This window comes from Aegilops tauschii, chromosome 3 (genome assembly GCF_002575655.3).
Source record: "Aegilops tauschii subsp. strangulata cultivar AL8/78 chromosome 3, Aet v6.0, whole genome shotgun sequence".
Taxonomy (NCBI): Eukaryota; Viridiplantae; Streptophyta; class Magnoliopsida; order Poales; family Poaceae; genus Aegilops; species Aegilops tauschii.
The window spans coordinates 384,941,122-385,013,210 of NC_053037.3; the positions used below are offsets into that span (position 1 = coordinate 384,941,122).

The following is a 72,089-nucleotide window of genomic DNA, read 5'->3' on the forward strand; positions in this document are numbered from 1 at the left end:
ATGAATCACTTGATGCTTGCGAACCATGCCTCATGGGCAAGATGACTAAGACTCCGTTCTCCGGAACAATGGAGCGAGCAACTGACTTATTGGAAATAATACATACTGATGTATGCGGTCAAGGCTCGTGGCAAGTATCGTTATTTTCTGATCTTCACAGATGATTTGAGCAGATATGGATATATCTACTTAATGAAACATAAGTCTGAAACATTTGAAAATTTCAAAGAATTTCAGAGTGAAGTGGAGAATCATCATAACAAGAAAATAGAAGTTTCTACGATATGATCGTAGAGGTAAAATATTTGAGTTAGGAGTTTGGCCTTCAGTCAAAACAATGTGAAATAGTTTCACTACTCACGCCACCTGGAACACCACAGTGTAATGGTGTGTCCGAACGTCATAACCGTACTTTATTAGATATGATGCGATCTATGATGTCTCTTACCGATTTACCACTATCATTTTGGGATTATGCATTAGAGACAGCTGCATTCACGTTAAATTAGGCACCATCTAAATCCGTTGAGATGACACTATATGAACTGTGGTTTGGCAAGAAACCAAAGTTGTCGTTTCTTAAAGTTTGGAGTTGCAATGCTTATGTGAAAAGGTTTCAACCTGATAAGCTCGAACCCAAATCGGAGAAATGCGTCTTCATAGGATACCCAAAGGAGACTGTTGGGTACACCTTCTAATCACAGATCCAAAGGCAAAATATTCGTTGCTAAGAATAGGATCCTCTCTAGAGAAGGAGTTTTTCTCGAAAGAAGTGAGTGGGAGGAAAGTAGAACTTGATGAGGTAATTGTACCTTCTCCCGAATTGGAAAATAGTTCATCACAGAAATCAGTTCCAGTGATGCCTACACCAATTAGTGAGGAAGATTAATGATGATGATCATGAAACTTCAGATCAAGTTACTACCAAACCTCGTAGGTCAACCAGAGTACGGTCCGCACCAAAGTGGTACGGTAATCCTGTTCTGGAGGTCATGATACTTGACCATGACGAACCTATGAACTATGAGGAAGCGATGATGAGCCCAGATTCCGCAAAATGGTTTAAGGCCATGAAATCTGAGATGGGATCCATGTATGAGAACAAAGTATGGACTTTGGTTGACTTGCCCGATGATCGGCAAGCCATTGAGAATAAATGGATCTACAAGAGGAAGACGGATGCTGATAGTAGTGTTACTATCTACAAAGCTCGAATTGTCGCAAAATGTTTTCGACAATTTCAAGGTGTTGACTACGATGAGATTTTCTCACTCGTATCGATGCTTAAAAGTCTGTTCGAATCATGTTAGCAGTTGCCGCATTTTATGAAATCTGGCAAATGGATGTCAAAACTGCATTCCTTAATGGTTTTCTTGAAGAAGAGTTGTATATGATACAACCAGAAGGTTTTGTCGATCCTAAAGGTGCTAACAAAATGTGCAGGCTCCAGCGATCCATCTATGGACTGGTGCAAGCATCTTGGAGTTGGAATATACGCTTTGATAAATTGATCAAAGCATATAGTTTTATAAAGACTTGCGGTGAAGCCTGTATTTACAAGAAAGTCTGTGGGAGCACTACAACATTTCTGATAAGTATATGTGAATGACATATTATTGATCGGAAATAATGTAGAATTATTCTGCAAATCATAAAGGAGTGTTTGAAAGGAGTTTTTCAATGAAAGACCTCGGTGAAGCTGCTTACATATTAGGCATCAAGATCTATAAAGATAGATCAAGACGCTTGATAGGACTTTCACAAAGCACATACCTTGCCAAAGTTTTGAAGAAGTTCAAAATGGATCAAGCAAAGAAAGGGTTCTTGCCTGTGTTACAAGGTGTGAAGTTGAGTCAGACTCAATGCCCGACCACTGCAGAAAATAGAGAGAGAATGAAAGTCATTCCCTATGCCTCAGCCATAGGTTCTATAAAGTATGCCATGCTGTGTACCAGACCTATTGTATACCCTACACTGAGTTTGACAAAGGGAGTACAATAGTGATCTAGGAGTAGATCACTGGACAGCGGTCAAAATTATCCTTAGTGGAATAAGGATATGTTTCTCAATTATGGAGGTGACAAAAGGTTCGTCATAAAGGGTTACGTCGATGCAAATTTTGACACTGATCCAGATGACTCTAAGTCTCAATCTGGATGCATATTGAAAGTGGGAGCAATTAGCTAGAGTAGCTCCGTGCAGAGCATTGTTGACATAGGAATTTGCAAAATACATACGGATCTGAATGTGGCAGACCCGTTGACTAAACTTCTCTCACAAGCAAAACATGATCACACCTTAGTACTCTTTGGATGTTAATCACGTAGCGATGTGAACTAGATTATTGACTCTAGTAAACCCTTTGGGTGTATGTCACATGACGATGTGAACTGTGGGTGTTAATCACATGGTGATGTGAACTATTGGTGTTAAATCACATGGCGATGTGAACTAGATTATTGACTCTAGAGCAAGTGGGAGACTAAAGGAAATATGCCCTAGAGGCAATAATAAAGTTACTATTTATTTCCTTATTACATGATAAATGTTTATTATTAATGCTAGAATTGTATTAACCGGAAACATGATACATGTGTGAATACATAGACAAACAGAGTGTCACTAGTATGCCTCTACTTGACTAGCTCGTTGATCAAAGATGGTTATGTTTCCTAGCCATAGACATGAGTTGTCATTTGATTAACGTGATCACATCATTAGGAGAATGATGTGATTAACTTGACCCATTCCGTTAGCTTAGCACTTGATCGTTTAGTATGTTGCTATTGCTTTCTTCATGACTTATACATGTTCCTATGAATATGAGATTATGCAACTCTCGTTTACCGGAGGAACACTTTGTGTGCTACCAAACGTCACAACGTAACTGGGTGATTATAAAGGTGCTCTACAGGTGTCTCCGAAGGTACTTGTTGGGTTGGCGTATTTCGAGATTAGGATTTGTCACTCCGATTGTCGGAGAGGTATCTCTGGGCCCACTCAGTAGTGCACATCACTATAAGCCTTGCAAGCATTGTAACTAATGAGTTAGTTGCGGGATGATGTATTACGGAACGAGTAAACAGACTTGCCGGTAACGAGATTGAACTAGGTATTGAGATACCGACGATCGAATCTCGGGCATGTAACATACCGATGACAAAGGGAACAACGTATGTTGTTATGCGGTTTGACCGATAAAGATCTTCGTAGAATATGTGGGAGCCAATATGAGCATCCAGGTTCCGCTATTGGTTATTGACCGGAGACGTGTCTCGGTCATGTCTACATAGTTCTCGAACCCGTAGGGTCCGCACGCTTAAAGTTCGATGATGGTTATATTATGAGTTTTTGTGTTTTGATGTACCGAAGGTAGTTCAGAGTCCCGGATGAGATCGGGGACATGACGAGGAGTCTCGAAATGGTCGAGACGTAAAGATCGATATATTGGACGACTATATTCGGACATCGGAAAAGTTCCGAGTGATTCGGGTATTTTTCGGAGTACCGGAGAGTTACGGGAATTCGCCGGGGAGTAGATGGGCCTTTTTGGGCTTTAGGGGAAAGAGAGAGGAGAGGCTGCCCCCCCCCCCCCAAGGCCTAGTCCGAATTGGACTAGGGGGAGGGGCGGCGCCCCATCCTTCCTTCTCTTCTCTTTTCCCTTTCCTTCTCTCCTACTCTTACTACTTGGATGGGCTCCTAGTTCTACTAGGAAAGGGGGAATCCTACTCCCGGTGGGAGTAGGACTCCCCTAGGGCGCGCCATAGAGAGGGCCGGCCCTCTCCCTCCTCCACTTCTTTATATACGGGGAGAGGGGCACCCCTTGGAGACACAACAATTGATCTCTTGATCTCTTAGTCGTGTGCGGTACCCCCCTCCACCATATTCCACCTCGATCATATCGTAGCGGTGCTTAGGCGAAGCCCTGCGTCGGTAGCATCATCATCACCGTCACCACGCCGTCGTGCTGACGGAACTCTCCCGTGAAGCTCTGCTGGATCGGAGTTCGCGGGACGTCATCAAGCTGAGCGTGTGCTGAACTTGGAGGTGCCGCACGTTCGGTACTTGGATCGGCCGGATCGGGAAGACGTACGACTACATCAACCGTGTTGTGCTAACGCTTCCGCTTTCGGTCTACGAGAGTACGTGGACACACTCTCCCCTCTCGTTGCTATGCATCACCATGATCCCGTGTGTGCGTAGGAATTTTTTTGAAATTACTACGTTCCCTAACAGGTCGTTGCCGTCGCGGTCGGCCATGGCCGGCCTGGGATTTCTCCTAGCCAGAGCTCCCCGCCACCAACAACACCGCTGCCTGAGAACCGGCAACCCATGGAAGCGCGGCCAGGCCAGGAGGGGACGCGCGCCAAGCAGGGGAGGGAAGGGAGTCGCCAGATCTGGCGCCGCCGGCAGCCAAGCAACCACGGTGCGCCGCCCACGTCCACCAAGCTCCAGCCGCCCGCGCGACCAGGGGCAACGGGACCAATGCCCGCACCGCGACTCGCCGCAGAGCCGGCAATGTCTCCCCAGGGGAGCCGCCGCTTTAGATCTAGAGCTCCCCGCGGGAGAGCAGGGCAGCAAGGAGGCCCCGCCGCCACCATCCTTGACGGTGCCCGGGCTTGCCTGGTGGCCACCTCCGGCGGCGGCGAGGGAGGCCGGAGGGGAGGGGAGGGTCGACAGCGCGGCTAGTTTTTTTGCCCCCCGAGTCGCCCGAGCGGGGGGCGGCGCGGGGGGGGGGGGGGGGGGAGGACCACATCTCTTCTTACCAAGTTGACTCACTCACCCCTTTGGTCTCTCTCTGCCCCCCCATCACTGTTGCCCAAAGCTTTATCTTGCCCAATCTCACTCCCTAGCCACTCAAACTTCTTGAGCTTCTAGGATTTGAGGGAGACGACCTAGATCTACAATTCCACCGGAGGAAATTTGATTTTCCCTTACTTTCTTTTGTGGATCTTGTTACTCTTTGGTATTCGGGCAACCTATATGAATGAGGTCACCTTGGATCTCAAATCATTTTGGTGGAGCTTCGTGTGTTGTTGGGAGCCTCCAATTAAGTTGTGGAGATCGCCCCAACCTTGTTTGTGAAGGTTTCGGTTGCCGCCTCTAAGGGCATCGCATAGTGGAATTGTGGCACCTTGCATTATGCGAGGGCGTGAGGAGAATAAGGTGAGCCATTGTGGTGCTTGGTGAGCATCGTGCCGCCACACCTCTCCAACTAAGACGTACCTCCCCCAAAGGAGGAAACTCCGGAAACTACATCCACGTCTTCACTTGCGGTTACTTCTTTCCTTGAATTACTTGTTGCAAGCTTGTTTTGGTGTTAATCTTTCTAGCTTGTTGTTGTTCTTGAGCATGGCATATAGGTTGTACATCTAGTTGCATACTAGATAACATATATTTTTGTTGTTTCCCTAAAATTGCAAAGGAAGTTAAAAGAGGATAAAAATTATTAGTTGCATATTCATCCCCCCTAGTTGACCGTACTTATCCTTTCACTAACTCTAATTACCCCCAACCAAACACATTGTGAAAGTACATCTTGTGTTCCCTGTGTTTTGCAAAGGGAGTGCTAACAGCGAAGCTAATGCCCATAAATCAAGGAATATTCATGAAAATAAAGTTAATATTCTCTAGCATCATACACCATCCATTTTAAATTACTAGACATATTTGACTCATTAACATAGGGGTTTTATAACTAAATAAATATAATTCTACATGGCTCAAAGTAGGGATGAAAACGGAGCGGAAACGTACGGAACTAAGTGCTACCATATTTGTTTTCATATTTTTTGCAGAAGCGGAAACGAATACAGAAACCCTGAAAATGAATACGGAAACAAATACTACCGGAAACGGACACGGAGCGAATACAAAGCGGACACGGAAACAGAAGTGTGTGTTGACCGGAACTTAAAAACCCTTGAATCATAGAGAAATAAACACAAAACACAACAATTTTAATAAATTGTTAACATGGCTACAAAATAATATCATTATGTTAGCAACTTAGCATAGTATTGTAGTAGTACTGGACAATTGAGTATAGGGTCAAGCCGAGTACATTTCTGGTAGTACAAGTTGGGTTCAAATGATCCATTCTACCCATTGTATAATTGTGTATTGTTTGGTGGTTGGACCACAAAACAGCCATAGGTCTATAGTAAAACGGGAAATTCCATATTCACGAAAACGGAAAGTTCCGTTTCCACGTCTGTTCCACCGAAAAAACACCGTTCCGTTTTTGTTTCCGTTTCCGCATAAAAAAAATCCACTTCCACTTCCATTTTGCAAATTTCCATTTTTGTTTTCGTATTTCCTCTCTGTTTCCATTTTTCCTCCAGAAAAACGGAAAGTTTCCACTCCATTTTCATCCCTAGCTCAAAGTTTCTTTTTTTTACAAAAACCATGGATTCCATTAAACTGATAAACCAGGCAAAATGTCGTTTATGAAATGAAATACAAGACTTGGAAGTGTCATGTCTGAAGGATAGTGAAGTGATCTTCACACAAAGGCTCCCATCAAACACACAAACTAAGATCAAACAAATCATTGAAAGCCTTCATCTTCAACAAAACCAAACTCTTGAATTATCGCTCTAGCCAGAATAGGGCATTGTCTATGTGTATAGGTATATAGTCGGAGTGGTATACCCTATGGGCGCGCACAAACCAAGTCCACCTACGAGTATGCACTCAAAGGGGATAACATTTCGTGTGAGTATGCACCCGGAAGAGATAACATTGCGCGCGTTCAGTCTGGAATATGCTCGTTACGGGAGATATGTTCCATGTAACTGCGGGATCACCAGATCGTGTCGTATCTCTCTGAGGAAAACTACCTAATTACTAGCACATGCCAAACCATATAAAAGTCAGGCCTTGCTCTCCATAGGCCTAGCCTTGACATAGGTCAAGCCTTGCCGGATATGAAGGAAATATGCCCTAGAGGTAATAATAAAGTTATTATTTATTTCCTTATATCATGATAAATGCTTATTATTCATGCTAGAATTGTATTAACCGGAAACATGATACATGTGTGAATACATAGACAAACAGAGTGTCACTAATATGCCTCTACTTGACTAGCTCGTTGATCAAAGATGGTTATGTTTCCTAGCCATAGACAAAGAGTTGTCATTTGATTAACGGGATCACATCATTAGGAGAATGATGTGATTGACTTGACCCATTCCGTTAGCTTAGCACTTGATTGTTTAGTATGTTGCTATTGCTTTCTTCATGACTTATACATGTTCCTATGACTATGAGATTACGCAACTCCCGTTTACCGGAGGAACACTTTGTGTGCTACCAAACGTCACAACGTAACTGGGTGATTATAAAGGTGCTCTACAGGTGTCTCCGAAGGTACTTGTTGGGTTGGCGTATTTCGAGATTAGGATTTGTCACTCCGATTGTCGGAGAGGTATCTCTGGGCCCACTCGGTAATGCACATCACTATAAGCCTTGCAAGCATTGTAACTAATGAGTTAGTTGCGGGATGATGTATTACGGAACGAGTAAACAGACTTGCCGGTAACGAGATTGAACTAGGTATTGAGATACCGACGATCGAATCTTGGGCAAGTAACATACCGATGACAAAGGGAACAACGTATGTTGTTATGTGGTTTGACCAATAAAGATCTTCGTAGAATATGTGGGAGCTAATATGAGCATCCAGGTTCCGCTATTGGTTATTGACCGGAGACGTGTCTCGGTCATGTCTACATAGTTCTCGAACCCGTAGGGTCCGCACGCTTAAAGTTCGATGACGGTTATATTATGAGATTTTGTGTTTTGATGTACCGAAGGTAGTTCGGAGTCCCGGATGTGATCACGGACATAACGAGGAGTCTCGAAATGGTCGAGACATGAAGATTGATATATTGGACGACTATATTCGGACACCGAAATGGTTCTGGGGGTTATTGGATATATACCGGAGTACCGGGGGGTTACGGGAACCCCCCCGAAGGTTATTGGGCCTCATGGGCCCAAGTGGTGGAAGAGGAGAGGCGGCCAAGGGGCAGCCGCGCGCCCCTCCCCCCCTCCCAAGTCCGAATTGGACAAGGAGGGGGGCGGCGCCCCCCTTTCCTTTCCCCCCTCTCTCTCCTTCCCTCTCCACTCCTACTCCAACATGGAAGGGGGGAGTCCTACTCCCGGTGGGAGTAGGACTCCTCATGGGGCGCGCCAAGGGTGGCCGGCCCCCTCCCCCTCCTCCACTCCTTTATATATGGGGAGGAAGGCACCCCCTAGAGACACAACAATTGATCCCTTGGATCTCTTAGCCGTGTGCGGTGCCCCCCTCCACCATAATCCACCTCGGTCATATCGTAGCGGTGCTTAGGCGAAGCCCTGCATCGGTAGAACATCATCATCGTCACCACGCCGTCGTGCTGACGGAACTCTCCCTCAAAGCTCGGCTGGATTGGAGTTCGAGGGACGTCATCGAGTTGAACGTGTGCTGAACTCGGAGATGTCGAGCGTTCGGTACTTGATCGGTCGGATCGTGAAGACGTACGACTACATCAACCGCGTTGTGCTAACGCTTCCGCTTTCAGTCTACGAGGGTACGTGGACACACTCTCCCCTCTCGTTGCTATGCATCACCATGATCTTGCGTGTGGGTAGGAATTTTTTTGAAATTACTATGTTCCCCAACAGTGGCATCCGAGCCAGGTTTTATGCGTTGATGTTATATGCACGAGTAGAACATAAGTGAGTTGTGGGCGATACTAGTCATACTGCTTACTAGCATGTCACACTTTGGTTCGGCGATATTGTTGGATGAAGCGACCTGGACCGACATTACGCGTACGCTTACGCGAGACTGGTTCTACCGACGTGCTTTGCACACAGGTGGCTGGCGGGTGTCAGTTTCTCCAACTTTAGTTGAACCGAGTGTGGCTACGCCCGGTCCTTGAGAAGGTTAAAACAGCACTAACTTGACGAACTATCGTTGTGGTTTTGATGTGTAGGTAAGAACGGTTCTTGCTCAGCCCGTAGCAGCCACGTAAAATTTGCAACAACAAAGTAGAGGACGTCTAACTTGTTTTTGCAGGGCATGTTGTGATGTGATATGGTCAAGACATGATGCTATATTTTATTGTATGAGATGATCATGTTTTGTAACCGAGTTATCGGCAACTGGCAGGAGCCATATGGTTGTCGCTTTATTGTATGCAATGCAATCGCCCTGTAATTGCTTTATCACTAAGCGGTGGCGATAGTCGTAGAAGCAATAGGTGGCGATACGACAACGATGCTGCGATGGAGATCAAGGTGTCGCGCCGGTGACGATGGTGATCATGACGGTGCTTCGGAGATGGAGATCACAAGCACAAGATGATGATGGCCATATCATATCACTTATATTGATTGCATGTGATGTTTATCTTTTATGCATCTTATCTTGCTTTGATTGACGATAGCATTATAAGATGATCTCTCACTAAATTTCGAGATAGAAGTGTTCTCCCTGAGTATGCACCGTTGCCAAAGTTCGTCGTGCCCAGACACCACGTGATGATCGGGTGTGATAAGCTCTACGTCCATCTACAACGGGTGCAAGCCAGTTTTTGCACACGCAGAATATTCAGGTTAAACTTGACGAGCCTAGCATATGCATATATGGCCTCGGAACATTGAGACCGAAAGGTCGAGCGTGAATCATATAGTAGATATGATCAACATAGTGATGTTCTCCATTGAAAACTACTCCATTTCACGTGATGATCGGTTATGGTTTAGTTGATTTGGATCACGTGATCACTTAGATGATTAGAGGGATGTCTATCTAAGTGGGAGTTCTTAAGTAATATGATTAATTGAACTTTAATTTATCATGAACTTAGTACCTGATAGTATTTTGCATGTCTATGTTTGTTGTAGATAGATGGCTCGTGCTGTTGTTCCGTTGAATTTTAATGCGTTCCTTGAGAAAGCAAAGTTGAAAGATGATGGTAGCAATTACACGGACTGGGTCCGTAACTTGAGGATTATCCTCATTGCTGCACAGAAGAATTACGTCGTGGAAGCACCGCTAGGTGCCAAACCTGCTGCAGGAGCAACACCAGATGTTATGAACGTCTGGCAGAGCAAAGCTGATGACTACTCGATAGTTCAGTGTGCCATGCTTTACGGCTTAGAACCGGGACTTCAACGACGTTTTGAACGTCATGGAGCATATGAGATGTTCCAGGAGTTGAAGTTAATATTTCAAGCAAATGCCCGGATTGAGAGATATGAAGTCTCCAGTAAGTTCTACAGCTGCAAGATGGAGGAGAATAGTTCTGTCACTGAGCATATTCTCAGAATGTCTGGGTATAACAATCACTTGATTCAACTGGGAGTTAATCTTCCGGATGATAGCGTCATTGACAGAATTCTTCAATCACTGCCACCAAGCTACAAGAGCTTCGTGATGAACTATACCATGCAAGGGATGGATAAGGCGATTCCCGAGCTGTTCGCAATGCTAAAGGCTGCGGAGGTAGAAATCAAGAAAGAGCATCAAGTGTTGATGGTTAATAAGACCACCAGTTTCAAGAAAAAGGGCAAAGGGAAGAAGAAGAAGGGGAACTTCAAGAACAACAGCAAACAAGTTGTTGCTCAAGAGAAGAAACCCAAGTCTGGACCTAAGCGTGAGACTGAGTGCTTCTACTGCAAGCAGACTGGTCACTGGAAGCGGAACTGCCCCAAGTATTTGGCAGATAAGAAGGATGGCAAGGTGAACAAAGGTATATGTGATATACATGTTATTGATGTGTACTGATAACCCACAAGTATAGGGGATCTATCATAGTCCTTTCGATAAGTAAGAGTGTCGAACCCAACGAGGAGCAGAAGGAAATGATAAGCGGTTTTCAGCAAGGTATTCTCTGCAAGCACTGAAATTATAGGTAACAGATAGTTTTGTGATAGGATAATTTGTAACGAGCAACAAGTAACAAAAGTAAATAAAGTGCAGCAAGGTGGCCCAATCCTTTTTGTAGCAAAGGACAAGCCTGGACAAACTCTTATATAGAGAAAAGCGCTCCCGAGGACACATGGGAATTATCGTCAAGCTAGTTTTCATCACGTTCATATGATTCGCGTTCGGTACTTTGATAATTTGATATGTGGGTGGACCGGTGCTTGGGTGTTGTCCTTACTTGGACAAGCATCCCACTTATGATTAACTCCTATTGCAAGCATCCGCAACTACAAAAGAAGTATTAAGGTAAACCTAACCATAGCATGAAACATATGGATCCAAATCAGCCCCTTACGAAGCAACGCATAAACTAGGGTTTAAGCTTCTGTCACTCTAGCAACCCATCATCTACTTATTACTTCCCAATGCCTTCCTCTAGGCCCAAACGATGGTGAAGTGTTATGTAGTCGACGTTCACATAACACCACTAGAGGAGAGACAACATACATCTCATCAAAATATCGAACGAATACCAAATTCACATGACTACTAATAGCAAGGCTTCTCCCATGTCCTCAGGAACAAACGTAACTACTCACAAAGCATATTCATGTTCATAATCAGAGGGGTATTAATATGCATATAGGATCTGAACATATGATCTTCCACCAAATAAACCAACTAGCATCAACTACAAGGAGTAATCAACACTACTAGCAACCTACAGGTACCAATCCCAGACTTAGAGACAAGAATTGGATACAAGAGATGAACTAGGGTTTTAGATGAGATGGTGCTAGTGAAGATGTTGATGGAGATTGGCCCTCTCCCGATGAGAGGAGCGTTGGTGATGATGATGGCGATGATTTCCCCCTCCCGGAGGGAAGTGTCCCCGGCGGAACAGCTCCGCCGGAGCCCTAGATTGGTTCCGCCAAGGTTCCGCCTCGTGGCGGCGGAGTCTCGTCCCGAAAGCTTGCTTATGATTTTTCTTCGGACGAATGACTTCATATAGCAGAAGATGGGCACCGGAGGGCCAACAGGGGGCCCATGAGGCAGGGGGGCGCGCCCAGGGGGTAGGGCGCGCCCCCACCCTCGTGGCCAGGGTGTGGGCCCCCTCTGGTATTTCTTCCTCTCAGTATTTTTTATTATTTCCAAAAATAACTTTCGTGGAGTTTCAGGACTTTTGGAGTTGTGCAGAATAGGTCTCTAATATTTGCTCCTTTTCCAGCCCAGAATTCCAGCTGCCGTCATTCTCCCTCCTTATGTAAAACTTGTAAAATAAGAGAGAATAGGCATAAGTATTGTGACATAATGTGTAATAACAGCCCAAAATGCAATAAATATCGATACAAAAGCATGATGCAAAATGGACGTATCATGTACCTTACTAGAGCTCGCAGTAGCACCTGGGTATTTGATACTGGTTCTGTTGCTAATATTTGCAACTCGAAACAGGGACTAGGGATTAAGCGGACACTGGCTAAGGACGAGGTGAAGATGCGCGTGGGAAACGGTTCCAAAGTCGATGTGATCGCCGTCGGCACGCTACCTCTACATCTACCTTCGGGATTAGTATTAGACCTAAATAATTGTTATTTGGTGCCAGCGTTGAGCATGAACATTATATCTGGATCTTGTTTGATGCGAGACGGTTATTCATTTAAATCAGAGAATAATGGTTGTTCTATTTATATGAGTAATATCTTTTATGGTCATGCACCCTTGAAGAGTGGTCTATTCTTGATGAATCTCGATAGTAGTGATACACATATTCATAATGTTGAAGCCAAAAGATGCAGAGTTGATAATGATAGTGCAACTTATTTGTGGCACTGCCATTTGGGTCATATTGGTGTAAAGCGCATGAAGAAACTCCATACTGATGGACTTTTGGAATCACTTGATTATGAATACCTTGGTACTTGCGAACCATGCCTCATGGGCAAGATGACTAAAACGCCGTTCTTCGAAACTATGGAGCGAGCAACTGATTTATTGGAGATCATACATACTCATGTGTGTGGTCCAATGAATGTTGAGGCTCGTGGCGGGTATCGTTATTTTCTCACCTTCACAGATGATTTAAGCAGATATGGGTATATCTACTTAATGAAACATAAGTCTGAAACATTTGAAAAGTTCAAAGAATTTCAGAGTGAAGTTGAAAATCATCATAACAAGAAAATAAAGTTTCTACGATCTGATCGTGGAGGAGAATATTTGAGTTACGAGTTTGGTCTACATTTGAAACAATGCGGAATAGTTTCGCAACTCACGCCACCTGGAACACCACAACGTAACGGTGTGTCCGAACGTCGTAATCGTACTTTACTAGATATGGTGCGATCTATGATGTCTCTTACTGATTTACCGCTATCGTTTTGGGGTTATGCTTTAGAGACGGACGCATTCATGTTAAATAGGGCACCATCAAAATCCGTTGAGACGACGCCTTATGAACTGTGGTTTAGCAAGAAACCAAAGTTATCGTTTCTTAAAGTTTGGGGCTGCGATGCTTATGTGAAAAAGCTTCAACCTGATAAGCTCGAACCCAAGTCGGAGAAATGTGTCTTCATAGGATACCCAAAGGAAATTGTTGGGTACACCTTCTATCACAGATCTGAAGGCAAGACATTTGTTGCCAAGAATGGATCCTTTCTAGAGAAGGAGTTTCTCTCGAAAGAAGTGAGTGGGAGGAAAGTAGAACTTGATGAGGTAACAGTACCTGCTCCCTTATTGGAAAGTAGTTCATCACAGAAACCGGTTCCTGTGACATCTACACCAATTAGTGAGGAAATTAATGATGATGATCATGAAACTTCAGATCAAGTTGTTACTGAACCTCGTAGGTCAACCAGAGTAAGATCCGCACCAGAGTGGTACGGTAATCCTGTTCTGGAGGTTATGTTACTAGACCATGACGAACCTACGAACTAGGAAGAAGCGATGGTGAGCCCAGATTCCGCAAAATGGCTTGAGGCCATGAAATCTGAGATGGGATCCATGTATGAGAACAAAGTGTGGACTTTGGTTGACTTGCCCGATGATCGGCAAGCCACCGAGAATAAATGGATCTTCATGAAGAAGACTGACGCTGACGGTAATGTTACTGTCTATAAAGCTCGACTTGTTGCAAAAGGTTTTCCACAAGTTCAAGGGATTGACTACGATGAGACCTTCTCAGCTGCAGCGATGCTTAAGTCTGTCCGAATCATGTTAGCAATTGCCGCATTTTATGATTATGAAATTTGGCAATGGATGTCAAAACTGCATTCCTGAATGGATTTCTGGAAGAAGAGTTGTATATGATGCAACCAAAAGGTTTTGTCGATCCAAAGGGAGCTAACAAAGTGTGCAAGCTCCAGCGATCCATTTATGGACTGGTGCAAGCCTCTCGGAGTTGGAATAAATGTTTTGATAGTGTGATCAAAGCATATGGTTTTATACAGACTTTTGGAGAAGCCTGTATTTACAAGAAAGTGAGTGGGAGCTCTGTAGCATTTCTGATATTATATGTGGATGACATATTATTGATCGGAAATGATATAGAATTTCTGGATAGCATAAAGGGATATTTGAATAAGAGTTTTTCAATGAAGGACCTCGGTGAAGCTGCTTATATATTGGGCATCAAGATCTATAGATATAGACCAAGACGCTTAATAGGACTTTCACAAAGCACATACCTTGACAAAGTCTTGAAGAAGTTCAAAATGGATCAAGCAAAAGAAAGGGTTCTTGCCTGTGTTACAAGGTGTGAAGTTGAGTAAGACTCAATGCCCGACCACTTCAGAAGATAGAGAGAAAATGAAAGATGTTCCCTATGCTTCAGCCATAGGCTCTATCATGTATGCAATGCTGTGTACCAGACCTGATGTGTGCCTTGCTATTAGTTTAGCAGGGAGGTACCAAAGTAATCCAGGAGTGGATCACTAGACAGCGGTCAAGAACATCCTGAAATACCTGAAAAGGACTAAGGATATGTTTCTCGTTTATGGAGGTGACAAAGAGCTCGTCGTAAATGGTTACGTCGATGCAAGCTTTGACACTGATCCGGACGATTCTAAATCGCAAACCGAATACGTCTTTTTATTGAACGATGGAGCTATCAGTTGGTGCAGTTCTAAACAAAGCGTCGTAGCGGGATCTACATGTGAAGCAGAGTACATAGCTGCTTCGGAAGCAGAAATGAAGGAGTCTGGATGAAGGAGTTCATATCCGATCTAGGTGTCATACCTAGTGCATCGGGTCCAATGAAAATCTTTTATGACAATACTGGTGCAATTACATATGAATCTGAATGTTGCAGACCCGTTGACTAAGCCTCTTTCACGAGCAAAACATGATCAACACCAAGGCTCCATGGGTGTTAGAATCATTACTGTGTAATCTAGATTATTGTGACTAGTGCAAGTGGGAGACTGAAGGAAATATGCCCTAGAGGCAATAATAAAGTTATTGATTATTTCCTTATATCATGATAAATGTTTATTATTCATGCTAGAATTGTATTAACCGGAAACATGATACATGTGTGTGAATACATAGACAAACAGAGTGTCACTAGTATGCCTCTACTTGACTAGCTCGTTGATCAAAGATGGTTATGTTTCCTAGCCATAGACAAAGAGTTGTCATTTGATTAACGGGATCACATCATTAGGAGAATGATCATCATTAGGAGAATGATGTGATTGACTTGACCCATTCCGTTAGCTTAGCACTTGATCGTTTAGTATGTCGCTATTGCTTTCTTCATGACTTATACATGTTCCTATGGCTATGAGATTATGCAACTCCCGTTTACCGGAGGAACACTTTGTGTGCTACCAAACGTCACAACGTAACTGGGTGATTATAAAGGTGCTCTACAGGTGTCTCCGAAGGTACTTGTTGGGTTGGCGTATTTCGGGATTAGGATTTGTCACTCCGATTGTCGGAGAGGTATCTCTGGGCCCACTCGGTAATGCACATCACTTAAGCCTTGCAAGCATTGCAACTAATGAGTTAGTTGCGGGATGATGTATTACGGAACGAGTAAAGAGACTTGCCGGTAACGAGACTGAACTAGGTATTACCGAAAAAGGCTTTCGCCCCGCTTTATAAATAAAGCAAAGATCCACAACAAACCCGGTACAACCGCACGCCAACACAACCCACACACCCAAGGCATGATACAAAGATGTTGAGCGCAGCAACACCACCCCTAGCACTACAAGAGTAACCGGAGATCTAAGCCGTGAACACGCCACCGCGAAGAAGTGAAGCCGCATATGGCGAACCGAGGGCTCCAAGGCGGCGCCTTCAGGAAGGGAACGACACCGGAGCGCCGCCACCGCCCGACACGATGGTCAGGGTTTCCCCTGGAGCAACCCGACGGGCAATGAAGGCCGCGACGGCGCCTTCAAGAAGGGAACGATTCGCCGCCGCCGGTCCGTCCGAAGATAGAGCAGGTTTTCACCCCGGCCACCAATCACCACCACCGAACGCCACACCCCGGCATCCATGCCGCCTACACGGCCATGGTCACCAGACAGCACCAAGCCACGAGCTCTGCCCATGAGCACCGCGCTACCACCTCCAGGGTCGCCGCCCTGGCATCCAGGACCTTGACACCACCTCACCCGAGACCGGCACACTACTCCACCCAAAGAGACGAATGGAAAGGTCCCGTCTTTCGCATCCCTGTGCGACCCCCAGCGCCGAGACCTAAGAGGCCGGCCGGAACGGGCCTCCATCTCCTTGTCCTGCGGCACCGGGCGCGAGACGGGCTCAGTCCTGCAGCCGGGCACGAGACGAGGTCGGTCCTGCTGCCGGGCGCGAGACGAGCTCGGTCCTGCTGCCGGGCGCGAGACGAGCTCGGTCCTGCCGCCGGGCGCGAGACGAGATCCGTCCCGCAACATCGGGCGCGAGATGGGAGATGGACCGCAGCTGGGAGAGGGCCAGCCCTTCGACGAGGGTAGCGTCCGAACGACGAGGAGAGGAATCGAAGGCCAAAACAGGCCGCTTCCCGACGAGCCGACGCCGAAGATGTCCGGCCGCTGTCGTGAAACGACCCAAATCATCGCCATGAGCCAAAACCACGCTGTGGCGGCCCACATCCGTGCAGCGACCCAACCGGCCGCTGCCAGCACCTCAGGCCGCCCGCCGGCGAGCAGGGCCAGATCCGGCCGAATCTGACCATGTCGCAACAAGCACCCACCAGCCACGCCCTCAAGCTCCACCTAGCCAACGAGCGGAGGAGGAAGAAGGAGGGCGCCCACCTCTGTCGCGCCGCGACCCCGTGCCGCCCACGGCCCGCGCCGCCCACAGCTCCCGGCGCCAGATCGGGGCGCAGGAGCAGCAAGCGCGCCCCTCCAGCCGGCAGCCCGACACGCCGCGGAAGCCACCAGCTGTCGTCGTCGGGAGGGGACCCGCCGCGCCGCCGCGACCCACCAACCGTGGCGCCCTGGCCCGTGGAAGCGGCCCGCACCGGCGCCACACGCGAGGGGACAAGAAGACCCGCCGCCGTCGGCGCCAGCCAGGCTTTGCCTGGGCGCGCCCTGTGGCGGCGGCAGGGGAGGAAGGGGTCGGGAGGAGGGGAGGAGACCGACGGCGGCTAGGGTTCCCTCCCCATCGCCTGCAGGGGCGACGCGGGAGGGGTGGGTCGGGACTGAACTAGGTATTGAGATACCGACGATCGAATCTCGGGCAAGTAACATACCGATGACAAAGGGAACAACGTATGTTGTTATGCGGTTTGACCGATAAAGATCTTCGTAGAATATGTGGGAGCCAATATGAGCATCCAGGTTCCGCTATTGGTTATTGACCGGAGACGTGTCTCAGTCATGTCTACATAGTTCTCGAACCCATAGGGTCCGCACGCTTAAAGTTCGATGACGGTTATATTATGAGTTTATGTGTTTTGATGTACTGAAGGTAGTTCGGAGTCCCGGATGTGATCACGGACATAACGAGGAGTCTCGAAATGGTCGAGACATGAAGATTGATATATTGGACAACTATATTCGGACACCGGAATGGTTCCGGGGGTTATCGAATATATACCGGAGTACCGGGGGGTTACCGGAACCCCCCCGGAGGTTATTGGGCCTCATGGGCCCAAGTGGTGGAAGAGGAGAGCGGCCAAGGGGCAGCCCCCCCCCCCCCAAGTCCGAATTGGACAAGGAGGGGGGCGGCGCCCCCCTTTCCTTTCCCCCTCTCTCTCCTTCCCTCTCCTCTCCTACTCCAACATGGAAGGGGGGGATGTCCTACTCCCGGTGGGAGTAGGACTCCTCATGGGGCGCGCCAAGGGTGGCCGGCCCCCTCCCCCTCCTCCACTCCTTTATATACGGGGAGGGAGGCACCCCCTAGAGACACAACAATTGACCCCTTGGATCTCTTAGCCGTGTGCGGTGCCCCCCTTCACCATAATCCACCTCGGTCATATCGTAGCGGTGCTTAGGCGAAGCCCTGCATCGGTAGAACATCATCATCGTCACCACGCCGTCGTGCTGACGGAACTCTCCCTCAAAACTCGGCTGGATCGGAGTTCGAGGGACGTCATCGAGTTGAACGTGTGCTGAACTCGAAGGTGCCGTGCGTTCGGTACTTGATCGGTCGGATCGTGAAGACGTACGACTACATCAACTGTGTTGTGCTAACGCTTCCGCTTTCGGTCTACGAGGGTACGTGGACACAGTCTCCCCACTCGTTGCTATGCATCACCATGATCTTGCGTGTGCGTAGGAATTTTTTTGAAATTACTATGTTCCCCAATAGGATATACTCCGTTGTAGCAATTTTCCATTGATCAAGTACACCATCAGTAGGAGATATGAATTTTACCAATCAGGGATCGTCTGAACCTAAGTAAAAACTATTGTGACATCATCAACGCCAACGAGATCCCTTTAGGTACCATCGTTCTCTCTATTTATCCACATCTTCAAGTAGATCATAAGATCGACGGTGCATTAAACATCGATAGACATAAAGTCCGTCGAAACCCACCACGAAAGGAGGTTTGTCGTGTGAGGTAGAACAACAACAAAAAGATAATCTTCACGCATAGGTCGGGGCAGCAAAGCTTGGCAGGGAGGTATCAATTGTCGCCGCTCCCGAAAACCAGGATCCACACCACACATCCATCTGAGCCCATAGGAGTTGTAAACAAGTCATGCCATGGTTGACCGGACTACACGATCTGGAACTCCAAATCAATGTGGCACAAAACTCACATCTCGATTGACATTGGAGGCGATACCATGTGGAGGGAGAATGATGACAATTATTATGCAAGCCAATATTGTCATTGTCATTGCCGAGACAACGAACAGTGACATGCCTAAAAATATGAAGACAGAAAAAATAGCCTCCCCAACCTTACGACGCCATAGAGATTGTCAAAGGTGGGGTGATGGTGTTCACCGGTGAAAACAGTTACTCCCTCTGATTCATATTAATTGACGCACATTTAGGGGAGTAGTAAGAACGACCAAAGTTAGAGAGGAGAGGAGAAGGCGGCTACATCTACATGGTCCAAAGCTATCACCGTCTGATCAGAGGAGTGGTAGATTTTTCTTCGGATCTTAACATGGAGTGGAGAGTGATAGACTAGTATGGCACGACATGAACGTCTACAGTTAAATCACTCTTGTCCTGCGGTGTGGCTGGTAACTGGCACCAGATGGAGCCTTCCGGAGACAAGAACATTTGTACCAGCCCTTCCAAACAAGCGGCGGACATAGTTTTAGACTCTGCAAATCCAGTGCAACTAGACAGACTCGGAAATTTTTGTCTGACTGAACAAATAGCTATCAACATGCACTATCGTCCATGTATCCTGTCATAGTGATACCAGCTATTCGCACTGTCACTGTTACACAATTAGATGATGAAACAACAAGCAAACATGCTTACGCCACGCATCGCCAAGGGTGACGATGGCAATGCCAAAGGTTGCTTCTGCCAATTACCAGCAACCAACCCAACCAAAATGCTACTCCTACTCTGGTACAGTAGTATATCATCAAAGTTGGTCTTCTTGGAAAAGAGCATGAAAGCCACAAGCAGACCAGTTCCCTTACCACTGATAACCAAACTTTGAACGACGACAGGATAGGAGCCTAACATAGCAGTCAAGAATTACACAAAGGCATCCGTCCATCAGAAGCCGCCTTTCCACCAGAACCACCAAGGAATTCTGTACAGCTGCTCAGAACATTTTCGTACAAGGAATGGCAGGAACTCCCTGGCCTTGAGAGGTCATCGAGTTCATGGACAAGCTTGGCGATGCTCTCCTCCTTCAGGAGGTCCGCGTTCCGGTTCAGAAGATTCGACCACGACTTGGAGGAAATGCTGCCTATCTTGCTCTCCTCGAAGCTGCTGATGCAGGAGAGTGCTGCCGTCGTATGGCCTTGTCTCAGTTTTAGGCAGAATCTTTCCATTATCATGGCAGCCGGTGGAACCCGGCCATTGTGACACAGGTAGTCCCATATGTGTTCCAGCAGCTGCTCCTGAATAATGACGGACAAACAGATAGCAAGGGTGAGAACAGACACACCAGATGGATTAAAACAAGCAGTTCGACACCTGTCGTGCATGTGGTCATGCCTAATGTAATTTCAATTCGAAATGCCTATTCTATCATGCTACTCTTTTACTTGAAATTCCTTTTTAAGGCTACGGATACAATCTAGTGAGGCATATTGTCATAAAGGACAGACCCAGTGATTATAGGGTCTGGGGAGGGATTATAGGAACCTAGTCTTGCCCCTGCAAAGTGCAATGCAGAGAGGCTGGTTCGAACCCAGGACCTCTTGGCACAAGTGGGAGGACTGTTAGGAATAAGCAACTTGTATTCCCATGAGGCCATAGGCCGATATATATACATGTACAGGTGTGGAACATATGCAGGAAACCCCTTATACAACGGGATAAATACAAAGGGGTACATGACCTATATTATAACTCTAACACCCCCCCTCAAACTCATGGTGGAGGAACAACACTGAGTTTGGAGAGATAAAAGCCATGTTGTGCTCTAGTCTGGGCCTTCGTCAGGAAATCCGCCAACTGTAACTCGAAAGGCACATACTGAAGAGCAATAACCTGATCCTGCACAGCAGCGCGCACATAGAAAGCATCAACACCAATATGCTTGGTGAGCTCATGCTTCACAGGATCGCGCGCAATGCTAATAGCACCTGTACTGTCAGATAAGAGCAGAGTCGGTGTAGTGACAGAAACACCAAAATCCTGAAGTAACCACCGTAACCAAGTCACCTCTGCCGTCAAAAGAGCCATGGCTCGCAACTCAGCTTCAGCACTCGAACGGGAAACTGCAATCTGTTTCTTCGTCTTCCAGGCAATGAGAGAACCGCCAAGAAAAACACAGTAAGCAGAAAGTGAACGGCGATCAGAAGGATCACTAGCCCACGTAGCATCCGCATAGGCCTGAAGCTGTAAAGAACTGGAGCTAGGAAAGAATAGACGATGAGAGATCGTGCCCCGAAGATATCGGAGAACACGAAGGAGATGACTATAGTGAACCGATGTGGGAGCAGAGACAAACTGACTCAGAATATGAACCGGATAAGAGATGTCCGGACGAGTGACAGCTAGATAGACAAGACTGCCAACAAGATGACGATAACGCGTCGGGTCAGGAAGAGGATCACCATCAGTAGCACGGAGGTGAACATTGAGCTCCATAGGAGTCTCAACAATGCGCTCGTCAGTAAGGGCAGCACGAGCAAGAAGATCCTGGATATACTTTTCCTGGGATATAAAAAAGCCATCAGAGGTAGAAGAGACTTCAATCCCAAGAAAGTAGCGAAGAAGTCCAAGATCAGACATAAGAAACTGCTCACTAAGACGGGCCTTTACAAAGGCAATATACTCAGGGTCATCCCCAGTGATGACCATATCATCAACATAGAGAAGAAGAAGAGTCCGGCCACGAGGAGAAAGGTGAATAAACAATGCTGGATCATGAGCACTTGCTGAAAAACCAGCAGTAGTGACCACAGAGGCAAAACGCTCAAACCAGGCACGAGGGGCCTGCTTAAGGCCATAGAGAGAGCGACGAAGACGACACACCATGCCAGCAGGAACAGAATACCCAGGTGGTGGCTGCATGTACACCTCCTCACGCAACTCACCATTAAGAAAGGCATTTTTAACATCAAGCTGAGATATAGACCAGTGACGTGCAGAGGCAACGGCAAGAAGTGTACGAATAGTGGTCATATGGGCCACAGGAGCAAAAGTCTCGTCATAATCACGACCATGCTCCTGCTGAAAACCACGAGCCACAAGACGAGCTTTATGACGCTCAAGAGAACCATCGGAGCGAGTCTTAACCTTGTAGACCCACTTACAAGTGATGGGACGGACTCCGGGAGGAAGAGAAACAAGATCCCAGGTACCAGTGCGTTCAAGAGCAGCAATCTCCTCTGCCATCGCAAACTGCCATTCAGGATGAACAACAGCCTGACGGTAAGAAGTCGGCTCAAGAACAGCAGCACCAGCGGTGGGAAATCCAAAGCGATCAATAGGCGGACGAGGACGAGAACGCAAGCCGTAAGTAGGCTGAGAGGAAGAGGACGACTCATCCAAGGAAGCATCCACAGGTCGGGAACGACGAGTGTAATGCTGAGGCAAAGATGGAACAAGAGAAGGAGGAATCGCCAAGGTAGAATCGGGGGGTGGCGACGAAGAAGTCACCGGAGATGAAGGTGTAGAATCCAGTGACATGCTAGGTGAGGAGACCGGGGAAGATGGTGGCGGCGAATCGACGAGGGGTGGAGAAGCAGAGGGAGTGGAACGAATAGGCACAGACGCGACGGGGGTGATAGGTGAGTCAGGAAAAGTGAGGAAAGAGATATCCTCCACTGAAAAAAGCGAGGAAGATGGGCGTGGGTAGAAAGGACGAGACTCATCAAAAGTCACGTCTCGAGAGATACGCATCCGACGAGCGATAGGATCCCAACAACGATAGCCCTTATGTTCATCACTGTAGCCTAAGAAGACACACTCAACAGACTGAGCGGTCAGTTTGGTGCGTTCGCGAGGGGCAAGAAGAACATAGCAAACACAACCAAACAAGCGAAGCATCGAATAATCGGGAGAACGATCAAAAAGACGCTCAAAAGGAACACCACCCTGCAAAGCAGCGGACGGCTGAAGGTTGATGAGATAGGCGGAAGTGGAGATAGCCTCAGCCCAAAAATGAGGCGGAAGAGAGGCGGCGATTATCATAGCACGAGCCGTCTCAAGAAGGTGACGATGCTTGCGCTCAGACACGCCATTCTGAGCATGAGCACCAGGACAAGAGAACTGGGCAAGAGTACCCTGCTCAGCAAGGACACCACGCAACATCTTAGAGATATACTCGCCAGCGGAGTCAGCACGAAAAACACGAATGGGTGAAGAGAACTGAGTATGAACCATGGCAGCAAAACGCTTGTAAATAGACAACACCTCACTACGTGAAGTCATAAAATAAAGCCATGTGTAACGAGAAAAATCATCGATGAAAATAATATAGTATTTATGACCACCTTTCGAAGCGAAAGGAGCCGAACCCCATACATTAGAATGGACTAAATCGAAAGGACGCTTAGACACTGACTCACTATGTGAATATGGCAACTGAATCTGCTTGCTAAGACGACAACCCTGACACTCTAAAGAGACATCTCCTGAGACAGACCCCAGAAGACCTCGACGAACTAAAGAAGATAACCGAGAACCACACAGATGACCAAGGCGATGATGCCACTGCTTGAAGGAACCAGTAACAGAGGCAACAGCAGCGGAGGGACTGGCGATGGTGGTGGTAGCGGAAGGAACATGAAGCCAGTCCAACTCCCAAAGACCCTGAGAAACACGGCGGCGAGGGCCAGCCCCAACCAGAGTGTGCGTGCGACGATCCTGGACAGAACAAGAGTCAACATCAAGGATGACACGACAACCAGAATCAGTAAGTTGACCGGCAGAAAACAGATTCATGGTAAGTCGAGGAACATGAGCAACATCAGGAACAGAATAAGGAGTGGAAAGATGGCCTCTACTAGCAACAGAAAGTGGAGTACCATCAGCAGTGAAGACATGAACAGGAGAATCCAGCGATCGAAGAGAGGACAAAGCGGAAGAATGAGAAGACATATGAAAAGAAGCTCCACAGTCCAGAACCCATGGGGATGTACCTGACTGTGTAGAGGGCGGGTGCTCAGTGCGGGAAGCATCAGTCACAGAACCAGCAGTACCCGTCGAGGAAGAACCTGAAGCCGCGAGCAGACGCTTAAGTCTCAGAATATCCTGCTCAGTCAAAGCAATGGCTGAAGCTGGCGAGGGAGATGACGAAGTCCCTGAGGAGGATGATCGCGCCTTGCGCAGGTGTTTCCGCTTTGTGTAGCACTGGGACTCAATATGACCATCATTTTTGCAGTAGTCACAATGTGAACGGGGGCGACCTGAGCCTCCAGAAGGAGTGGGCAAGAGCGGCGGAGCACTTGAGCGAGAATGGGGCGGTGCAGCAGGTGGAGTGGAAGAAGCCCGAGTAGCAAGCACAGAGGGAACCTCCAGCAAACCAGCACCACGTAGGCGAGTCTCCTCAGCACGAATCTCTGAAAGCGCCTCCATGAGAGAAATACGGCCACGAGCAAACAACTGAGCACGCCGGGGCTCAAACTCCTTACGGAGCCGAGATAGGAACTCGTAGACGCGATGAAACTCCAAATTGGCCTGGACAGCCTGGCAGCAGGGGCAAGTACGACAACCAGCACTGCGGAGAGAATCAAGCTGGCGCCAGATAGCAGAACTCTGTGCATAAAAGTCATCAACAGTAGAGTCACCCTGCTGAAGAGCATGCTCCTGACGAACCACAGAAAGGTATAAGGCATCACCAGAGGGCTCATAGCGCTGACGAAGACAGGTCCACATCTGAAAGACAGTAGGAAGGCCCAGAAACTCAGAAGCAAACTGAGGCAGAACACTAGCAGTGAGAACAGCTGCAGCACGAGCATCATCATCAAGCCACTGGGTGTAAACAGACAAAGCACCATGATACGTCTGGAGAGCCTCCTCATAGGCCAAAACCCTCTCATCATAGGCACGATCAGCAGCCTCATCAGCAAGCTTAGCCGCATCCTTGGCGGCCTGATTAGCGTCCGTAGGAAGAACCAGTGGAGTCGGCGGAGTAGGGGCCACCGGAGGAACCGGACGTGGCGGACAGCAGACCTCGCCAGAAAGAACACCCCAGAGACGGATGCCACGCATGTGAATGCGCATGAAGCCAGCGAACTCGGTGTAGTTAGTACCATCGAAGATCACCGGACAGCGAGGGACAGCGACATAGCCCGATGCAGCAGACCTTTTTTTTTGGCAAAGATCCGAAAGCAGCAGAAGCCGGACGAGGACGGCGGCTGGGAGCGGGATCCGGCACGGGCGGTAGGGGATCTCGAGCGGGGCCGGCTAGGCGGGAGCAGGCCGGCTGGGAGCTGCGTCGATCAGGGCCGGCTGGGCGCTTGGAGATCGATCGGGCCGAGCGAATCGGTGCCGGCGAGGCGGGAGCAGGCCGGCTGGGAGCTGCGCCGAGCGGGACCAGCTGGGCGCCTGGAGATCGATCGGGGGCCTCCCTGCGGCGATCGAGGAGGAGAGGCGCCTGGCGGGAGGGGATGTAGCAGCGACGCCGAGCGAAGGGAGAACGCGGCGACGGCGGGAGTGGATCGAAGCACGAGTTGCGCGTGCGAAAAAAAGACCTAAAGCTCTAATACCATGTTAGGAATAAGCAACTTGTATTCCCATGAGGCCATAGGCCGATATATATACATGTACAGGTGTGGAACATATGCAGGAAACCCCTTATACAACGGGATAAATACAAAGGGGTACATGACCTATATTATAACTCTAACAGACTTCACCACTGCGCCAGGCCTGCCTAGTGAGGCATATTGTCATGAGGGCCTAAATGTCTGCACGTAAACACACCCAAAAAAGGTTTAACATACGCTTCAAACTGAATAGCAGGAGCTATGATATGGCCTTTGTGTAGGCAACATGCTCCTATCACCAAGTCTAACATGACCTACATTATCACTGGCTGACCAGAGTACTTGCTTTAGACCTGAATAATTATGTGAAACGAATATTCTAGCTTTATATGCTAGACTTTTTAAGAACATCCACAGGTAATCAAAACCATGAGCATATGAGATAAGTTCCTTTCCACCCGCAAAAGAAAAGGAAGAAGAAGAAGATAAGTACCTTTCCGCTCCTATAGGCATCAAGTACCATACGTAGGTGCCTTCGTTCGTCAAAGTGGTAACCGTTAGATAGCATTTCACGAAATGCGTACTCGAAGTCATTCCACATTTTTGCTTCAGCACAAGCATCCAAGAAAGTATTGAAAGTAAACTTGTCTGCAACTGCTTGTTGACCCAAATCCGCTTTGCTCCTTATCCTGCCATTTAGAATATTCTCCAGTAGATCTTTCGCGTCTTCAAACTTTCCATGATCAACGTATGACTTCAGCATAATGTTGCAAGTCACATTATTAGGTGAGCAGTAATTGCACATTTCTTTGAATATGTATGTAGCATTTTCTATGCTTCCACTATCTATGCAAGTTTGAATAAGTCCTGTGTAGGTTACAACCAGCGGTTTGTTCGCGACCTTGCATATCTTCTCAACCTGAGTACAGTTGTAAAGATAGTTGAGAGTTAACAAACAGTCTGAGGACATTACACAAATAGTGCATAGACACTTAGACAGGTTACGGGGTTATCAATATAGATACAGAGGCTCGAATGTAGTGGTGCTCTGTCAACTCTTACAAGTTTATGACCACAAAGTTTTTTTCTTTTTCTTTTTTGTCGAACAATCGCCCAAACATGTGCCAGTTTGTATTAGAAGAAGAGCAAGAACTAGGCTAGCAAAAAACTTAAACACTAACAAAATGAAACGGAAGTAACCGCAAGTTATAATCGCGGGATTTTCCAAACATGGGAATAGGGAAAACACAGGATTTAATGCTCACTGAAGTCCTACAGATTGGATCTAAACCAAAGTTTGTTTGATTGCACCATAGGGGAAACAAAGGGTCCTTTCCAAGTGATTCAAGAGTCAATAGAAAATTTCATTTGTAATGTTGTGCGAAGAAATCCTTGGGAAAACTACAAAAGCATCAATCCTTACAAACCAAACAATCCACACAGGAAAATTTCCTAAAGATTTGAATCCTAAAATTCCTGAATCATTTGAATAAAAAAATCCCTGAATCTCATTTCCTAAGTTGCGTCTACATGTTTCTTAAAGAGTATTAGTAGCTGGTAGAAATTACCCTCAAATCAAAAGCTCCGCAATGAAAATTAGAGGGCCGAACCGAATTACATATGTTCTGACTGCTTGCTTCGCATCTAAATATTAGAAGTTCCATGTCCCAAATCCCAATGCCTACTTCAACCAAAATATAATGTATGCAATCAGGTCTTTACTAGCTCGAGCACAAAAAAACCATATATGTCTTGTGAAGTGTACAATCAAGAATGACACTGATTCTGCTCATAAGGCCATGACAGCAAATATTGCATTGTAAAATCACAATAAATCAGTCAAACCAACAAAATATATAACTCATTGACTCTTAAACTTCGTTGAAATACTTAACCGTCAGTGTGCCCAATGTAAACTTATTCTTACACATTAAAAAAACAATTAACAGTTGCAAGTAAATCAAGATGAAATTAGCTAACGAAAGGAATTTCGCTGGGCTGTGGCAAATGTTATTACACATTAACTCATTAACTGCACTTGTATAAGCCAAACCTGGAGAAGTGCTTCTTTGCACCGCCCTCCACTGCAAAGGCACCGAGCAAGGTCATAATAGAGACTAGCTGAACCAACAATTCCACGATTTTCCATATCCTTCACGGCCATGACTGCTTCATCAATCTTTCCTTCTCTCCAGAGTGCATTTACGAGAACTGTAACCAGCATGATGTCTCAGACCTGAACTTTAAACTACTCATTTATTCAACTTATAGTTATTACCTTTATAGTTCAATGCACCAGGTATTGATTTTTGCTTCACCCTGTCGAAGAACTCATACACCAAGTTATACTTGCCGCAAACAAGCATTACCTGCACTGCCACGAAATTAAACTAGACTAAAAATGTACGTTGCACAAGAATTGTGCTCACTATATATAACATGGTGTTGTGGAAATCAGAAAAGAACCAAGCGTAAGTAAAAAAATTACAGGTGAAACATTCTGTATAATGAGCTGCTCTTAGGAAACCAGGACACTTTCATGTCTAGTTCAATCAAAAAAATATAATAATAAATGATTTGTTATGTTGCCGAAAATCTAGAGGTCTGTAGAAGTTCCCCTTCAGTGCCCAGCATAGTTGGGTGGGAGAGAATACAAAGAGTATGTGTAATAGTATTTGTATGTGTATCATGATCAGCTTACCTCCATTACAAGACCATATGTTGTATTAGTTGGGCGAATATTCTTCTCTTTCAACTGTTGCAGTACCCAGAATGTCCCTTCCCACTGCTTTTGTTGAACGCAAGCATTCAAAACCTACATATGAGCAGAAGCAGTTATGTTCAACTGATAAACTTCACCATGCTCATGGTGTGCTGATTCTACGCAAATATCACGTTTGCTACAAATGAACTAACCGCATTGTATACAATGAGGTCTGGTTCCAACCGAGGATCCCAATTCTGAACGGGGCCCACCATAAACTTCTTCTTAGGAGGGGAACGCATGCAATCAATCACATCAAATAGTTCTTTCACAAGACCAGCTTGCCCGAGAGTCACAGCAATACAATGATAAGCTGCGATGTCAGGATAAGAAGATAATTGGTCCTGCAAATGAAATATAGGAACAGCATCTAAATAAGATGACCATAAGATGACGATTAGTATTTTTGCATCAAATAAGATGAAGATACAAGTTATACCAGCATGGTGTAAAATACATTCAATGCCTCGAAAGGTCTCTTTGCCTTCCCAAGAACATCAAGGACTGTTGTATAAATATACCTACATCAGAAGGTGCTTATAAAGATCATATGCACTTCATATACTAAGCAGTGTACCCCGTTTAATGAGATCATGTGGAGGTACCAAGGAAACTTAATCCAAGAAACTACTTTAAGCATGCGCACATAGATCAACCAACTTATTCATATGGTTAACAACTTGGTAGCACTATAATTGTGCTACATATATCAAAGCAGTTAAAAACTTAAAATGCATGCTACAAAAACAAAAAATGCAGATTTAAGATCGGTAAAAAACATAGAAACATATAAGTGGGCAGCTATTCTACCTGCTCTTGTAGGACTTGAATCTTTCACGTGATTGAAGCCATTCGACAACTTGCAGAACACGTTTCCAGTTTCCATATCGACCCAATATCTGAACAACCCTTAGGATAGAGTGATCAGTGAATTTGATCTGTGCATCATGAATCATCTTGGAGAATTTCCACTCTGGAGTATTTACATCTGTAGCATTGAGCCTTCAAAATATAGAATTGTACGAAATTAACTAAAAAAATATGATAATGGTGACTCATCGTGATTAATCATAATCAGTTATGCGGAAAGCACGAAATACAAAAATATTTTCGTAGTCAGCTCAGCTTACAAGTTCCATTGCTGGGTTACAGTCGGTAATGAACTTTTCAAACAATTATCTGCATAAATGTATACAACAATTCTCCAAGACAAACTGTAAATAATAGTTTGCATCTAGGCATCACAATGTAAGTAATAGCTTGGTAGTAATTTTTATCATTGGAACGATCTGATAATGATTAAGGAATACATATTCCCGCTTTATAACCTGTACATATAACCACTAAACGTCAGAAGAATATATTTGAGCGTGATCTTTCTAGAAGTTCAGTATTATCACTAGAATTATTTATCATATAGTATTTTCTAAGGATCAGCGGGAATGTAAGCTAAGTAGGTTAAACCTTTAGAATTATCGTAGATTTGATGTAAATGATGATGGTAAATTGTGCCTCTAGTGAAGATACAAAGCAGTTTAAATACAATTTGAATAAAAAATGATAATATTAATGAGTACATGTAAACTAGCATCATGGACAATATTTTTCCAAATTAAAAGAGGCTACTGTGCGTGTCAAACAAAAATAAGAGGAAACTATGTTCAACTTATATAGCAGAAAGCATTAGAATACAAGCAATCATATGAAGACTCACCGACTAGCTAATTTCTGAATCCTCTCTTCTATTTCCATTTGAAGAGCCCGTGGTCTGTTCCTGACATCAGTGAATGCCTCAAAAGTCTTGAAAGCAGCCCTATCATCAACGACAGCATTTGAATCTCTTCTAACAAACTTCCCCTGTTGAACATTTTCTCCTCTGTGCATTCGAATTGTTTCAGGTTTTCCATGCTCCAAACTATCACTCCGATGACCATAATTCCCAGAAACTGTATGTGCATGGCCGTATCTTTTGCTTACAGTAGGTTTGCTATAGTCCACATCATTATATCGAAAACTACCTACACGATTTCTTCCTGAATTCTCTGTTCTTTGCTGGTATCTTTGAAATTTACTGTCAGCATTGACCTTGCTGCTGGAAACTTTTCCCTCTCTAGGATATTTGAAGTCATGTTCGTGTATATTACTTCTTGCATTGGTAGACCTGGTGTTCCTCAATATAACGCTGCTATCCCGAGTCACAGAAGTGCGGCTTACAACAGAAGTTGCCCGTCCTTGTGAATCCTTCCGTGCATTTGACTGGGCATTTCTGTTCCCTACTGATTCATGAACAACCACACCACCTTTATTGTCTCTAGTCTTCACATATGATGCTGATGAAAACTGCTTGCGGTCGTCGCTATCAGTACTGTCCCCAATTCTGCTTCGCTCGCCTCGAACTATTCTTCTCTGTACATACTCTTCAACTTTCCTCTGACCATCACTGCTATTTTTAACATCACCCACCATTCCTTTTCCCACCAATCCAGTAAATTCTTCTGCGCTGTCATTCATCGCTAACCTCCCACCCCTGACTTGGTCACCCCCTCTGTCCCTTTGAGCCCCTCTATTCCTCTCAAATGACTTCTTCCTTGGATCAACTGACTCTCTATCCCCTCGTCCACCAGCTGATGCATCGCCATCGCCCGTGAACCTCCTCCTGGAACTCCGGCCATCCGAATCGCCTCCCTGCAAACTCTTGCTCCTGTCCAACTTCACCGACTCCATCATCTTCACATAGTCGGTGAATGTGGGGCTAAAAGTGAGCTCCTTCTCGATGTGCCGCAGCTCCGACGAACCGGCGCCGGCCTCGCCGCTGGCCAAGGCACCCGCAGCCCCGAACCCGGCGTCAAGAAACCTGCCTCTTCTCACCAAACCCAACGCGGAGACGTCCCTCCTCGGGGCCAAAAAGCAGTGACCGGCGCTCGAATTAGGCTGCAGGGAGGGGAGAAAAACCCCGCACCCGCCCAGATTGAGCAGCCCCATGCTCGCGCTTGGCGGCACCGCCGCCATCGTCCCTGGTCGGCCGGTGGGTTCGCAGCCCCTACCGCATTCTTGTGGTGGCAGCCTCCACCGAGAAACTCGCTAATTCGGCAGGTGGCAGAACTGAATGAAATGAGAAGAAGAAAAAAACAGGAAAATTCGGCCGGCCCTAGCTGGGGGACGCAGGGCGCCGCTGGAAGAGCACGGCAGGAATCCTTTGACGGAGGCAGATGGATTCAGAGGAGGCAGAGCGCGAGTACCTTCCTGTCCTGCGTTATCTCCTCTTCGGGGGGCGGGGGAGAGAGGGAGCTGGGAAGGGAGGGTGCTCGGCTGCGCGTGCTTCTTTCACATCATTGTCTCTTCGATTCTTTACCCGACGGGCCCAAAAATGGCGTTGCCCGATTGTGATCACTCAAGGCCCATGGCCTGTTATTCCTTCTTTCACATCATTGTCTCTTCGATTCTTTCTAAAATATTATCTTTCAGATTCGCTCAAAAAAAAATGAAACTTCAGATCTACACAAACAAATTGAAAATTTGCAAAAGTGTGCCCCTTCGTCTCCGGCAGCATCCCCAACACCGACCACCCGCAACCGTCCGGACCGCGTGGTCCTGCGAGCCGACCCTAACGTCCTTTTTTTGCAAACGAAACCAAACCACACGGCTTTGCAGGAGTCCGAACCGCTGGCATGCAAGCGTCCAACAAACCTGGCCTACACAAAACCACTCTCCCTCACCTCCTTTCCCACCAGAATGCCAGCTTCGCATTCATGCATGCCCAGAGCAGATGCTTAGAGCCGGCATTGGAGCGGTGCGCCGGCCAAGAGCATCGCCCGCTACGCACGCCTTCTCGCTGCATTGAAACAGCATCCGTCAGTCCCCCTACCGCCATTAAATCAGCATGTGTGTAAAGGAAACTACTCTGGTGCCCCGAGCGCCACACGTCCGTCCCTGTGCTGCCCGGCATTAAACACCTCTCCTACTGGCGCCTCGCGTCTTCCCGTTATTTAAACGTGGCTAGGTGACACGTCTCCAATGTATCTATAATTTATGAAATATGCATGCCATGTTTACAACAATTTTATATGGTTTTGGTATGATTTGATTAGAACTAACCCGGATTGACGCTGTTTTCAGCAGAACTACCGTGGTGTCGTTTTTTGTACAGAAATAAAAGTTCTCGGAATGGGCTGAAAATTTACGGTGATTTTTTTATGGACCAAAAGAGACCCCCGAAGCACCAGAGCTAGGCTAGGAAGTAACCGAGGAGGCCACAAGCCTAGGGGACGGGCCCACCCCCCCCCCCCCAGGGCGCGCCCGCACGGCATGTGGGCCCCTCGGGCACCCCCTTGACGTGAGACCGATGCCAAAAATTCTTATAAATACCCAAACCTCCGAAAAGTACCCTAGATCGAAAGGTCTGCCGCCGTAAGCCTCTCTAGCCATGAAAAACCAATCGGGAGCCTGTTCCGGCACCCTTCCGGAGGGAAAAACCATCACCAAGACCATCTTCATCACCCCGGCGGTCTCCATGACGAGGAGGGAGTAGTTCACTCTTGGGGTGTAACGCCCGGATAATCAAGCTACAGTAATCCCCCGGTAATCATGCCACGTCACCTCGGTTACTGTTGTTAACCGTGCGATGATTCAAAACCGTTTCATAATTTAAATTCAATTAATGTCAACAATAAAAGTTTTTCAAAATTTAAAACAAAATGTTCGGGAGGTGCCATATTTTGGATAAGTAAATATGGTGTAATAAACACATTTTTATAAAATGCCTAGATAATTTAAAATAAAATAAAACAGAAAAGAGAAATAAATAAAAGAAATGCAAAACAGAAAACAGAAGAAAAGAAAAGAGAACCCCCCACTGGGCCAACTGTGGCCCAGCTGGCCAGCCCAACTGGGCAAAGGCCCAGCCGGCCGGCCCACCCCACTCTCCCCTTATCCACTCCCCCCCCCCCCCCGCAAACCCTAACCCACTACCCCCACTTCACCCACTCCCCCTCGTCAGCCCCCCACCTCCCGATCCGATCTGGATCGGGGAAGGGGATCGAGGCCGCCCCCTCGCCCGTCGTCGTTGGACGCCGCCGCCTGGAGCCCGCGCTCCCTCGCCGGCCTGCTCCCTCTCCGGCGTCGTCGTCCCCGTCACCCTCCTCGCGCACCGCTGCCACGATCCCTACGCCCCCCCGTGAGCACGCCCCGCGCCCCTCCTCCTCTCTCCCATGCCCCTGCTCACCGCGCCCGCTGCCGCTGACCCGCGCCCGAGCTCGCGCACGCCTCGCCGCGCCCGTGCGCGTCCTGCACCCGCGCTCGCGGCACCCCGACCGCGCATCCCACTGCCGCCGCTCGCCCGCCTCCCACGCGCGCCGTCGCCGCGCTGGTTGCCCCGCTGCCGTGCCTCGCGCCCGCCTGCTGCCGCACACGCGCACCCGAGCCCTACGCCGTGCCCCGCTTCCTCCCCTCTCCCTCGCGCCTGCCTGCCTTCCCGTGCTGCGCGCGCGCTCGTCGCCGCGACCACCGCACGCCTGCGCCCCGTGCACGCCCGTCGCCGCGTTGTCCCGCTACTCCCTCGTCCACCCCGACCTCGCCGTCCTTGCCGCGCTTGACGCCCGCCCGCGCCGTTCGCGCCTCGCGCGTGGCCGCCCCCTGCTCACCCCGCGCCCCCTTCGCTCCCCCCGTTCTCCCTCTACGCGCTCGCGCCCGTCTGGCTCGGCCACGGCCCCTCCCCCTCCACGCGCGGTCGTGCCCGCCGCCGGCAGGCCGTCCTGGCCACTGGCCTCGCCCCGCCGCGCTCCCTGCGAGCGAGCGCCCACTCCTGGCGCTCGTTGCGCCCGACCCGCTTTGGCCTATGGGCCACTGACCACTGGGCCAGTGCCCCCCGGCCCTATGACACATGGGCCCCGCCCAGAGAACGTTTAAAAAAATGATTAAAAAACTAATTAAAAATAATTAAATTAATAAAAAATAATAAATAAATAGATAATTAATTAACTTAATTAATCCTGTTAATATTAACTAATTAAGATTAATTAACCTAATAACTAATTAACCTAATTAACTACTATTAATTAGCTAACAGCCCCTGACACGTGGGACCCACCTATCAGGTTGACCAGGTCAACGGTCAACGTTGACTGCTGACATCATGCTGACGTCATGCTGATGCATTAATTAAATTTCGAATTAAATTAATTTATTAAATTCTAAAAATAATTTAAATCTTTAAAATTTAATATAAAATAAACCGTAGCTCGGATGGAAAAACTTTGTACATGAAAGTTGCTCAGAACGATGAGACGAATCCGAATACGTAGTCCGTTTGTCAGTCACACGTTCCTAGCATAGCGAACATGGAACTTTCCCCCTCCGGTCCGTTTGTCCGAAAACGCGAAACATCGGGAATACTTTCCCGGATGTTCCCCCCCTTCGCCGGTACCACCTACTGCCGCGTTAGGGCACACCTAGCACCGCTCATTGTCATGTCACGCATCGTCATGCTTATGTTTGCATTGTATTTACTGTTTCTTCCCCCTCTTCTCTCCGGTAGACTACGAGACCGACGCTGCTGCTGTCCAGTTCGACTACGGAGTTCACGACCCCTCCTACTTGCCAGAGCAACCAAGCAAGCCCCCCCCCCTTGATCACCAGATATCGCCTATTCTTCTCTATACTGCTTGCATTAGAGTAGTGTAGCATGTTACTGCTTTCCGTTAATCCTATCCTGATGCATAGCCTGTCCTTGCTTCTACTGTTGTTACCTTTACCTGCAATCCTACATGCTTAGTATAGGTGCTAGTTTTCCATCAGTGGCCCTACATTCTTGTCCGTCTGCTGTGCTATACTATCGGGTCGTGATCACTTGGGCGGTGATCACGGGTATATACTTATATACTCTATACATGATACCTGTGGTGACTAAAGTCGGGTCGGCTCGTAGGAGTACCCGCAAGTGGATCTTTGTGGCGGAGCGACAGGGCAGGTTGAGACCGCCTAGGTGAGAGGTGGGCCTGGCCCTGGACGGCGTCCGCGGTTACTTCAACATAACACGCTTAACGAGTTCTTGGTATTTGATCTGAGTCTGGCCATTTGGTCTATACGCACTAACCAGCTACGCGGGAACAGTTATGGGCACTCGACGTCGTGGTATCAGCCGAAGCTCTTCTTGACGTCAGCGACGGAGCGACGCGCGCCGGATTGGACTGGAACGCCACTAGGCTAGGTCTGCTTCCGGCCGCCCTCGCAACGTGCAGGTGTGCAATGGGCGATGGGCCCAGACCCCTGCGCGCATAGGATTTAGACCGGCGTGTTGACCTCTCTGTTGAGCCTAGGTGGGGCTGCGACGTGTTGATCTTCCGATGCCGGGCATGACCCAGAAAAGTGTGTCCGGCCAAATGGGATCGAGCGTGTTGGGTTATGTGGTGCACCCCTGCAGGGAAGTTTATCTATTCGAATAGCCGTGTCCCTCGGTAAAAGGACGACCCGGAGTTGTACCTTGACCTTATGACAACTAGAACCGGATACTGAATAAAATACACCCTTCGAAGTGCCAGATACAACCCGGTGATCGCTCTCTAACAGGGCGACGAGGAGGGGATCGCCGGGTAGGATTACGCTATGTGATGCTACTTGGAGGACTTCAATCTACTCTTTTCTACATGCTGCAAGATGGAGATGGCCAGAAGCGTAGTCTTCGACAGGACTAGCTATCCCCCTCTTATTCTGGCATTCTGTAGTTCAGTCCACTGATATGGCCCTTTACACATATACCCATGCATATGTAGTGTAGCTCCTTGCTTGCGAGTACTTTGGATGAGTACTCACGGTTGCTTCTCTCCCTCTTTTCCCCCTTTCCTTTCTACCTGGTTGTCGCAACCAGATGCTGGAGTCCAGGAGCCAGACGCCATCGTCGACGACGACACCTACGGCACTGGAGGTGCCTACTACTACGTGCAGCCCGCTGACAACGACCAGGAGTAGTTAGGAGGATCCCAGGAAGGAGGCATGTGCCTCCTTCAATCTGTATCCCAGTTTGTGCTAGCCTTCTTAAGGCAAACTTGTTTAACTTATGTCTGTACTCAGATATTGTTGCTTCCGCTGACTCGTCTATGATCGAGCACTTGTATCCGAGCCCTCGAGGCCCCTGGCTTGTATTATGATGCTTGTATGACTTTTATGTTTTAGAGTTGTGTTGTGATATCTTCCCATGAGTCCCTGATCTTGATCGTACACCTTTGCGTGCATGATTAGTGTACGGTCAAATCAGGGGCGCCACAAGTTGGTATCAGAGCCGACTGCCTGTAGGAATCCCCCTTTCCACACTCCTTGGCCGAAGTCGAGTCTAGACATTACAAAACTTTTACTAACATGGTTGTGTGTCTTACGGGCCCACGTCGCCATTGGATGGTACTAGGATCTTTTACTCCTCGACCTTTACTCTGGGACTCTGAACTCTCTTCTACTCGGTTTAAACGAATTTACTAACTCTAACACTAGGATCCCGTGACCGCATTCACCCCAAAGTTGGATAAGCCATAGTTGTTTCTTAGAATAGTATTTTGAACAATTCACACACTGTCATTTGACTCCTTTGAAACGTCTTTGCTTTCAGATGGAACCCACGAGGCAGGTCGTGCGCCACACGACGGCCATTGGTGCCTCGGGATCACCGGCTGTGCTAGCTGAGATGATGACCTATCTGGGTTATCGCTGGCACCCTGAGTACACCGTCTACGAGGAGTACCAGGACTTTAACCAGGAGCAGTACCGCACCATCGTCCACCTCTACTCGCGGGAGTATGACTCCACTACTGTGCTGCACACCGCTCATGGTGTTGGTGTGACCATCGATATGGTTGTCCACGATGCTGCTTATGCTGCTCTGACATGCCTTCGTGGAGAGTATCGGGAGTTGGACACCTCCCCTTTCAGGCACATTGCTATCGCATCTGATGTTGGTGCGGAGGGATACTATACTGCTGCCTACTCCACTGTCACCCGAGAGCCCTTCTACCATCAGAACCTGGTTCTGCATGCTGATGGGCTGGATCGAGCTAACCGAGCTCTTCGCCACGAGTTGTACACCACCGTCAGCACCTTTACCATGCTCTGACGCTGTTGCACCCCTTTGTCCGATCTAGGGAGCTGCCCCGTTCTGCGATCTACCCAGCCAGGACTGTGATGCCCCAGGGTGTCGGCTGGCCAGGTGTGGGAGGCCACTCTCCCGCACTTGGACCTCTTCTGCCACCTGAGCGTCAGGTTCTGCACCAGAGTATTCGCGGACCCCAGGTTGCTGATGTGGAGTTCCCGATGCAACACTACCAGCTTTCAGGCTACACCTACCTCCACAGTACCTCTTGGGACTGATGTAGGCTTGCTTATTAGTGTTAGATGCATTCGCCGCGAGCCTGTGTGCCGCCTATGTTGTTTTAGTCTATGTACTGAACTCTGTGTACTGAACTCTGTGTACTGAACTCTATGCATGACCCCTTTTGTAAGTTATGCCGACTACTATGTAGCAGCTATCGTGCTCCTTTCATTATGCATGTTTCATCATGAATGATTCTTGTCTTTGCAAATTTCTCAATGCTGAACTACCCCTGTTATATATTAGCAGGATGGTTAGGCCAGGTGGTCGTGGTAGTGGTGGCAATGCCCCACCACCACCTGAGTACATGGCTGGTATGATCCAACAGTTCGAACTGAACCGCCAATTCATGGAAAATATGATGGCTCAGTTTCCTCGTCCCAATATGGACCAGCAACCAACCCCAATAACTCTACAGGATTTCATGCGCCTCAATCCAACTGTGTACCGCAGTTCAACTCAGCCTCTGGATGCTGATGATTGGCTCCGTGACATCACCTATGAGATGGAGTCTGCCGATGTAGCCCCTGCCAGCTATGTCACCTTTGCTTCCTTCTTCCTGAAGGGACCCGCAGCTCAATGGTGGGACAGCCACAGGCATACTCTGCCAGCTGGAACAATCATCACCTGGCCAGACTTCCAAGCTGCTTTCCGTGCCCGCTTCATTCCTCAGGGAGTCATGGACCGGAAGAAGCGTGAGTTCCGCAACCTCACCCAAGGCAACAAAACTGTTGAAGCTTATCAGTGGGAGTTTCTGGACTTGTCTCGCTATGTTGAAGAGGACATTGCAACTGATGCACGCAGACAGGAGAAGTTCCGTGATGGCCTTCAAGCTGACATCAAGCTCGCACTTCTAGTGCATGACTTTGCTGATTTTGCCACCTTGGTGAACAAGGCCATCAATGTTGAAACTGGTCTGCAGGAATACCAGAGCTCTCACAGGCACAACCGTGACACGGGCTCATCTTCGGGCCCGCCCTCATAGAAGCGTAAGATATGGATCCCGAACAGCATGTACCGTCCAAATGCATCTGCCCCAAGGCAGACCTGTGCTGCACCTCGTCTGCCTCCACCACCATCTAGGCAGTCAAGACTTCCAGCTCCACCACCCCAAGCTCCTGTTCCCACTCCCAATAATGGCCTGTGCTTCAGGTGTGGTCAACCAGGACACCGTGCTAGAGAATGCAACCAGAACCAGAATCAACTGGCCCTTCCAGCAACTGGCCATGGAAGCAACCAGCCCCGCAGCAACAAGGCCAAGTCTTATGGTCGTGTTCATGCCAACCACATTGATCTCAACGAAGCTCAAGACCAGCCTGCTACTGTGATGGGTACACTCCTCGTAAATTCAGTACCAGCATCCGTTTTATTTGATACAGGTGCATCGCATTCATTCATGTCAGAAGATTTTGCATTCATGCATGGCATTAGAAGCGAAGACATGAATGCTTCACTATTAGTACACACCCCTGTGGGCCAATGTCGAACCTCCATGATTTGCAACGACGTCCCCGTTGAAATCGAAGGACTGGAATTTCTTGTCTCTCCCATCGTACTGAAGTCCTGTAGCATTGATCTCATTCTGGGAATGAATTGGTTAAAAGCGCATACTGCTTCAATCGTTTGCACCACTAAGATCGTCCATCTGCTACACCCTTCAGATGAAATAGTTACTTACCAAGCCCATCTGGTGCAAAATGCCGAGGCGAGGCTCTATGCATTAATGCATTGAACGCTGCACCACTCGAGGGCATTGAAAACATTCCCGTCGTGCGTGAATTCCTCGACGTATTTCCTGAAGAACTTCCAGGGATTCCCCCTGCTAGAGCTGTCGAATTCATCATCGACTTGAAACCAGGCACCACTCCTATAGCCAAGCGACCCTACAAGATGCCGCCGCATGAACTCCTTGAGCTTAAGGAGGAAATCGACAAATCTCTTCGCAAAGGATTCATTCGCCCAAGTTGCTCTCCTTGGGGAGCACCTTCTCTCTTTGTCAAGAAGAAGGATGTGACAAACCGATTAGTTCAAGACTACCGGCCTATAAACCAAGCTACCATTCAGAATAAATACCCTCTTCCTCGGATCAATGATCTGTATGATCAACTGGCGGGTTCGTCAGTGTTCTCTAAGCTCGACTTGAGGTTGGGTTACCACCAGATCCGTGTTCGCGAAGAGGATATCCCAAAGACCGCCTTCGTGACTCGGTATGGTTCATACGAGTACACCGTCATGTCTTTCGGTTTAACCAATGCTCCAGCCACCTTCTCTCGTTTGATGAACTATATATTCATGGATTACCTCGACAAGTTCGTCGTGGTTTATCTGGATGATATCCTGGTATTTTCCAAGAACGAAGAGGAACATGCTGAACATCTTCGGCTTGTGCTGGAAAAGCTACGAGAGCATCAACTATATGCCAAGTTCTCCAAATGTGAATTCTGGCTACCCGAAGTAACCTATCTTGGGCATGTCATCTCTAAGGATGGTATTGCCGTCAACCCTGAACGAGTCCAGGCTATCCTTGATTGGACTCCTCCCAAGAACGTTAAGCAAGTCAGAAGTTTTCTCGGTCTCGCCAGCTATTGCCGTCGATTCGTCGAGAACTTCTCCAAGATCGCCAGGCCTCTGACTAACCTGTTGCATAAGGGAGTCAAGTTCCAATGGACAGACAAATGTCAGGAAAGTTTCCAGGCACTCAAAGACAAGTTGACTTCTGCCCCAGTTCTAGCTCCACCTGATACTAAGAAGGACTTCGTCATTTACTGCGACGCTTCCCGTCAAGGATTAGGCCGTGTCCTAATGCAAGACCGCAAAGTGGTTGCTTATGCCTCTCGGGAATTGCGCCCTCACGAAGAGAACTACCCAGTTCACGACCTCGAACTTGCTGCTGTCATTCATGCGCTGAAGCAGTGGCGACATTACCTTCTCGATAATCGTTGCGAGATCTTCACTGACCACCAAAGTCTGAAGTATCTGTTTACTCAGCCAGACCTGAACCTCCGTCAGCAGAGATGGATGGAGCTTGTTGCAGACTTTGACTTGGGTGTTTCCTATACGCTAGGCAAGGCTAATGTAATGGCTGATGCCTTGAGCCGCAAGTCTTACTGCAACCACCTCCAGGTTCACAAAGTTCAGCCCTCCCTTGTCGAAGAATTCAGGAAGCTGAACCTCCATATTGTTCCTCCGGGTGCACTCGCTCCCCCTCCTAAGGAGTTTCGCAAGATGAACCTCCGTGTTGTTCCCCAGGGTTCCCTCAATACCCTGGCTGTCGAGCCAGATCTCTTGGACTCCATCAGGAGAATACAGGGATATGACTCTGAAGCGCACAAGATTAAGCGCTACCTCGCAGAAGGAAGGCCCTCATTCTTCACTATTGCTGAAGATGGCACTTTGTACTTCAAGGGCCGCCTAGTGGTGCCATGTGCAGAGAAAAACCTGGATATGACACAGGAAGTTATGAAAGAAGCTCATGATACGCCTCTATGTATCCATCCTGGTAGTACAAAGATGTACCAAGACATCCGTCAGAGATTCTGGTGGTCTAATATGAAGCAAGACATTGCTCGTTATGTTGCTGAGTGTGACGTTTGCCTTCGTATCAAAGCAGAACATCAAAGGCCTGCTGGAACTCTGCAACCTATCTCTATTCCTGAATGGAAATGGGACCATGTTGAGATGGACTTCGTCACTGGATTTCCCAAATCACAGAAAGGTAATGATGCTATTCTTGTCGTCATTGACCGGCTTTCCAAAGTTGCACATTTCCTAGCAGTCAAAGAAACGATCACTGCTAGTCAGCTGGCAACGCTCTATATGTCCAGGATTGTTTCACTCCACGGTATTCCATTGGTTATCAGCTCAGACCGTGGCAGCTTATTCACTTCAAGATTCTGGGCAAGTTTCCAAGAAGCTATGGGAACTCATTTGTCATTCAGTACTGCGTTTCATCCTCAGTCGCAAGGGCAAGTTGAACGCGTCAACCAAGTTCTCGAAGACATGCTTCGAGCTTGTGTTATTTCCTTTGGCAAGAAATGGGAGGAATCTCTCCCGTATGCTGAGTTCTCTTATAATAATAGCTATCAAGCTAGTCTGAAGATGGCCCCCTTCGAAGTGTTATATGGACGAAAGTGCCGAACCCCTCTGAACTGGTCAGAAACCGGGGAACGTCCACTCTTCGGTCCGGATATTATCCAACACGCCGAAGAACAAGTCCGCATTATTCGTGAGAATCTCAAGACTGCTCAGTCACGTCAGAAAAGTCAGTATGACCGTCATCATAAAGACATGGTCTATCAACCTGGCGAAAAGGCTTATCTTCGAGTCACACCAATGAAGGGTGCTCACCGCTTCGGAATCAAGGGCAAACTAGCTCCTCGATATATTGGCCCATTCACTATTCTCGAAAGGCGTGGAAAAGTGGCATACCAACTGGAGCTTCCGCCGAACCTTTCTCAGGTTCACGATGTGTTCCATGTGTCACAGCTCCGCCGTTGCTTCAAGGACCCAATCCGAGCAGTGGATCATGAAGTGCTCGAATTGCAGCAGGACCTCTCCTATAAGGAGCATCCGGTCCGCATTCTCGACCAAGCTGAACGCCGCACATGTCAGAAGGCGATCAAGTTCCTCAAAGTCCAGTGGTCGCACCATTCTGAAGATGAAGCCACTTGGGAACGCGAGGATCGCCTGCGTTATGAATACCCCGCACTATTTCCTTCTACCTCCTAAATCTCGGGACGAGATTTCTAGTAGTGGAGGAGTTTTGTAACGCCCGGATAATCAAGCTACAGTAATCCCCCGCTAATCATGCCACGTCACCTCGGTTACTGTTGTTAACTGTGCGATGATTCAAAACCGTTTCATAATTTAAATTCAATTAATGTCAATAATAAAAGTTTTTCAAAATTTAAAACAAAATGGTGCCATATTTTGGATAAGTAAATATGGTGTAATAAACACATTTTTATAAAATGCCTAGATAATTTAAAATAAAATAAAACAGAAAAGAGAAATAAATAAAAGAAATGCAAAACAGAAAACAGAAGAAAAGAAAAGAAAAGAGAAGCCCCCCCCACTGGGCCAACTGTGGCCCAGCTGGCCAGCCCAACTGGGCAAAGGCCCAGCCGGCCGGCCCACCCCCACTCTCCCCTTATCCACTCCCCCCGCAAACCCTAACCCACTACCCCCACTTCACTCACTCCCCCTCGTCAGCCCCCCACCTCCCGATTCGATCTGGATCGGGGAAGGGGATCGAGGCCGCCCCCTCGCCCGTCGCCGTTGGACGCCGCCACCTGGAGCCCGCGCTCCCTCGCCGGCCTGCTCTCTCTCCGGCGCCGTCGTCCCCGTCACCCTCCTCGGGCACCGCTGCCACGATCCCTACGCCCCCCCGTGAGCACGCCCCGCGCCCCTCCTCCTCTCTCCCATGCCCCTGCTCACCGCGCCCGCTGCCGCTGACCCGCGCCCGAGCTCGCGCACGCCTCGCCGCGCCCGTGCGCGTCCTGCACCCGCGCTCGCGGCACCCCGACCGCGCATCCCACTGCCGCTGCTCGCCCGCCTCCCACGCGCGCCGTCGCCGCGCTGGTTGCCCCGCTGCCGTGCCTCGCGCCGGCTTGCTGCCGCACACGCGCACCCGAGCCCTACGCCGTGCCCCGCTTCCTCCCCTCTCCCTCGCGCCTGCCCGCCTTCCCGTGCTGCGCGCGCTCGTCGCCGCGACCACCGCACGCCTGCGCCCCGTGCACGCCCGTCGCCGCGTTGTCCCGCTACTCCCTCGTCCATCCCGACCTCGCCGTCCTTGCCGCGCTCGACGCCCGCCCGCGCCGTTCGCGCCTCGCGCGTGGCTGCCCCCTGCTCACCCCGCGCCCCATTCGCTCCCCCCGTTCTCCCTCTACGCGCTCGCGCCCGTCTGGCTCGGCCACGGCCCCTCCCCCTCCACGCGCGGTCGTGCCCGCCGCTGGCAGGCCGTCCTGGCCACTGGCCTCGCCCCGCCGCGCTCCCGGCGAGCGAGCGCCCACTCCTGGCGCTCGTTGCGCCCGACCCGCTTTGGCCTATGGGCCACTGACCACTGGGCCAGTGCCCCCCGGCCCTATGACACATGGGCCCCGCCCAGAGAACGTTTAAAAAATGATTAAAAAAATTAATTAATTAAATTAATAAAATAAATAAATAAATAGATAATTAAGATAATTAATTAACTTAATTAATCCTGTTAATATTAACTAATTGAGATTAATTAACCTAATAACTAATTAACCTAATTAACTACTATTAATTAGCTAACAGCCCCTGACAGGTGGGACCCACCTGTCAGGTTGACCAGGTCAACGGTCAACGTTGATTGCTGACGTCATGCTGATGCATTAATTAAATTTCGAATTAAATTAATTTATTAAATTCTAAAAATGATTTAAATCTTTAAAATTTAATATAAAATAAACCGTAGCTCGGATGGAAAAACTTTGTACATGAAAGTTGCTCAGAACGACGAGACGAATCCGAATACGTAGTCCGTTTGTCAGTCACACATTCCTAGCATAGCGAACATGGAACTTTCCCCCTCCGGTTCGTCTGTCCGAAAACGCGAAACATCGGGAATACTTTCCCGGATGTTCCCCCCTTCGCCGGTACCACCTACTGCCGCGTTAGGGCACACCTAGCACCGCTCATTGTCATGTCACGCATCGTCATGCTTATGTTTGCATTGTATTTACTGTTTCTTCCCCCTCTTCTCTCCGGTAGACTACGAGACCGACGCTGCTGCTGTCCAGTTCGACTACGGAGTTGACGACCCCTCCTACTTGCCAGAGCAACCAGGCAAGCCCCCCCTTGATCACCAGATATCGCCTATTCTTCTCCATACTGCTTGCATTAGAGTAGTGTAGCATGTTACTGCTTTCCGTTAATCCTATCCTGATGCATAGCCTGTCCTTGCTTCTACTGTTGTTACCTTTACCTGCAATCCTACATGCTTAGTATAGGATGCTAGTTTTCCATCAGTGGCCCTACATTCTTGTCCGTCTGCTGTGCTATACTATCGGGCCGTGATCACTTGGGCGGTGATCACGGGTATATACTTATATACTCTATACATGATACCGGTGGTGACTAAAGTCGGGTCGGCTCATAGGAGTACCCGCAAGTGGATCTTTGTGGCGGAGCGACAGGGCAGGTTGAGACCGCCGAGGTGAGAGGTGGGCCTGGCCCTGGACAGCGTCCGCGGTTACTTCAACATAACACGCTTAACGAGTTCTTGGTATTTGATCTGAGTCTGGCCATCCCGTCTATACGCACTATCCAGCTACGCGGGAACAGTTATGGGCACTCGACGTCGTGGTATCAGCCGAAGCTCTTCTTGACGTCAGCGACGGAGCGGCGCGCACCGGATTGGACTGGAACGCCACTAGGCTAGGTCTGCTTCCGGCCGCCCTCGCAACGTGCAGGTGTGCAATGGGCGATGGGCCCAGACCCCTGCGCGCATAGGATTTAGACCGGCGTGTTGACCTCTCTGTTGAGCCTAGGTGGGGCTGCGACGTGTTGATCTTCTGAGGCCGGGCATGACCCAGAAAAGTGTGTCCGGCCAAATGGGATCGAGCGTGTTGGGTTATGTGGTGCACCCCTGCAGGGAAGTTTATCTATTCGAATAGCCGTGTCCCTCGGTAAAAGGACGACCCGGAGTTGTACCTTGACCTTATGACAACTAGAACCGGATACTGAATAAAATACACCCTTCGAAGTGCCAGATACAACCCGGTGATCGCTCTCTAACAGGGCGACGAGGAGGGGATCGCCGGGTAGGATTATGCTATGCGATGCTACTTGGAGGACTTCAATCTACTCTTTTCTACATGCTGCAAGATGGAGATGGCCAGAAGCGTAGTCTTCGACAGGACTAGCTATCCCCCTCTTATTCTGGCATTCTGTAGTTCAGTCCACTGATATGGCCCTTTACACATATACCCATGCATATGTAGTGTAGCTCCTTGCTTGCGAGTACTTTGGATGAGTACTCACGGTTGCTTCTCTCCCTCTTTTCCCCCTTTCCTTTCTACCTGGTTGTCGCAACCAGATGCTGGAGTCCAGGAGCCAGACGCCACCGTCGACGAGACACCTACGGCACTAGAGGTGCCTACTACTACGTGCAGCCCGCTGACGACGACCAGGAGTAGTTAGGAGGATCCCAGGCAGGAGGCCTGTGCCTCCTTCGATCTGTATCCCAGTTTGTGCTAGCCTTCTTAAGGCAAACTTGTTTAACTTATGTCTGTACTCAGATATTGTTGCTTCCGCTGACTCGTCTATGATCGAGCACTTGTATTCGAGCCCTCGAGGCCCCTAGCTTGTATTATGATGCTTGTATGACTTTTATGTTTTAGAGTTGTGTTGTGATATCTTCCCGTGAGTCCCTGATCTTGATCATACACCTTTGCGTGCATGATTAGTGTACGGTCAAATCGGGGCCGTCACACGGGGCTGAGGGTATGTACCAGTAGCTATGTGTTTGATCTCTCTCTCTCTCTCTCGCGCGCGCGTTCTTGATTTGGCACGATCTTGATGTACCACGAGCTTTGTTATCATAGTTGGATCTTATGGTGTTTCTCCCCCTCTACCTTCTTGTGATGAATTGAGTCTTGCTCTTTGAGGTTTCGTTATGTTGGATTGTGTATTGGATTTGAGAACACTTGATGTATGTCTTGCGATTGGATATCTATGGTGACAATGGGATGTTCTATTGATTCACTTGATGTGTGTTTTGGCACTCAACTCGCGGATTCCCAAGGTGACATTGGCGTAATCTATGCATAGGGGTTGATGCACGTTTTCGTCCTACGTTCTCTGATAGAAACTTTGGAGTGATTCTTTGTTGCACGTTGAGGGATTGTTATATGATCCAATTGTGTTATCATTGTTGAGAGACTTTGCACTAGTGAAAGTATGAACCCTAGCCCGTGTTTCCAAGCATTGCAATACCGTTTTTGCTCACTTTTGTTACTAGTTACCTTGCTGTTTTTATATTTTCAGATTACAAAAACCTATATCTACTATCCATATTACACTTGTATCACCATCTCTTCGCCGAACTAGTGCACCTATACAATTTACCATTGTATCGGGTGTGTTGGGGACACAAGAGACTCTTTGTTATTTGGTTGCAGGGTTGTTTGAGAGAGACCATCTTCATCCTACGCCTCCCACGGATTGATAAACCTTAGGTCATCCACTTGAGGGAAGTTTGCTACTGTCCTACAAAACTTTGCGCTTGGAGGCCCAACACGAGTCTACAAGAAGAAGGTTGCGTAGTAGACATCAAGCTCTTTTCTGGCGCCGTTGCCAGGGAGGTGAGTGCTTGAAGGTATATCTTTAGATCTTGCAATTGAATTTTTTAGTTTTCTTGTTTTATCACTAGTTTATCTATAAAAGAAAATTACAAAAAATGGAATTGAGGTTGCCTCATATGCTTCATCTTTACAATGTCTTTCGTGAAAATGATGGAAAGGAAAATTGTGCTCAAGTGTTAGAAGAAGAATTCAATAAAATGTTTGGCATAAAATCTTTGAATGATGAGCATGATTGCAATGTTGATAGTATGAATTCTTTGAACATCCATGATGCTAATGATATGCAAAGCGATAAGCTTGGGGATGCTATATTTGATGAAGATGATATTTTTAGTCCCCCAAGTTTTGATGAGAAAATTTATTATGATGATAGCATGCCTCCTATTTATGATGATTATGTTGATGAAAGTGGGTTTGGAAGAGTGTCAACTCTAGTAATGATCCCACTATTTTGGAGGGTGTTGAATCTTATTGTAATAATTATGAAAGTGGATTTGGAGAGGTCATGACCTTATTTAGTGATGAATCCACTATTTTGGAACAAGTTCCAATTGATTATGAGAACAAAGTTGCTATCTATGATGATTATTGTGATGACATGAAACTTGCCATCATGATTTTAATTTTCAATTGGATTATGCCTCACATGATAGTTATTTTGTTGAGTTTGCTCCCACTACTATTCATGAGAATAAATTTGCTTATGTTGAGAGTAATAAAATTTCTATGCTTGTGGATCATGAAAAGAGTGCTTTATGTGATAGCTATATTGTTGAATTCATTCATGATGCTACTGAAAATTATTATGAGAGAGGAATATATGCTTCTACGTATCTCAATAATATCAAGTTTCCTCTCTTTATGTTAAAAGTTTTGAAGTTGCACTTGTTTTGCCTTCCTATGCTAGTTGATTCTTGTTCCCATAAATTGTTTTATCACAAAATCCCTATGCATAGGAAGTGGGTTAGACTTAAATGTGCTAGTCATATGCTTCATGATGCTCTCTTTGTGTTTCAATTCTTATCTTTCATGTGAGCATCAGTGAAATCATCATGCCTAGCTAAAACGGCATTAAAGAAAAGCGCTTGTTGGGAGACAACCCAATGTTTACCCCTACTGTTTTTGTGTGTTCACGTGATTAAGCTACTGTAGTAATCATGTTTATAGCTTTTGTTTCAATAAAGTGCCAAGTAAAGCCTTTGGGATAGTGTGGATGATAGTTGAGTTGATTCTGTGCAAAAACAGAAACATTTGCTTCCAGTAACAGAATTGTTTAAATTCTCTGGAGCGTGATAAAATTCTGAATTTTTTACACATGATTGATATACAAATTTCCTACGCTGTCCTAATGTTTCAGAATTTTTGGAGTAGCAGAAATATGGTTGTTGTTCAGATCATTACAGACTGTTCTGTTTTTGACATATTCTGTTATCAATGCATAGTTTGCTTGTTTTAGTGTTTCCATAGCTTATATTAAGTGATATAAATTGTGGAAATGATAAGATACAGTAGGCATTGTGTGAAAACAATTACGAATCTTGTCTTTGACGGTACCAAATGTTGGGAAACGTTGCATGGAAAACAAAAAAGATTCTACGCACACGCAATGATCTTTCCATGGAGATGCATAGCAACGAGGGGGAGAGTGTGTGTACGTACCTTCATAGACCGTAAGTGGAAATGTTTGACAACGCGGTTGATGTAGTCGAACTTCTTCGCGCTCCAACCGATCAAGTACCGAATGCACGGCACCTCCGCGTTCTCCACACGTTCAGCTCGGGGACGTCCTCCGCCTTCTTGATCCAGCAAGACGGTGAGGTAGTAGATGAGTTCCGGCAGCACGACGGCGTGGTGTCGGTCGTGGTGAAGTGATCTCCGCAGGGCTTCGCCTAAGCACTACGAAAATATGACCGGGGTTGTAAACGGTGGAGGGGGGCGCCGCACACGGCTAGGCAATTGTCTGTTGTGTGCTAGGCGCCCCCTTCCCACATATATATAGGTGGGAGGGAGGGAGGAGCAGCCAAGGGAGGCTCCCAAGTAGGAGGAATCCTACTTGGAGTCCCTCCCAAGCCGCATCCCCCTCCTGCCTTATATAGGTGCGGCGGGAAGGCAGGGGAGGGTGGCGCCCCCCCTTTCCTTTCTCCCATGAGAGGGAAAGGCAGGAGGGGCTAGCCCTCCCTCCTTTCCTTCCCTTAGGGCCTACTGTCCAAAGAAGGGGCGCACTAGGGGCTGGTATGTCCCTCCCTTGGCCCATTAGGCCCATAACACCTACCGGGGGTGTCAGGAACCCCTTCCGGTGACCCGATGGCTATCCGGTGCATCCCGAAACCCTTCCGGTGTCCGAATACAATCGTCCTATATATCAATATTTACCTCTCGACCATTTCGAGACTCCTCGTCATGTTCGTGATCTCATCTGGGACTCCGAACAACATTCGGTCACCAAATCATATAACTCATATAACACTATATCGTCGAACGTTAAGCGTGGACCCTACGGGGTCGAGAACTATGTAGACATGATTGAGACACCTCTCCGGTCAATAACCAATAGCGGAACCTGGATGCCCATATTGTCTCCTACATATTCTACGAAGATCTTTATCGGTCGAACCGTTTTGACAACATACGTAATTCCCTTTGTCCATCGGTATGTTACTTGCCCGAGATTCGATCGTCGGTATCTTCATACCTAGTTCAATCTCGTTACCGGCAAGTCTCTTTACTCGTTCCGTAATACATCACCTCATGAATAACTCCTTAATCATTTGCTTGCAAGCTTATGATGTGTATTACCGAGAGGGCCCAGAGATACCTCTCCGAAACACGTAGCGACAAATCCTAATCTTGATCTATGCCAACTCAACAAACACCTTCGGAGATACCTATAGAGCATCTTTATGATCACCCAGTTACGTTTTTGGAAGGATCGATATGGTCGACTAGAGGGGGGGTGAATAGTCAACCAACAATTTATAGCTTTTCTTGAGCAAACTAAACTTAGCATCAAAGTAGGTTGTCTAGATGTGCAACTAGGTGAGCAACCTATATGATGCAACAACAACAAGCACACAAGCTAGCAAGGGATACAACACAATAAAGGCTTGCACAAGTAAAGGTAAGAGATAACCAAGAGTGGAGCCGGTGGAGACAAGGATGTGTTACCGAAGTTCCTTCCCTTTGAGAGGAAGTACGTATCCGTTGAAGCGGTGTGGAGGCACAATGCTCCCCAAGAAGCCACTAGGGCCACCGTATTCTCCTCACGCCCTCACACAATGCGAGATGTCGTGATTCCACTATTGGTGCCCTTGAAGGCGGCGAACGAACCTTTACAAACAAGGTTGGGGCTATCTCCACAACTTAATTGGAGGCTCCCAACGACACCACGAAGCTTCACCACAATGGAATATGGCTCTAAGGTGACCTCAACTGTCTAGGGTGCTCAAACACCCAAGAGTAACAAGATCCGCAAGGGATTAGTGGGGGAATCAAATTTATCTCGGTGGAAGTGTAGATCGGGGCCTTCTCAACCAATCCCTAGAAAATCAACAAGTTTGATTGGCTAGGGAGAGAGATAGGGCGAAAATGGAGGTTCGAGCAACAATGGAGCTTGGGGAGGGAAGAGATAGTCTTCTTGGGGAAGAAGACCCCCTTTATATAGTGGGGAAAAAGATCTAACCGTTATCCCCTCTCTCTGCCCGCACGGCGCGGTACTACCGCACTCGGCCGCGGTACTACTGCATAGGGTTGCGGTACTACCGCTTGTGCGGTAGTGACCAGATGAGGGCCTGTTGCACAGGGCAATGAGCGGTAGAACCGCCGGAGCGGTACTACCGCGCGCCCCTACGGTACAACAGTAAGGCAGGTATCAACTGGCACTGGAAATGCACGGAAGTAATAAATTACGTCTGTAACAACTTCCGCTGAGGTTGGAACTGTGCAAAAGTGCGGCAGTCGTGGTACTACCGCATAAGGGCGGATGTAAAAAATTACATCCGCGCCTATTTTCGCATGTATCATCTTCAGGGCTGAAGGCAGCAGTACTACCGCTCACCAGGAGTGGTACTACTGCCGGCCCCTGCTGTACTACCGCTCCCTTCAGCAGTACTACCGCACGCCACAGAAGCTTTAGCAATTAGCAGCCTTCATATCGCAAAGACAAGGATAAACGGACGATGCTCCATCGAAGTGAAGGAAAGGTGGTGCAAGGGAACATATGTGTACATGTTGATTCCACCCTAACCTTTCCGAAGCGGACCCCCTCTTAATAGTACGGCTTTCCTACGACTCAAATCCACCGAAAAGAAACGAAGAGAACAATCGTCTTCGATAGGTTACGAGGGGCACCGAATCATCTTGTGCCTAGACATGACATATCTGAAATGCTCAATGCACACGATTAGTCCGCAAATGCACTGTCATCAATCACCAAAACCACTTAGGGAGAAATATGCCCTTACAATCTCCCCCTTTTTGGTGGATTGATGACAATACGGGATTTGCACATAGAGATATATAATGAGCATAAGCAAACCCAAAATTTATAAAATATAGACAGGCTCCCCTAGATGTGTGCATTCTATAGATATGCTTTGGACTGCAAAACACACACACACTAGGATCAACACCCCCCTATATTTTATAGAGAAGGCAATCCTTGCAACAAGATAAGTGGCACTAAGCACGGAAGCAAGGTATAGCAAGTGAGCATGATGATAAGGACACAAGAAAAAACAAACTCACAAGCTACTAATCATACTTGACAATAAAAGGATAAGAGTGAAGGCATATGTCTCACACCATATGATAGAATAAGTCTCATGGTCTCACACGCAAATAACACAAACCAAAGCAACGACGAAGGTTCAACGAAAGCAAGGAGACAAAAATAGTACTCACAAATCCTACACTCTCTCCCCCTCTGGCATCGAGACACCAAAAAGGCAGAGAGGACACCTAAGACACAGGTGGTAGCTCTCACTGTAGTGATCACCCAACAATCTCCTCCCCGGAAGCAGCAGGAATGGACTCCTCATCTGACTCAACCCACTGATAGCCCTTCTTCTTCATCCAAGCAGCCTCAGGTGTGATGATCTTCTCAGACCCACTCAAGACGTGCTCGCCAAGCTTCCTCAAAATCCGCTTGTCGCGCTGGTGACTCTTCTTCTGAGCAACTTGAGTCTGGTACTGCCCCTTGGCCTGCATGCAGAACAGAGTCTTCACCCTGTCCTTGAGCTTCGAAGCCGAAGATGGCTCAGCAAAGGGAGGTGCATACTCCTCAGAACTGTCCTCCTCCTCCTCCGCAATCTCATCTTCATCAACATCCGTGCGGGTAGCCTTTGCCTCAGCTCTGGTAGTGGTGTTAGCCCACTTGTTCTTCTTGTTGGGGAACGCAGTAATTTCAAAAAAAATCCTACGATCACGCAAGATCTATCTAGGAAAAGCATAGCAACGAGTGGGGAGAGTGTGTCCACGCACCCTCGTAGACCAAAAGCGGAAGCGTTTTATCAACGCGGTTGATGTAGTCGTACGTCTTCACGATCCGACCGATCCTAGCACCGAACGTACGGCACCTCCGTGTTCAGCACACGTTCAGCTTGATGACGTCCCTCGTACTCTTGATCCAGTTGAGGCCGAGGGAGAGTTTTGTTAGCACGACGGCGTGGCGACGATGATGATGAAGTTACCGGCGCAGGGCTTCGCCTAAGCACTACGACGATATGACCGAGGTGTGTAACTGTGGAGGGGGGCACCGCACACGGCTAAAAGATCAACTTGGGTGTCTATGGGGTGCCCCTTGGCCATGTATATAAAGGAGGGAGGGAGGAGGAGGCCGGCCAAGGGTGGCGCGCCCAAGGGGGGGAGTCCTACTCCAAGTAGGATTCGCCCCCCTTCCTATTCCCACAAGGAGAAGGGGGGAAGGAGGAGGAGGAGAGAAGGAAAGGGGGGCCGCCCCCCAAACCCTAGTCCAATTCGGTTTGGGCTAGGGGGCGCGCGCCACTCCTTGGCCTGCCTCCTCTCTTCCACTACTAGGCCCATGAGGCCCAATAACTTCCCGGGGGGGGGGGGTTCCAGTAACCCCCGGTACTCCGAAACTTATCCGAAACGACCTGAACCATTCCGGTGTCCGAATGTAGCCTTCCAATATATGAATCTTTATGTCTCGACAATTTCGAGACTCCTCGTCATGTCCGTGATCTCATCCGGAACTCTGAACAAACTTCGGTCATAAAAACACATAACTCATAATACAAATCGTCATCGAACATTAAGCGTGCGGACCCTACGGGTTCGAGAACTATGTAGACATGACCGAGACACATCTCCGGTCGATAACCAATAGCGGAACCTGGATGCTCATATTGGCTCCCACATATTCTACGAAGATCTTTATCGGTCAAATCGCATAACAATGTACGTTGTTCCCTTTGTCATCGGTATGTTACTTGCCCGGGATTTGATCGTCGGTATCTTCATACCTAGTTCATGTTGGAGAACGTAGCAGAAATTTAAAATTTTCTACGTATCACCAAGATCAATCTATGGAATCATCTAGCAACGAGAGAGAGGGGAGTGCATCTACATACCCTTGTAGATCGCGCGCGAAAGCGTTCAAGAGAGCGGGGTTGATGGAGTCGTACTCGTCGTGATCCAAATCACCGATGATCCTAGCGCCGAACGGACGGCACCTCCGCGTTCAACACACGTACGGAGTGGGGACGTCTCCTCCTTCTTGATCCAGCAAGGGGGGAGGAGAAGTTGATGGAGATCCAGCAGCACGACGGCGTGGTGGTGGAAGTAGCGGGATCCCGGCAGGGCTTCGCCAAGCGCAAGCGGGGAGGAAGAGGTGTCACGGGAGGGAGGGAGGCGCCAGGGCTTGGGGTGCTGCTCCCATGCGCCTCCCCACTATATATAGGGGTGGAGGGGGCTGGTTTCTTGCCCTCCAAGTCCATTGGGGCGTTGGCAAAGGTGGGGGAAAGAAATCCCATCATTTCCCTTCCCCACCGATTGTTATCCCCCTTTTTTAGGGATCTTGATCTTATCCCTTCGGGATATGATCTTATTCCTTCTAAGGTGGGATCTTGGTGCGCCTTGACTAGGGGTGTGGGGCCTTGCCCCCACTACCCACATTCATGTGGGTCCCCCCATGCAGGTGGGCCCCACTTCGGAACCTTCTAGAACCTTCCCGGTACAATACCGAAAAATCCCGAACATTTTCCGGTGGCCAAAATAGGACTTCCCATATATAAATCTTTACCTCCAGACCATTCCGAAACTCCTCGTGACGTCCGGGATCTCATCCGGGACTCCGAACAACTTTCGGTTAACCTCATACTAATATCTCTACAACTCTAGCGTCACCGAACCTTAAGTGTGTAGACCCTACAGGTTCGGGAGACATGCAGACATGACCGAGACGACTCTCCGGTCAATAACCAACAGCGGGATCTGGATACCCATGTTGGCTCCCACATGTTCCACGATGATCTCATCGGATGAACCACGATGTCGAGGATTCAATCAATCCCGTATACAATTCCCTTTGTCAATCAGTACGTTACTTGCCCGAGATTCGATCGTCGGTATCCCAATACCTTGTTCAATCTCGTTACCGGCAAGTCACTTTACTCGTACCGTAATGCATGATCCCGTGGCTAACTCCTTAGTCACATTGAGCTCATTATGATGATGCATTACCGAGTGGGCCCAGAGATACCTCTCCGTCATACGGAGTGACAAATCCCAGTCTTGATTCGTGCCAACCCAACAGACACTTTCGGAGATACCTGTAGCGCACCTTTATAGCCACCCAGTTACGTTGTGACGTTTAGTACACCCAAAGCATTCCTACGGTATCCGGGAGTTGCACAATCTCATGGTCTAAGGAAATGATACTTGACATTAGAAAAGCTCTAGCAAACGAACTACACGATCTTGTGCTATGCTTAGGATTGGGTCTTGTCCATCACATCATTCTCCTAATGATGTGATCCCGTTATCAATGACATCCAATGTCCATGGTCAGGAAACCATAACCATCTATTGATCAACGAGCTAGTCAACTAGAGGCTTACTAGGGACATGTTGTGGTCTATGTATTCACACATGTATTACGGTTTCCAGTTAATACAATTATAGCATGAACAACAGACAATTATCATGAACAAGGAAATACAATAATAACCATTTTATTATTGCCTCTAGGGCATATTTCCAACAGTCTCCCACTTGCACTAGAGTCAATAATCTAGTTCACATCACCATGTGATTAACACTCAAAGTTCACATTGCCATGTGACTAATACCCAAGAGTTTACTAGAGTCAATAATCTAGTTCACATCACCATGTGATTAACACTCAGTGAGTTCTAGGGTTTGATCATGTTATGCTTACGAGAGAGGTTTTAGTCAACGGGTCTGCAACATTCAGATCCGTGTGTGCTTTACAAATCTCTATGTCATCTTGTAGATGCAGCTACCACGCGCTACTTGGAGCTATTCCAAATAACTGCTCTACTATACGAATCCGGTTCACTACTCAGAGTCATCCGGATTAGTGTCAAAGTTTGCATCGACGTAACCCTTTACGACGAACCCCTTTTCCACCTCCATAATCGAGAAAATTCCTTAGTCCACTAGATACTAAGGATAAGTTCGACCGCTGTCATGTGATCCCTTCCTGGATCACTATTGTACCCCTTGACTAACTCATGGCAAGGCACACTTCAGGTGCGGTACACAGCATAGCATATTGTAGAGCCTACGTCTAAAGCATAGGGGACGACCTTCGTCCTTTCTCTTTCTTCTGCCGTGGTCAGGTCTTGAGTCTTACTCAATACTCACACCTTGTAACACAGCCAAGAACTCCTTCTTTGCTGATCTATTTTGAACTCCTTCAAAATCTTGTCACGGTATGTATTCATTTGAAAGTACTATTAAGCGTTTTTGATCTATCCTTATAGATCTTGATGCTCAATGTTCAAGTAGCTTAATCCAGGTTTTCCATTAAAAACACTTTTCAAATAACCCTGGATGCTTTCCAGAAATTCTACATCATTTCTGATCAACAATATGTTAACAACATATACTCATCAAAAATTCTATAGTGCTCCCACTCACTTCTTTGGAAATACAAGTTTCTCATGAACTTTGTATAAACCAAAATCTTTGATCATCTCATCAAAGCGTTCATTCCAACTCCGAGATGCTTACTCCAATCCTTAGAAGGATTGCTGGAGCTTTGCATACTTGTTAGCATCTTTCAGGATTGACAAAACCTTCTGGTTGTATCACATACAACCTTTCCTCAAGAAAATCGTCGAGGAAACAATGTTTTGACATCCTATCTGCAAGATTTCATAAATAATGCAGTAACTGCTAATATAATTGTAACAGACTCTTAACATCGCTACGAGTGAGAAAGTCTCATCGCAGTCAACTCCTTGAACTTGCCGGAAAACATCTTAACGACAAGTCGAGCTTTCTTAATGGTGACACTTACCATCGTTATCTGTCTTCCCTTTAAAATCCATCTGTACCCAACAGCCTTACGACCATCAAGTAGTTCTTTCAAAGTCTATACTTTGTTTTCATACATGGATCCTCTCGGATTTTATGGCCTCGAGCCATTCGTCGGAATCCGGGCCCACCATCGCTTCTCCATAGCTCGTAGGTTCATTGTTGTCTAGCAACATGACTTCCAAGACAGGATTACGTACCACTCTGAAGTAGTACGCATCCTTGTCGTCCTATGAGGTTTGGTAGTGACTTGATCTGAAGTTTCATGATCACTATCATAAGCTTCCACTTCAATTGGTGTAGGTGCCACAGTAACAACTTCCTGTGCCCTGCTACACATTAGTTGAAGTGACGGTTCAATGACCTCATCAAGTCTCCACCATCCTCCCACTCAATTCTTTCGAGAGAAACTTTTCCTCGAGAAAGGACTCGTTTCTAGAAACAATCACTTTTGCTTCCAGATCTTAAATAGGAGGTATACCCAACTGTTTTGGGTATTCTATGAAGATGCATTTATCCGCTTTGGGTTCAAGCTTATCAGCCTGAAACTTTTTCACATAAGCGTCGCAGCCCCAAACTTTTAAGAAACGACAGCTTAGGTTTCTCTAAACCATAGTTCATACGGTGTCGTCTCAACGGAATTGCGTGGTGCCCTATTTAAAGTGAATGCGGTTGTCTCTAATGCCTAACCCATAAACGATAGTTGTAATTTGATAAGAGACATCATGGTATGCACCATATCCAATAGGGTGCAGTTATGATGTTCGGACACACCATCACAATATGGTGTTCCAGGCGGTATTAGTCGTGAAACAATTTCTACAATTTCTTAATTGTGTGCCAAACTCGTAACTCAGATATTCATCTCTATGATCATATCACAGACATTTTATCCTCTTGTCACGACGATCTTCAACTTCACTCTGAAATTACTTGAACCTTTCAATAATTCAGACTTGTGTTTCATCAAGTAAATATTCTCAGCATCTACTCAAATCATCTGTGAAGTAAGAACATAATGATATCCACTGCGTGCGTCAGCACTCATTGGACTGCACACATCAAATGTATTACTTCCAACAAGTTGCTCTCTTGTTCCATCTTACTGAAAAAGAGGCCTTTCAGTCATCTTGCCCATGTGGTATGATTTGCATGTCTCAAGTGATTCAAAATCAAGTGAGTCCAAATGATCCATCTGTATGGACTTTCTTCATGCATATATACTAATAGACATGGTTCTCATGTCTCAGTCTTTTCAAAAATGAGTGAGTCCAAAGATCCATCAACATGGAGCTTCTTCATGCGTTTTATACCAATATGACTCAAGTGGCAGTGCCACAAGTATGTGGTACTATCATTACTATCTTATATCTTTTGGCATGAACATGTGTATCACTACGATCGAGATTCAATAAACCATTCATTTTAGGTGCAAGACCATTGAAGGTATTATTCAAATAGACAGAGTAACCATTATTCTCCTTTGCGATAAACATAATCCAATCATGTCTATGCTCAACGCAAACACCAAATAATTATTATTCAGGTTTAACCCCAATCTCGATGGTAGAGGGAGCATGCGATGCTTGATCACATCAACCTTGGAAACACTTCCAACACATATCGTCATCTCACCTTTAGCTAGTCTCCGTTTATTCCGCAGCTTTTATTTCGAGTTACTAACACTTAGCAACCGAACCGGTATCTAATACCCTGGTGCTACTAGGAGTACTAGTAAAGTACACATTAATATAATGTATATCCAATATACTTCTGTCGACCTTGCCAGCCTTCTCATCTATGAAGTATCTAGGGTAGTTCTGCTTCAGTGACCGTTCCCCTCATTTCAGAAGCACTTAGTCTCGGGTTTGGGTTCAACCTTGGGTTTCTTCACTAGAGCAGCAACTGATTTGTCGTTTCATGAAGTATCCCTTCTTGCCCTTGCCCTTCTAGAAACTAGTGGTTTTACTAACCATCAACAATTGATGCTCCTTCTTGATTTCTACTTTCGCGGTGTCAAACATCGCGAGTTGCTCAAGGATCATCATGTCTATCCCTGATATGTTATAGTTCATCACGAAGCTCTAATAGCTTGGTGGCAGTGACTATGGAGAACCATCACTATCTCATCTGGAACATTAACTCCCACTCGATTCAAGTGATTGTAGTACTCAGACAATCTGAGCACATGCTCAACGATTGAGCTTTTCTCCCTTAGTTTGTAGGCTTAAGAAACTTGTCAGAGGTCTCATACCTCTTGACGTGGGCATTAGTCTGAAATCCCAATTTCAGTCTTTGGAACATCTCATATGTTCTGCGACGTTTCAAAAAACCGTCTTTGGTGCCACAATTTTAAACCGTTAGCATCACACACTGAACTATCACGTAGTCAGCAAAACATGTATGTCAGATGTTCCGTAACATCTACACACGACGCTCGAGGTTCAGCACACCGAGCGGTGCATTAAGGACATAAGCCTTCTGTGCAGCAATGAGGACAATCCTCAGTTTACGGACCCAGTCCGCATAATTGCTACTATCAACTTTCAACTAAATTTTCTCAAGGAACTTAGGAGAATGCAGGTGGAACACGCTGCATTGAAGAAGGCTAGGGATGCTTGGAGAAACTGGAAGCACGTGCTGTACAAGAAGTACTTGAGTGAAGGCCAGGACCCAATCCCCGCATACCCCCAAATTAAAAAGGCAGACTGGGCAGAATTCAAAAGGGTCAGGGCAACTCCAGAGTTTGCTGCGAAGAGTTTCAAGCAATCGGAACTTCAGAAGAAGAACATACACCCCCACCGTATGGGTGTGGCAGGATACTACGGCATGAAACTGATATGTGAACAGGAGGACAAAGAAGCAGTAGCGGCGGGTGGGAGTCCGGCCTTTAGTGAAATCAAGGGCGAACGCGCCAGAGACTACTTGCGTGCACGTGCAAAGAGGCGTGACGACGAAACTTATTACTTTGAAAACGCACGTGACGCCAAACTGTATGAAGTGATGGTAGAGGCTTCCAAGATCCCTGGAAGGTTCTACAGGAGCTCAGGGCCATGTGACATTCTGTCCATTGCTCTGGAAACAAAAGAGCCCCCTGGCCATGCAAGGGGTATAGGCGTTAATGTCCCGCACAAGAGGGCTTTCACACTCAGCAAAGAAGAGAGGCTCAACATGAAAAAAGTGAGGAGTGAAATGAAGCAGAATGCATTGTTTAAAAAGTTGAAGAAGGAGATTTATCCGGCTGTTCGAAAGAATGTTGAGGAGTCAATGATGATGATGCAGAAGACTCTAACACTGACAGATAGCCAGCAGATGGGAGGGGAGGCGGGCATGGATGATGTTGCTTATTGTGCCACAACACTGCATAAGAGTAGATGTACATCAACTGACACCAGCGACACTAAGACTGCAGCTGCTCGTGATGATGCTATATCTGATCTATCTGGAATGAAAGACAGACTGAAGGGCGTGCTTACACATTATGAAGGTACATTAAAATGTGCAACAGCCTGGGTTTGCCCACCCTTCTTGGAAGATGGCCTCTTCTTGGACAATGTGCCATTGAAGCCGGGCTATGTGAAGTGCTACATGACTGAAGTAAAGCCTGGATTCAATGAATTTGCCCTGAAGAATGTCCTAGGAGACTTCGATGAGGAAAGGACCTTAGGAGAAACACTGTTACATCACATCAGTGGCCATGAAAGGAAATAGAGTTCATTGATGAGATTCCTGAAGCCCCGCCAAGAGCAACCACTGTCGCCCCACAACCGGTGACGCTCTCCTTGCTAGAGCAGCTCTCGCGGGCTGATGCATCAACCTGTGATCAGCCGGACCGACTTTGTGGCATACATGCCATGTTATCCTCCGCCCGAAAGCAGCCAGTGGCAAGGCCTACAACTGCTGATGACGCACCACCAGTTCAGTTGCCGGCCGCTGAAGTAGCAGGGGGAGACCCAGCTGCAGCACATGCTCAGCAGACCAACCTGGTGGAACACACTGCTAAGCAGTCTGATGCTTCGGAACCGCCTGCTAAGCAGTCTGTAGGTCCAGAACCGACTGCTCATCAGTCCATCAGTCCGCAGGCGCGTGATCAGCATACCAATGCGTCAGCACTTCCTGCTCAGCAAACCAACGCGTTGGCACGACCTCCTCAGCACACCAATAAGTTGGCACCACCTGCGCAGAAACCCGACATAGCTTCAACGCATGGTCAGCAGTCTGATGCCTCTACTCCTATAGCCCAGCAGTCCGTCACTGCAGCACTGCTAGCTCAGCGGTCCGGCATAGATAAACAGTTTGCTAAGAAGTCCGTCCAAGCTTCACCGTCTGCTCGGCAGTCTACCGTGCAGGCAACCAGATGTTCTGCCAGAAATGCTTCAAGTACCAAGAAGGAAGTTGCCAAAAAGGCTACACCCACGACCACGAGGAAGCGCAGCGGGAAAGTGAAGAGGAAAGAGAACGATTACCTCTTACTCAAAGCACTCATCGCCCAGAACCAAATTAACAACAACTTGTTTGAATCGGGGAGTAATATTATTTCTGACGCCATGGATGATGAACAAGTAGAATTGTTGCTTGCTAAAAGAAAAGCAGACATACTTGAAGCACGCAATTACGTCCATGGTCAGCCATTTCTTGTTGGCGAATACTTTGATGAGTGCAGCTCCAGTTGCCGCGAGTTACATGAATATTGCATGGATCAAATGTTAGAAGGTCATCACCATTTGCTAGTCCACTACAACAGAGACCATTTCCGACACGATGCTGGTTCCATCATTGTGAGTTTCGAGGAGTTACATCTCTTCTTCAACCTCAACGTGCTCGATGCCACTCTTGTTAGAAGCGTGATTTTGTAAGTACTTAACAAACTCTGATCAACTTCTCCATACAAGGCTGTAAATGATTAACAGCTAACTGCATTTTATTCCTCTTAGGGGATTGAACGCGCAGAGAAGACAAAGTGAGAGTGTGTATTTCACAGATCCTGCATTAGGAAATGGCACAACATTACATGAAAAGGACCAACAGGACTGGGCCGTTAACACGGTCGTCCGTATCTTCGAAAACACGTCCCATGCAGAATCATTTCTCTGGCCATATCATGAACGGTAAGTCAAGTAAACAACCACGCATACACTGATTGTCTTTCAGATTTCGACATCATTCGTAAGTTCATGGCTTTCTTAATATGCAACAATCACTGGATATTGGTATTCATTGTTCCAAACAAGAACATAGTTTACTACATCGATTCTCTCAGAGAGTCAACAAACGCTCAGGATCTGACACATCTTCAGCAATTCTTGGATAGGTATTGAATTCTATGATGTTGAAATTAATTTGCATTCATATCTGGTTCAATAATTGGTGTTGTCAAAATTCATCATCATTTGCAGTGTGCTCACATTGTGGGAAACTAAAACAGGGAACCTGTTCAAGAGGAAACTACCTTTGTAGCACGAGATCGTTTCTCCGGTAACACACCGAAATCCATTATTTTCGGAAAATTTATCCAACAGTCTGCAAATACCTTTCCTTACGCTAGTCAAATGTTCAAGCTTCTAAATAAACCTCTTTCTATTTTGTCCAAAGAAAAAATAATACATCTAACACTGGTTAGGTTGTTCCTAACAGGACAAATACATGACTAATTTTTTACAAAAAAATTCATTGTCCTCAGCAAGAAGCAGGGACCAACCTTTGTGGATACTATGTTTGCATACACATGATCTCCATCTGCAAATCTGCTGATAGTTGTGACGATCCTCGCGAATTAGTACCAGTAAGTCTATCTTAATTAATATCTTCTACTCCACTCATATGGCACATTCTGATCTTAAAAATACTGCAGCTCATCTTAAAACCGAGGACCCCTGAACCGCTCCTGGCTGGTGAATTGCTGATGGTTCGGAGATTTATCAACGACTTCTTCCTGGATTACTACGTCAATCCCACTGGTGATGATGAAGATTTCAGCATGGTTTCTCCTGAAACATTGAGTAAGAGTTAGCCGCTAAACATATAACGCATGGATCCATTATTTTCCATCTGATGAGGTCTTCGTATTTCGTACACTATGATTAATTATGTAATGCATATATGTGTGGACAAATCATTGGAACTTAGCTACCATATGTTCAATTGCAATTGTTGCGAAATCTGATGAATGTTCTTCCTGTGGACACTATTTGTTCAATTGAATATTGTGGTGAATTTGCTTTTTGCTGCCGATTCAAAATGGGATATTTTTGTTTATTTGTTCAATTGAATATTGTGGCGAATTTGCTTTTTGCGTGCCAAGTCAAATTGGGATATTTTTTTAACCTGGCAATTGCTCCGCACACGGTTCAACTAAATGAGTGTGTGCGATCCACATCGGAAAGCATACGTCAATCGTATTGGAACCGTCAGTGATACACAATAGATCGCAAATGATTCACAGCGCTACTACGTGTGCGTAGGTTCTCCGGAACCGTTTGTGATGTCGCGTTCTCGCACACGAGAACTCGGAGTAAACCGTGCCCAATGCAAAATACAATCCCAGTCATATTTTTTTCAGGAAATGTGTGGGATCCCAAACGAAAAGCACACGTCACTATTGCGGCAACCGTCGGTGATACCTAACAAATCACAAACGGTCTGCAGCAATTGTATGTGTGCGAAGGGGCTCCTGAACCGTTTGTGATAGAACATTATCGCAGATGGCAATTGTTGGAAAATGTGTGCGATGGAGTCTAGCATGGCAGACGGGTTACATAGAAAACTCGTGTGCGATAGGGCACAAATCACACACAGTTCATATGTTGGCCCATGTGCCTTACATACTGTTTCCCAAACGGTTCATTACGATATACCGTATGGTTTCACTGCGCCATTAGAAACGCTTAATCACCGATACCGCACGTGCGAAAGAATTTAGTGTGTGCTGCATCGCACACGATTACATTTTGGAAGGCCTCTGGATCACTGTTCCATATCCCCGACAGTTTCTGGGTCGTGTGGGAAGGACCCCCTATCACACACACACTCACTTGGCGACGGTTCCGAAGGCCGTCGCGGAAAGGGGTAAAAAACCGTTTGTTTAGGACCGACGCGCACCAGTGCATTAGTATGTATTATTTCCAACAAGTCTGTTGCTCGCTCCATAGTTCCGGAGAAGGGAGTCTTAGTCATCTTGCCCATGAGGCATGGTTCGCAAGCATCAAGTGATTCATAATCAAGTGACTCCAAAAGCCCATCAGCATGGAGTTTCTTCATGCGCTTTACACCAATATGACCCAAACAGGAGTGCCACAAATAAGTTGCACTATCATTATTAAACTTATATCTTTTGGCTTCAATACTATGAATATGTGTGTCACTACTATCGAGATTCAACAAAAATAGACCACTCATCAAGGGTGCATGACCATAAAAGATATTACTCATATAAATAGAACAACAATTATTCTCTAATTTAAATGAATAACCGTCTCGCATCAAACAAGATCCAGATATAATGTTCATGCTTAACGCTGGCAGCAAATAACAATTATTCAGGTCTAAAACTAATCCCAAAGGTAGATGTAGAGGTAGCGTGCCGACGGCGATCACATCAACTTTGGAACCATTTCCCACGCGCATCGTCACCTTGTCCTTTGCCAATCTTCACTTAATCAGTAGCCCCTGTTTCGAGTTGCAAATATGAGCAACAAAACTAGTATCAAATACCCAGGCGCTATTACGAGCATTAGTAAGGTACACATCGATAACATGTATATCAAATATACCTTACACTTTGCCATCCTTCTTATCTGCCAAATACTTGGGGCAGTTCCGCTTCCAGTGACCAGTCCCTTTGTAGTAGAAGCACTCAGTCTCAGGCTTAGGTCCAGAATTGGGCTTCTTCACTTGAGCAGCAACTTGCTTGCCGTTCTTCTTGAAGTTTCCCTTCTTCCCTTTGCCCTTTTTCTTGAAACTAGTGGTCTTGTTAACCATCAACACTTGATGCTCCTTCTTGATTTCTACCTCCGCAGCCTTTAGCATCGCGAAGAGCTCGGGAATTGTCTTATCCATCCCTTGCATATTATAGTTCATCACAAAGCTTTTGTAGCTTGGTGGCAGTGATTGAAGAACTCTGTCAATGACACTATCAACCGGAAGATTAACTCCCAGCTGAGTCAGTGATTGTGGTACCCAGACATTTTGAGTATATGTTCACTGACAGAACTATTCTCCTCCATTTTGCAGCTGTAGAACTTATTGGAGACTTCATATCTCTCAATCCGGGCATTTGCTTGAAACATTAACTTCAACTCCTGGAACATCTCATATGCTCCATGACGTTCAAAACGTCGTTGAAGTCCCGGTTCTAAGCCATAAAGAATGGCACACTGAACTATCGGGTAGTCATCAGCTTTGCTCTGCCAGGCGTTCATAACGTCTGGCATTGCTCCCGCAGCGGGTCTTGCACCTAGCGGTGCTTCTAGGACATAATTATTCTGTACGGCAATGAGGATAATCCTCAAGTTACGGACCCAGTCCGTGTAGTTGCTACCATCATCTTTCAACTTTGCTTTCTCTAGGAACGCATTAAAATTCAAAGGAACAGTAACACGGGCCATTGATCTACAACAACATAGACATGCAAAATACTATCAGGTACTAAGTTCATGATAAATTAAAGTTCAATTAATCATATTACTTAAGAACTCCCACTTAGATAGACATCTCTCTAGTCATCTAAATGATCACGTGATCCATATCAACTAAACCATGTCCGATTATCACGTGAGATGGAGTAGTTTTCAATGGTGAACATCACTCTGTTGATCATATCTACTATATGATTCACGCTCGACCTTTCGGTCTCAGTGTTCCGAGGCCATATCTGCATATGCTAGGCTTGTCAAGTTTAACCCGAGTATTCTGCGTGTGCAAAACTGGCTTGCACCTGTTGTATGTGAACGTAGAGCTTATCACACCCGATCATCACGTGGTGTCTCGGCATGACGAACTGTAGCAACGGTGCATACTCAGGGAGAACACTTATACCTTGAAATTTAGTGAGAGATCATCTTATAATGCTACCGTCGTACTAAGCAAAATAAGATGCATAAAGGATAAACATCACATGCAATCAATATAAGTGATATGATATGGCCATCATCATCTTGTGCCTTTGATCTCCATCTCCAAAGCACCGTCATGATCATCATCGTCACTGGCTTGACACCTTGATCTCAATCGAAGCATCGTTGTCATCTCGCCAACTATTGCTTCTACGACTATCGCTACCACTTAGTGATAAAGTAAAGCAATTACATTGCGATTGCATTTCATACAATAAAGCGACAACCATATGGCTCCTGCCAGTTGTCGATAACTGTTACAAAACATGATCCTCTCATACAACAATTTATATATCATCACGTCTTAACCATATCACATCACAACAAGCCCTGCAAAAACAAGTTAGACGTCCTCTACTTTGTTGTTGCAAGTTTTACGCGGCTGCTACGGGATTAGCAAGAACCGTTCTTACCTACGCATCAAAACCACAACGATTTTTCGTCAAGTGTGCTGTTTTAACCTTCAACAAGGACCGGGCGTAGTCAAACTCGATTCAACTAAAGTTGGAGAAACAGACACCCACTAGCCACCTGTGTGCGAAGCACGGCGGTAGAACCAGTCTCATGAATGCGGTCATGTAATGTCGGTCTGGGCCGCTTCATCCAACAATAACACCGAATCAAAGTATGACATGCTGGTAAGTAGTATTACTATTATCGCCCACAATTCTTTGTGTTCTACTCGTGCATACAACATCTACGCATAGACCTGGCTTGGATGCCACTGTTGGGGAACGCAGTAATTTAAAAAAAATCCTACGATCACGCAAGATCTATCTAGGAGAAGCATAGCAATGAGCGGGGAGAGTGTGTCCACGTACCCTCGTAGACCGAAGGCGGAAGTGTTTTATCAACGCGGTTGATGTAGTCGTACGTCTTCACAATCCGACCGATCCTAGCACTAAACGTAGGGCACCTCCGTGTTCAGCACACATTCAGCTCGATGACGTCCCTCGTACTCTTGATCTAGTTGAGGCCGAGGGAGAGTTTTATCAGCACGACAGCGTGGCGACGGTGATGATGAAGTTACCGGCGCAGGGCTTCGCCTAAGCACTACGACGATATGACCGAGGTGTGTAACTATGGAGGGGGGCACCGCACACGGCTAAAAGATCAACTTGTGTGTCTATGGGGTGCCCCTTGGCCACGTATATAAGGAGGGAGGGAGGAGGAGGCCGGCAGAGGGTGGTGCACCCAAGGGGGGGAGTCCTACTCCAAGTAGGATTCGCCCCCTTTCCTATTCCCACAAGGAGAAGGGGGCAAGGAGGAGGAGGAGAGAAGGAAAGGGGGGCCGCCCCCCAAACCCTAGCCCAATTCGGTTTGGGCTAGGGGGGCACCACTCCTTGGCCTGCCTCCTCTCTTTCTCTACTAGGCCCATGAGGCCCAATAACTTCCCGGGGGGGGGGTCCGGTAACCCCCGGTACTCCGAAACTTATCCGAAACGACCTAAACCATTCCGGTGTCCGAATGTAGCCTTCCAATATATGAATCTTTATGTCTCGACCATTTCGAGACTCCTTGTCATGTCCGTGATCTCACCCGGGACTCCGAACAAACTTCGGTCATCAAAACACATAACTCATAATACAAATCGTCATCGAACGTTAAGCGTGCGGACCCTACGGGTTTGAGAACTATGTAGACATGACCGAGACACATCTCCGGTCAATAACCAATAGTGGAACCTGGATGCTCATATTGGCTCCCACATATTCTACGAAGATTTTTATCGGTCAAACCGCATAACAATGTACGTTGTTCCCTTTGCCATCGGTATGTTACTTGCCCGAGATTCGATCATCGGTATCTTCATACCTAGTTCAATCTCGTTACCCAAGTCTCTTTACTCGTTCTATAATGCATCATCCCGCAACTAACTCATTAGTCACATTGCTTGCAAGGCTTATAGTGATGTGCATTACCGAGAGGGCCCAGAGATACCTCTCCGAAATACGGAGTGACAAATCCTAATCTCGATCTATGCCAACTCAACAAACACCATCGGAGACACCTGTAGAGCATCTTTATAATCACCCAGTTACATTGTGACGTTTGATAGCACACTAAGTGTTCCTCCGGTATCTGGGAGTTGCATAATCTCATAGTCATAGGAACATGTATAAGTCATGAAGAAAGCAATAGCAATAAACTAAACGATCGTAATGCTAAGCTGACGGATGGGTCTTGTCCATCACATCATTCTCTAATGATGTGATCCCGTTCATCAAATGACAACCCATGTCTATGGCTAGGAAACTTAACCATCTCTGATTAACGAGCTAGTCAAGTAGAGGCATACTAGGGACACTCTGTTTGTCTATGTATTCACACATGTACTAAGTTTATGGTTAATACAATTCTAGCATGAATAATAAAAATTTATCATGATATAAGGAAATATAAATAACAACTTTATTATTGCCTCTAGGGCATATTTCCTTCACTTCTACGGTAGCTTAATGGGCTCATGGCGAAACCAGCTGGGAGCATGAAACTCCTCACCTGGAAAGAGCTTCTCCCAAGTCTTCTAAATCAAGATGTACAAATAGGGTCCATAGATGGGAACCTTACGATGGAACACAACAGACTGAAGCTCACACCACATGATGTGAGAGACATCAAGTGGTCCAGGTTGTTGAAGACGCCCTTCCTCACAAATAAGCATCATGTCCACAAGATAGGAATGCACCTTGTCCTTGTCGCCCATGCGAGGAAAAAGAGAGTTGCGAAAGATCTGGTGCATGATGTCGAGAAACGGGTTCAGCACATAAGACTTCTTGCCATTGGGTAAAGTCTTCTCAACTAGGTATGGTTGAAGCTTGTTCTTGGAAGCAGACTCTGGGTTGGCATGCAGGCGGATACCAACAGGCACATCTAGTCCCTCATCACGAACGTGCAACAGATCCATGAACTCCTTACACTCAGCAGTCATCTTCTTTCCATTTGTCATCCAAGTCATGCTCCGCTTCACATCCGAGTGGAAGTGGACAGAAGCAAAAAACTGAGCCACAGTCTCCGGGTCATAGTCAAGGTGGAACGTGATGATCTCCTCAATACCAAACTGCTCCACCAAATCGAGAGGCTCACCAAAATATGCCTGGTTCTTCCTCAGATGCTCCATGTCAATCCACTAAACGGGTATGTAGATGTTCTGCTTGGCGTTGATCACATCTAGGTAGATGAGATTTTGTTGCTTGGTCCAAAACAAGTCATTGCCCCTTATTTGTTAGAGGCATGTCTTCCAAGATGATAACTAGCTCCTTGAACTTGGTGGATGTTTTCTTGAAGTTGCGTGCTGGGGCATTGGACCCCTTAGGAGCTTCTTGGTTGCGAAGACGCTTTGAGCTTGTATCACGGCTGGGATTCGAGAGCCTAGCAACGGAACCGGAGCCACCACCTATGACACAAAACACAAACACACGAGAAGAGCGAGAAGAATTATTGCAAAGACCAAGGCCAAAAAAAGAAACAACTAGAAATGAGATTGGATGTGACAATACAAAATAGTTTTAAGTCAAGCGGTAGTACTGTAACTGGGCGCGGAAGTAAAAACGTTACTACTTCTCTGACCGCGGTAGTACCGCAGAGGCCAGCGGTAGTACCACGCTCAAGGCGGAAGTAAACTTTTACACCCGCGCACCAGGCGGTAGTACCGCTCCAGGCGGAGCGGTAGTACCGCACGGGGCGGATCTCGCATGAACGGATCTAAGAACATCCGTAAAGAGAAATCGGTACTGTTGTTGATCAAAAACTACGTTGTTGTATCACACCAAATAACATATCTACTGCACAAGCACTCTCCAACTATCTCCTCTTGCAAAGATTTAGCCAAAAATCACAAGACAAACTCATATTTCCCCCAAAACCTAGATGCAAAATAAAGAGGCAAAGAGAGAAGGACTAGGGGAGATACTGGGTTCCATGGCAAGAGGACGAGGTGGGGAACAATCCCACCGGTTGAAAGGAGAGGAGAGTGCCCGAAGACGGAGATCCGGCAAGGTCCTCCGGCGTTGTTCTTGGGTAGGAGAGAGAGAGAGACGCAAGGGGAAGAGATGAATGGGTATGGGGGAGTTGGAACACCCCTGCCCGTGCTTGACCCCCACGCGGTCTAGACAGCGCGGTAGTACCGCAGGTCATCGCGGTAGTACAGCCCGGGCGGTAGGACCGCACTTTGGGCAGTAGTACTGCTCCTCCAGCGACAGTAAAAATTTACTGCCGCGCTGGAGGCGGTAGTACCGTGCCGTGGTCGCAGTTGTGCAAGCACTGGAGCCACCCACCTCCAGCGGTAGTACCGTGGCTTGCCACGGTAGTACCGCATGCCCAAGAAAGTGCAGGTTTTGGCAAGAGAGAAATAAAAAGGCCTTTGCAATACAAAAGAGCTTCGGGCAAAAGACACACAAGAGAGAGAGAGAGAGCACAAAAGAAGCAACTTAACCACAAACAAGGTCTAAAACGGAAGCAAAGAGAAAACAAGGACCAAACATCGAACCAAAACCTCTCATGAAGAGAGGGCGGTGGCCGGAGCCACCTATATTTGAGTCAATTGGTATGGCACCACGAAGAATTATCCTTGGGCCCATGACCAAAACTCGTATTCGAAGCACAAGTACCATCAAAAATGGCGAATGTGAAAGAGTTGATCGATTTATGCATAATGGGGGGAGGGAGAGTTCATTGAGAGAACAACATTCCCCCTATGTCCATGCCTACACCTAAACAAGACAACATGATGAGTATGGTGGGGTGTGCAAAGGTTCAAGCCACATTGCTCAAATCGATGATATTTAGCTCATGCATGCCTTAACTCACGAAATCTTGCTTCATCCAAAGGATTTGTGAAAATATCTGCAAGGTTATCATGAGTATTGACATAGTTAAGATCAATCTCCCCTCGCTTAATGTGATCCCAGATGAAGTGATACCGAATCTCAATATGCTTCGTCTTGAAGTGTTCACCGGGTTGAGAGAAATCTTGATGGCACTTTCATTGTCACACCAAAGAGGCACTTTGTCACAAATGACACCATAATGCTTTAAAGTTTGCCTCATCCATAGAAGTTGAGCACAACAACTACCGGCGGCCACATACTCGGCCTCGGTGGAGGAAAGAGACACACAACTTTGCTTCTTAGAAGACCAACTCACTAAAGAGCAACCAAGAAATTGGCACCCTCTGGAAGTTGACTTCCTATCACTTTGTCTCCCGTCCAATCTAAATCCGAAAATCCCACGAGATTGAATTTTGCTCTTCTAGGGTACCATAACCCAAAGTTTGGGGTATGAGCCAAATATCGAAAGATCCGCTTGACCGCCACATAATGGCTTTCCTTAGGTGAGGCTTGAAACTGTGCACAAATTCCCACACTCAACACGATATCCAGTCTAGATGCACAAAGGTAAAGCAAGGAGCCAATCATAGAACGATATACCTTTTGATCCACTGCTTTACCATTGGGATCAATGCCAAGTTGGCATTTGGTAGGCATTGGTGTAAAATCCGGCTTGACATCACTAAGCTTGAATCTCTTGAGCATGTCTTGAGTGTATTTGGCTTGGTTGATGAAGATTCCTTCTCTTCTTTGTTTGACTTCGAACCCGAGAAAGAACTTCAACTCTCACATCATGGACATCTCAAACTCCGCGGTACCGGTCACGAGTGCGGCAAACTCATCATTGAAAGCTTTGTTAGGAGAACCACAGATAATATCATCAACATATAGTTGGCATACAAACAACTCCCCTTTGACCTTCTTAGTAAAAAGAGTTGGGTCAATTTTCCCAATTTCAAACCCATGATCTTGCAACAACTCGGTAAGGTGGTCATACCACGCACGTGGGGCTTGTTTAAGGCCATAGAGCGCCTTATCGAGTTGGTACACATGATTAGGGAACTTAGGATCCTCAAACCCCGGGGGTTGTTTGACATACACCAACTCATTAAGAGGACGATTAAGAAAATCACTCTTCACATCCATTTGTTGCAACTTGAAGTTATGATGAGAAGCATAAGCAAGCAACAAATGAATAGATTCAAGGCGAGCAACGGGAGCAAAGGTTTCACCGTAGTTGATACCCTCGACTTGGGAGTAGCCTTGTGCCACCAAACGAGCCTTGTTGCGAATGACAATCCCGTGAGCATCTTGCTTGTTCTTGAAGATCCATTTGGTTCCAATGACATTATGGTTCTCCTTTGGCCTTGGAACCAATCTCCACACTTTGTTGTTGCGCTCGAAGTTGTTGAGTTCTTCATGCATGGCATTAAGCCAATCCAGATCCTCGAGCGCCTCATAGACCTTTTGGGGTTCAATACAAGAAACAAACGCATGATG

The 72,089-nt window shown here is 47.0% G+C and overlaps 1 protein-coding gene across 1 annotated transcript; it reads right to left on the minus strand.

Moving 5' to 3' along the window:
- Positions 1 to 19,699: 19,699 nt before the first annotated feature.
- On the minus strand, positions 19,700 to 31,832 carry LOC109758577 (pentatricopeptide repeat-containing protein At1g30610, chloroplastic). Its single transcript, XM_020317441.4, has 9 exons — positions 30,168 to 31,832; positions 29,264 to 29,455; positions 28,893 to 28,974; positions 28,606 to 28,797; positions 28,391 to 28,504; positions 27,968 to 28,058; positions 27,743 to 27,900; positions 26,183 to 26,608; positions 19,700 to 20,424 (listed from the first exon to the last, which is right to left on the minus strand). Exons 1-9 carry the CDS (start codon positions 31,460 to 31,462, stop codon positions 20,047 to 20,049), a joined length of 2,928 nt encoding a protein of 975 aa, XP_020173030.1. The 5' UTR covers positions 31,463 to 31,832; the 3' UTR covers positions 19,700 to 20,046.
- Positions 31,833 to 72,089: the final 40,257 nt, after the last annotated feature.

What these genes read in the sequence shown, in the direction of transcription:
- LOC109758577 (XM_020317441.4), bottom strand. Translation starts at nt 31,462, where the DNA reads ATGGCGGCGGTGCCGCCAAGCGCGAGCATGGGGCTGCTCAATCTGGGC. An exon ending in ACCTCATTGTATACAATGCG is followed by an intron (nt 28,505 to 28,605) that starts GTTAGTTCATTT and finishes GCTCATATGTAG; the next exon opens with GTTTTGAATGCTTGCGTTCA. An exon ending in CATATGGTCTTGTAATGGAG is followed by an intron (nt 28,059 to 28,390) that starts GTAAGCTGATCA and finishes GTGGCAGTGCAG; the next exon opens with GTAATGCTTGTTTGCGGCAA.